The 50,604-nt window shown below is 32.4% G+C and overlaps 6 protein-coding genes, 1 long non-coding RNA gene and 1 pseudogene across 8 annotated transcripts; 5 read left to right on the plus strand and 3 right to left on the minus strand.

Annotated features, from left to right (window-relative positions):
- The first annotated feature begins 1,515 nt into the window (after positions 1-1,515).
- LOC104730293 (AAA-ATPase At4g30250) lies at positions 1,516-3,504 on the plus strand. Its single transcript, XM_010449444.3, has one exon. The coding sequence runs from the start codon at positions 1,832-1,834 to the stop codon at positions 3,386-3,388; it is 1,557 nt and encodes a 518-aa protein (XP_010447746.1). The 5' UTR covers positions 1,516-1,831; the 3' UTR covers positions 3,389-3,504.
- Positions 3,505-6,521: 3,017 nt separating this feature from the next.
- Positions 6,522-8,636, plus strand: LOC104730294 (uncharacterized). Its single transcript, XM_010449445.2, has 6 exons — positions 6,522-6,884; positions 7,116-7,236; positions 7,324-7,896; positions 7,976-8,075; positions 8,178-8,249; positions 8,344-8,636. Exons 1-5 carry the CDS (start codon positions 6,802-6,804, stop codon positions 8,201-8,203), a joined length of 903 nt encoding a protein of 300 aa, XP_010447747.2. The 5' UTR covers positions 6,522-6,801; the 3' UTR covers positions 8,204-8,249; positions 8,344-8,636.
- An 813-nt stretch (positions 8,637-9,449) lies between these two features.
- Positions 9,450-10,471, minus strand: LOC104730295 (uncharacterized). Its single transcript, XM_010449446.3, has one exon. It carries the CDS (start codon positions 10,415-10,417, stop codon positions 9,620-9,622), a length of 798 nt encoding a protein of 265 aa, XP_010447748.1. The 5' UTR covers positions 10,418-10,471; the 3' UTR covers positions 9,450-9,619.
- Positions 10,472-12,975: 2,504 nt separating this feature from the next.
- Positions 12,976-14,679, plus strand: LOC104730296 (putative small nuclear ribonucleoprotein F). The gene is made up of 5 exons (XM_010449448.3): positions 12,976-13,147; positions 13,697-13,784; positions 13,900-13,937; positions 14,191-14,255; positions 14,457-14,679. The coding sequence occupies exons 1-5, from the start codon at positions 13,142-13,144 to the stop codon at positions 14,524-14,526; spliced, it is 267 nt and encodes an 88-aa protein (XP_010447750.1). The 5' UTR covers positions 12,976-13,141; the 3' UTR covers positions 14,527-14,679.
- A 2,190-nt stretch (positions 14,680-16,869) lies between these two features.
- Positions 16,870-17,740, plus strand: LOC147930184 (uncharacterized). The gene is made up of 2 exons (XR_015574068.1): positions 16,870-17,205; positions 17,300-17,740. It is a non-coding gene; the product is annotated as an uncharacterized LOC147930184 (long non-coding RNA).
- Positions 17,741-23,362: 5,622 nt separating this feature from the next.
- Positions 23,363-26,006, minus strand: LOC104733204 (endo-1,4-beta-xylanase 5-like). Its single transcript, XM_087478108.1, has 6 exons — positions 25,709-26,006; positions 25,556-25,602; positions 25,254-25,473; positions 25,008-25,171; positions 24,030-24,917; positions 23,363-23,919 (listed from the first exon to the last, which is right to left on the minus strand). Exons 1-6 carry the CDS (start codon positions 25,755-25,757, stop codon positions 23,554-23,556), a joined length of 1,734 nt encoding a protein of 577 aa, XP_087334234.1. The 5' UTR covers positions 25,758-26,006; the 3' UTR covers positions 23,363-23,553.
- Positions 26,007-31,649: 5,643 nt separating this feature from the next.
- On the plus strand, positions 31,650-33,629 carry LOC104730297 (putative small nuclear ribonucleoprotein F pseudogene; annotated as a pseudogene). Its single transcript, XR_758415.3, has 3 exons — positions 31,650-31,679; positions 33,078-33,205; positions 33,419-33,629. The product of XR_758415.3 is annotated as a putative small nuclear ribonucleoprotein F pseudogene (transcript).
- A 4,971-nt stretch (positions 33,630-38,600) lies between these two features.
- Positions 38,601-42,630, minus strand: LOC104730298 (NADPH--cytochrome P450 reductase 2). The gene is made up of 17 exons (XM_010449449.3): positions 42,224-42,630; positions 42,072-42,131; positions 41,901-41,980; positions 41,748-41,805; positions 41,571-41,654; positions 41,432-41,468; positions 41,253-41,322; positions 40,958-41,149; positions 40,778-40,870; positions 40,460-40,682; positions 40,284-40,367; positions 40,040-40,191; positions 39,834-39,930; positions 39,463-39,690; positions 39,259-39,381; positions 39,054-39,167; positions 38,601-38,969 (listed from the first exon to the last, which is right to left on the minus strand). The coding sequence occupies exons 1-17, from the start codon at positions 42,578-42,580 to the stop codon at positions 38,889-38,891; spliced, it is 2,133 nt and encodes a 710-aa protein (XP_010447751.1). The 5' UTR covers positions 42,581-42,630; the 3' UTR covers positions 38,601-38,888.
- Between the last annotated feature and the right edge of the window lie 7,974 nt (positions 42,631-50,604).

Below are 50,604 nucleotides of genomic sequence, written 5' to 3' on the forward strand. Positions count from 1 at the left end.
ACATATCTCACCAATTTAAAACATCTGAAAAACGTCAATATTTTCTATTGATTTTGTCGGCAAAATGAAACATCGATTTAACAACTACTACTATTTGTTCTTGATCCATTCTCATAATACGACTCCATAATACATAATCAAGGCTGGAGACTAAATTAAGTCTATCAGGCTCATCTTAGAAGAGCAAGTTTCAGCAACCATAAGTCTTACAAAACCACTATCTATCATTTTTTTAAAAAAGTAAGAAACGGTATTTTAAAATAATTTATGAATTATACCCACCAATCTCGGAGCTCAAAATGTTTACTGTATTGATTACGTTAAAAGTGTGTTTTAACTAATTTTGGATATTGATGAGGTTTATTAATGTTGGAATTAGCTTAGCTATATCGAGATGTGAAAGAAAGTTGAGAGAGTTTTTGAGCATAATGGTGAGAGATGTTGATATGCAAATGTAGACAAACAATGGTGTCCCACGTAAATTCGAGTGTCCTAAAGAATAAAATCACAAAGTCCCAACAAAACAACACAAACCCAACTGTAAGTCACATTCACAAACCCTAAACTAGACCCTCATGTTCCCTTTTGCTTTTACTAGTTTACTTATCAATTTCTTTTCAAAGACAACATTACAAATTTACAATGATCATTATCCTTTGCGTTAATCTTAAATATGATGAAAAAACAATTCCTTATCCTTTTGCGTTTTACCATTCAGATATATATTTTTTGACCTTTGTAAATTTCGAAAGATCTATGACATAAATTAAAATAATTTAGTTTAATGCAATTATAGAAACCACATGTAGACGACACAAAGTACTATTTAGAATCCCCCTTCGAACTGAACACTAGAACCAATCAATAAAACAAAAACATCTTACTAGATTGAACCAATCCAGCTAGATGATCTGTTCTTGGCTGTCTCGTAAAAACTTACCCTCTTTTGGTATTTAATTTTTTAAATTTTTAACTATTTTTTTGTCGCTTGTGGTGTTTTTCTCATTGTACTTGTTTGTCCGATTCATTTAGCGTAAGAGTAAAAACCTATCCATTTCTATGGTACCGTCCTTTATATTCTCTTTTCATCATTCTTCACCATTCAAGTTTTCAACCTTTTTTGCTCAACAAAAAAAAAGTGAATTTCCATTTTTTTTTAATAATCTTTATCATATTGTTGGACAAAAGAAAAAAGTTGAATAGTATCCGTTCAAGTTTTCAACCTTTTTTGCTCAACAAAAAAAAAGTGAATTTCCATTTTTTTTTAATAATCTTTATCATATTGTTGGACAAAAGAAAAAAGTTGAATAGTATCCGATGTGAGATTTACATGTCACATAACCATTACCCCCTCTCGGCAGTCCCATTCACTCGATAACTTGTAATTGATTTTGTAAGCCTATAAAACCATAGACCTACGAAATAATTGAGTAATAGTACTACTAGTTGCTTACATTATTTGCACCATACACAACAAAATAAAATGGTAATATCCGCAAATATCAAAACAATTTTTTTTTTCGATAAAAAAAGTAACACTCCTCCAATTGCTTATAAATTGAGGTGAGCACTTATTTCATATTTCAATAAATTCCACCCAACGTCACTCTCTTCTCTTCTCTCAAAAGCCTCAACTAAAATATTTGTTTCCCTCCCAAATCTCAAGAACAATAACTTCAAAAATTCACACTCTTATCTCTATAATTAAGCTAAACCCACTTCTCAGTTTCTCTAATTCCTCCCTAAAGATCAAAACTTTACTCTGTTCCTTTCAAAAAAACCAATCTTTTTTTTTTCTTTGCTCTGTAAAAAAAAAACAGAGTAAGAAGAGATGAAGATGAGTGATTATTGGACAACAATGGCTTCTCTAGTTGGTATGTTAGCCTTTTGTCAAACGATCCTACAGCTCGTGTTCCCGCCGGAGCTCCGACTAGCTTTCCTCCACGTCTTGACACGCCTCCGCCATGTGTTCTCTTCTCACACCTACTTCGATATAACGGAGATTGACGGCGTCAACACCAACGAGCTCTACAACGCTGTTCAGCTCTACCTCAGCTCTTCCGTCACAGTCAACGGCGCCGTTTCCAGCAGAAACAACAATACACGTCTCAGCTTAACACGTGTCCCTAACTCGAGCTCCGTCACTTTCGGCCTCTCCAACAACGACAGAATCACCGATGTCTTTAACGGCGTCACTGTCTTATGGGAACACGTCGTTGTCCAACGTCAAGTACAGAGCTTTTCTTGGAGACCAATGCCGGAAGAGAAACGAGGGTTTACGTTACAGATCAACAAGAGAGACAAAGACCTTGTCTTAGATTCTTACCTCGATTACATTGTCGGGAAATCAGAGGAGATACGCCGGAGAAACGAGGAGAGGCTTCTTTACACTAACTCGAGAGGCGTCTCGCTCGATGTGAGAAGCCATCCGTGGGACTCTGTGAGATTCAAGCATCCGAGTACGTTTGATACTCTTGCTATGGATCCTGAGAAGAAGAAACGGATCATGGAGGATCTAAGAGAGTTTGCGAGCGGACAAGGGTTTTATCAGAAGACAGGAAGGGCTTGGAAACGAGGTTACTTGTTGTATGGACCACCTGGAACTGGCAAGTCTAGTCTGATCGCTGCAATGGCGAATTATCTTGGATACGATATCTACGATCTTGAGCTCACTGAGGTTCAGAACAACTCTGAATTGAGGAAGCTGTTGATGAAGACTAGCTCTAAGTCGATCATTGTCATCGAGGATATTGATTGTTCGATCAATTTGACGAAACGGGGGAAGAACAAGAAGAAGAATGGGAGCTATGAGTATGATCCGGGTTTAATAAACGGGTCGGGTTTGGAAGAACCGGGAAGCTCGGTGACTCTCTCGGGGTTGTTGAACTTCACTGATGGGCTTTGGTCTTGTTGTGGGAGTGAGAAGATCTTTGTGTTTACGACTAATCATATTGAGAAGTTAGACTCTGCTCTGTTGAGAAGTGGGAGGATGGATATGCATATTCACATGGGTTTTTGTAAGTTTCCGGCTTTGAAGATTCTGTTGAAGAATTATCTGAGGCTTGAGGAGGATGAAATGGACGGTGTCGTTTTGGAGGAGATGGAGGAGTGTGTGGAGGAGGCAGAGATTACACCGGCTGATGTTAGTGAGGTGTTGATTAGGAATAGGAGTGATGCAGTGAAGGCGGTGAGAGAGCTTGTTTGTGTGTTGAAGGAGAGAGTTGTGAAGAGAAAGAAGAGTGTTGGATTGAAGAAGAAGAAAGAGGAAGGTGACGAGGAAGAAGAAGATGAAGCAGATGAAGAACAAGAGAAGAGAGCTTTGGATAGTCCTAATAGAAACAGAGAGGTGTTTGGATTTCAAGATGAAGAAGAAGAGAAGGAGAAATGAATGTAGTAGTATGATCATTATCTAATGGTTCATGTGTGTTTCATAATTATTCGTTTTGTTTAGTCAAAAAATTATAATATATGATATTAGTTATTTATATGATATGAGGTTATCCATTTTGGTGATACTCTTTAAGTCTAGGCACGGTTATGATGAGATTGCTAGAAGGTTATGTTGATAAATTAACATGAGGCGAAACCTTCACATACAAAATTGGTTTCTAGTGGTTAATTTTGTTGTGTTCACTGATGCTGCAAGGTTTGGATCTCTTTACATGGCAAGTTATTTGTGAGCTTCTGTAGGATTGATACATCAATGGCCTACCATTTTTGTTGTTGTAGTACTTGTTTTTATCATACTTGACTCTAAATGCAGCTAAAAACCAAAATGGCTTTTGGTGGAAGAGGAGATAATAGAGAATTGACGTGTGAATGTTGTAACTTTGCTAGTGTCACACCCATTTATACATCCATGTCACAAACCTCACCAGTAAGTTTTAAATTTTCTGTTTAGGAAACCAATTTAATTGACAAGTGACATTAAAAGAATTATCACATCAAACTTATAAAAAGTAACCTGATAAATCAATCCATCAGTTGTAATTCCTTGTTATATATATGCATTACAATCTTGACCGGTGAAAGATTTTTGACTTTTGACAATGTAGTAATGAAGTGAAATCCTATCAAAGTAGTTGGTATCTGAAAAAGGTGTGGTATATATTATGACCCAATCTCTGGAATCCCACATTCCCAAATATTTAGAGTCCATAATAATTAGAATTAAAAAATCAAGTTTGGGAATCTTAATCACCTCAAATGAACCACCAGTTAATGTCAAGAACCGGTCTTGGCAACTAATATTATAGGGAAAAAACCCGAAAAATACGTCATCTAATTTTTTTTGCCATTTAATTCCTTTAGTTATTAAATTTCCAAAAAATACGTGGTTTAATTTCTGTTGTCTTTAAAAACCTTCATTTTATTAATAACGGCAGATCTATACTTACGACATAACGACTGTTAACTCTAATGACGGAAATGTTAACCATGATTAAAATATAACTCCACGTGGTTAAGTAGAGGGAAGTTAAGACTAATAGATTAAAAATTTAATATTTCCTCTGTCCCTAATAGATTGATGTTTTAAGATATATTTTTGTCCCACAAAGATTAATGTTTTACAATTTTTAGTTAATTAATATTAAACTTTTGTAAAATTCAAGAAGTAATCATTAAGAAAATTTGAAAAGTCATTGGTTTGTAAATATATACTAATACTTTTTAATAAAAATATTATATTTAAAATTAATTATCATTATTTTTTAATTTGTGTGAAATCCCTCAAACATCAATCTTTGAAGGACAAAAGGAAGTATACAGTATGGTCAAATTAAACGTGTGTGGAGAATTATAGTACAGCCGAAACGATGCCGTTTACAAGAAATTTTCAGTTGGTTACGTTGAGAGCTTAACGATAGTTGCGAGCTAGTAAGTAGTACATGTCGAGGGCTGATGTGTACTGACAAACCATGACAAACCACTATTGAAGTAACCAACCTTGACGCAGATTTATGACTTGGTGTCTTTTTTGTATGAGTCTAGTTTAAGACATGACTGAGAGAGATGAGAGTTTAATCTTTATTTACTTTGTTTTCAACTTTTAGACATGTTTAAGATAATACTTGTTTTATATGGCATTGTTTAGGATTTGAATGTCTGTTTTTTTTATGATTACTGCAAGTACTGAGAGAATGAACACATAATTTTTTTCAACTTGCAAAGCAATTTCAGTTTTAGGTTTCTCTACTGGAAAATAGATTTTGGTTTAAATTCTTATTAGGTTGCTTTAATTAATTTAACATTACTTATATGATTAATTTATTTTTGAGCAATCCATTGGCCATGGTCTAATAAACCCATGGAACGATCACACAATAAAATCCCAAAACAAAACAAAACAAAAGAAAAAGAAAATCAAAGCATAGTATACAATTCAATCTTCCAAATTGGCCAATTATTACGAGGTTTCTTTTTGTATTTCTCTTCCCACCACGTGACCTTGATACACAAAACAACCCCAGTATCTTTTGGAATCCCATATCTTTATTATGATTTTGTAGAAACAGAGAGATTTAAAACAAAAAAAAAACCCAAACGTAGTAGAGACAAATGATCATATGCATTAAGAGAAATCCACATTATAACAAAAGACAAAAAAGAAGGCAAATAGAGCGAATAGCCAGAAACTTAAGAGGAAGATTAATTAACTCATCACACACAAATGATGATTACACACATATTCCTTAGAAGATTGTCCAAAACAACACAGAAACAAACAAGAACAGGGCAAGCATATGAAGAAGGGAAGATTAATATTGATAAATACGCACGCTTTTGTTGTTTAGTCCACGGCCGTGCAATGCAAAGTTGCAGCATGCGTAGGCTTCAGCTCCGGCGACCTTAGCACAGACCTTGCTTATTTTTCCAACTCTCTTCTTAGGGACACCCCTCTTACCATCAAAACCCTCTGGAACAAGTACTTCGTATGTCTGGTTGTGATTCTTAACGTCTTTCACTACTCCAAATTCCAGCCGACCTCAAACCTTCTTGATCTGTTGTTCCATTCCGAAACCCCACACCTTACAAAAAAAAATTTTACAGAGGTGATCTCGAATCTTCTTGATCGAGAATCGCCCGACTAACTCCTAGCGAAATGTAAGAGGACTGAAACCACCAAAATTAAGATTGTGATTTTTTTTTTTTTTCTGACAGGTGAGAATTAATAGTGATGATTCTAAGTTTGATTTTTTGGAAATTTGTTAATGTCAATTAATTAGTTTAACCATGCGTTACATATGCCACTCTAAACAACTATTTCATTACTTAAATCAAATTAAATTACAGTTGAGTTATTTAATTAGTTAAATTAAATATATAGACAAAAAAAAAACGAGTCATGACTCATTAGCATTTGACTTGTTTAAAAGTAGTAATTAAATAATAATGAGTTGGCGAACAGAGTTGATGTTGCGGCCCAACAACAACAACACGCGACATTCTTGATGTTTTTCTTTGTTCTTCGCAGTAATCTCCTGCGGCTAAGACCATCTTAACATATATTCTTTTCCATTAGCGGTATGCCACGTATGAAAATAAGGTGGATTAGTGGAGGCCTCTTTATTGTTTGTGAAGAAGCAAAAAAAAAAGAATTAATAAAAAAAAAAAACGTAAAGCTTGGGAAAATAAAAATTCCTTCTTTCCTGCAGAAGCAAAAGAGGAGGAAGAAGGGAAGAGAAGGGGGAGCAGAGAATCTATTAATTTGGATTTTAATCGGAGAGAATATATTCCGACGAAGATTTTGCAGATTGGTTTGGTCTTAATTGAGAGAGAGGGGGTTTTGGTGTGGGAGAGATGATGGTAGCTAATAGTTTCGATCTATGGCAAAAAGATGTCTTTTTCTCCGCAGCTGAAGAGGTTCAAGAATCTGCTGATATGTAATGTTTCAATCTCAACTTGTTTCTTCTTAATTTTTTCGTGTAGTCTGTAAAATCGGAATTTTAATTGAGAAGAAATAGGGGTTTTTGAGTTTGATGCTTCTCTCCTCTGTTTCTTGTAATTCGTTTTTTCTTCTTCTTGTGATTGGTTGGCTCTTCTAGCATGATCTAAGTGATGACTTTGGTGAAGAATTGAGATATCTAATTTGCAAAGTTTTATCCTTTTTCCAGAATGGAGTCTGCGTATAGGTTGTGGATTAAAGAGAAGAGACAAGGTCCTCCTCGAGTATCTGTAGATTCAGACGAGCTCTGCAAAGAACTCCAAGCAGCTTTGAGCACTGCTAAATGTCAGGTATATTTAAATTAATGTTCTTTCATGGTACATCATGAGTATGTTGTTTGTGAAAGTTCTTTCAAGTTTTGTGATTTTGGTTCTCAGTTGGAAGAGTTTGAGAGGGCAGTGAGGTTAAGCCATGGAAACTGTCGAGATGACACTACGTTAACTAGGCATAAACAGTTTGTTACCGCTATTGAAAACCAGATTTATCGAGTAGAATCTTCTCTGCAAGAAGCGTTAAGCGAGAATGGGAAACAACAACCTTTGCGTTGGGTTGATCTTAACAAAGAAGAGCGTGATGATCTTGCTATGTTTCTATCTGGATCTTCTCAGACGTCAGATAGTTTAAACAGTGATAGCATCAACTTGAGAGATTCATCAACGAGTTCTATGGCTGAGATGAATGGTAGAAGAGACTGTGTGATAGACATTGACGAGAGAGGAAGTCCTGAAAGTGGTGATGATATAATCCGTGTGCAAGCAGATAAAAAAGCTGGTACAAGAAGAACTTGGAGTTCACCAAATGTACCTAATATCAGTGCGTTGAGGATTAACGTTACTGGTAACGCAAAAGAAGAAGAGAGGAAGAGGTTTTTGTCACAGATTGAAGCCACTCCTAAAGAAAAAGGAACCAAACCTCTGTTTTGGCTGCAGAGATGTCGTGATTATAACCAGGTAAGCTTCCGTGATTAGATCATCTCTATACGACTGTATCATATCATAAAGTCTTAGCTGTTTGTTTCTTATTGTGCAGCTCATTGACAGAGTCAGTCTTTATCAAAGACGGTTTCGTGTTCCGTTTAGCCGCCCGATTCAGCTCATTCTTTCCTTAATGCTAATCTTGTTTCTTCTGAGTGAGTCCCTCTTCTCTTGATTCTCATGAGTTATGCCACACTATTGTTTCCATCACAGTCTCTTTTAACAGAATCAGTTTCCTTTCTTTTCCTCCCTTGCAGTACCGTTTCGAGTTTATTCATCTTGAGAACCTAAACCATGGTTTCGGAAATACTCTCAAGAAAAATTGACAGGTGAATGATATTTCAGAATCTAAAAATTATAACTCCAAGTTTTTCAAAAACAATCTTTATATTAAACGTTACATCCTTCTCGTGGATCTTGCAGGTTTTGTATCACAGATTCTTGCGTATTTGGTTACACACGTTAGATGATGCTACATGATTGATTCAACATCCCTCAAGAAGGAAGAGAGGGTTAAATAAAGCTTTGTCACAAAGATTCAAAGAAGGACAAGTCTGCTTTATTACTCTCTTTTATCCACAGGGAGCATATAGGGGAAATGTAAATTTGTAAGATACAATCTATAAAACTTGAAGCTACGGTTTAGACGTGTACCTGTAGAAAACCAAAAATGCGTGTTGTGTTCAATGATATCTCCAGTGTTTGTTTGTCTCTCAGATATTATTTTGGAACAAAAACATTCTTTTGTCCCCTTTCACTTACTTCACAAGTCTTTTTGTTCGAAATCATTGTTGTTGTCTTCTTACCTTATATTTTTAAAAAAATGCTCATTGTAGTTGACGTGTCAATTTCTTTCATCACTACGTTCAAATCTTAAATGTCACAGCTCAAACGTATCATCAATTTAAAGTCAATTCTAGTGAAAACAATCCGGACAACAACAATACTGTCAATACACATTATTATTAAGAACTCTGAAATCAAGAAAAAAAAATCTTCACGTATCGTAAGTATAAACTCAATAAAAATCTTAATAAAGTTGTACACTATATAGACACATGAATATGGTGAAATTGATTTGTAAAGAAAGCAAAAAAAAGTATAATGATTATAAATCTAGAAATCTTTGGACAAAAAGAAAGGTGCATGTCACAGTCTCTTGAGATGGAATTTGATCTCATACCAATTATCAACCATGAAATTCAAAACACAAATAAATGCTACAAAAAAGAAGAAGCTATAATAACTTCCTGTCTAAATCATATAAAATCGACAAGTCCCATAGGAAAAAGTAAAGTCATAAATATTTTTCATATCCTTCTCGTGCCTCTTTCGATCATCATTCATTCATTCCTCACCTAACCAATTAATTTTCAAAAATAACAAACGTACTCGTATGTAACAAATATGCTTTGGAATATTCAAACAAATGAGCTGAACATAAAAAAACAACAACAACAAAAAAGAAATCATAAAGAAAAAGAAAAAGTTGTGACGACGGATATGTTTATGGTCCAAAGACTCCAAACTCCAAACTCCAAACTCCAAACTATTATCGATTCACCAAATAAATTACAATAATCGACATTCTTTCACAAAAATACATTAGAATATCGATGAAACTTAATACTAAATAACGATCCTGTCCTTTCTAAATCAACAGCAAAGCAATTTTTAGTAGGGATAATATAGTAATAATTTAAGGATGTGGCACCCAAAACGGCGCCGTAGCAGCCACGTTTGTAGGCTCCTTGCAACTTAAAGCGTTGAGTAACCTCCAAGAAGGTGACGGTGACGGTGATCGAGATCTACGAGATTTCCGGTTAGTAGGTGACGGAAATATAACCGGTGGAATGTTCCGGCGACTCTGACGGTTCTTGATATCCTTGAGTTCAATCTCCGGTGGGAACTTAACCATTCCAAACATGATCACGTACCATCTCCTTGGTCTTACACTTTTTCCACTTCCAGAGGACGCCGTCTCCGGTTTCGCTGTGTTTTTGGTCGGAGAAGTACTTTTCGGTGGAGAATGTACGGTGTTTGGGCCACGTGAGAGCTTGCGATAATCTAACGAACGGCTTATCCTCATAGGTCCGGCATTGTCAAGACGTGCCACGGTATTACTACCGGGACGGTTAAGCTTATGGCCTTGTATAGCGGATAAGGACTCGGACCGTGTGCGAATTCGAGGGCTAATGTGTTCAGGAGGCGAAAAGAGGGCATTTTTGTAGTTTAGAGGGATGAGTTTGCCGCCGAAGATTATGTTTTCTGCCGGAGAAACGTCGTAGGAGGTTGAGGTAAGAAACTCAAAAAGCTCGGTCGATGGTTCACGGTGGTCTTCGGTGGTGATTGGTGTGGCGGTGGGATTGATGTTTTCAGCGCTGAGGGGAAGATCTCGGAGAGATAATGCTTCTTCCTTTTCTTCTTCTTGATGATATTGAAATGGTTTTGTGAGTTTAGTAGGGTTTTGGAGATTAGTGTTTTTTGAAGTATCCATGTCTTTCAGGGAGAGAGAGAGAGAAAGACAATGAAGATATTGAAAGTAAGTATTAAGTTTTTGTCATCATACATATATATACATGGCCTTCTAGAAGGGTCAAATACTTTTACAACTGAAAGTGGAAACTATATTGTTTAACTTAACGGGTTAGACTTCTTTTGGTGTTTTCCCTATACAATGCATATATTTGTAGATTTTTGACCCGCTCCAAGTTTTGTGTTTGCCAAATTTCTCATCGTCTTTCAAAATATTATATCAGTTCTATATATGAAATATTACATATATGATGGTGGTAATTATTACAATCTTATTGTTTTAACAACAACATATAGCATGTATACATTTCTTAAGCAACATGAATATTTTGGTGTTTTAACAATCTTATTGTTTTAACAACAACATATATGCATTGTATAGGGAAAACATATAGCATGTATATATAGGTAATATCATTCTCATAACGTATAAGAATAGTAACTCTAGCTAGTCTTCATATATCATTGATCATTTATTCATGAATATTTTCCGACTTTATGCTATATTTTCATCACAGAAATTAAATTGAGTTATATAAAAGCCGGGTCAAGAATGATAGATATAGAATTCTTCAAACACAATTAATAATGTTTGAAAAAAGGAAGTTTAAAATTTCTCCATGATGTAAAATTTTGGTTGAAATGACAATATGCCTTGCACACCAAAAAAAATACATACCACGATCACGAAAATTTGCATAAAACTATACACTCAACCATTAAATTAAAAAGACTTGGACAAAAGCTAACCGATGTTTTGTATAAAATATAGACTCGAATTAGTATACAACTTCGAATATCACATTCGATGTTTTGACCAAAATAACTTATATAATACATTAAGTACATTCCATTCCATTAATTTATAATACTAAAAAGTCATGTGTTATTCATGTATTACATACAAACAATCATATTATACATATATGATCGACCTGCCAACACGTCTGTTTCAGTAAAAATAATTAGGGAACACAAACTATAAAAATATTGAAACAATTCTCATTTGATATATTTGTAAAGTAGGAATTCAATTAATTTTATATTAAAAGGAAAAAGGAAGAAAACAATAAGAAAGCTTCCACAAATAAACTAAACCGTATGAAGCATACTATTTGTGAAGCTAGTCGAGACAATTAAGAGAAAGACTAATACATTCAGACAAACTAAAAATACAAAACAAGTGCTGAGGTAAGAATTGTTGCGTGTAACTGAGGTCAGCGGAAAATGACTTTTTCGGGCTTACACTAAATATTCGTTTCCGTTATTACAAGTAGGGGTTAACACGATGATTTTACACTATAGTTTTGGATACTTTCACAAATTAATCTAGTTTTGGTATACGAAATCGATGAAGTGGAAGAGTAGTGATGATGAATGGAATTGAATTGTTTTTAAGAACAAAAGTGATGATGAATGGAATTGAATTGTTTAAGAACAACACTAAAGGAAAGCAATAAGAGCCACAGGCTCCACTTTGTATCTCATATTTTTTTCAACTTACATCAACTTACTCTGCAAGGCATAAGTCATAATTAAGTTAGTCTATTCACATTGCTTGATCACAAAGTTTGATTTGTTTACCTTTTTTATAACATTTCTTGCGGGTGCAATGTTACTATTTTACCTTTAAACGCAAAAAGTTGGATGAATGACTTCGGAGTTCACACTTAAAAAGGTCATTTTTATTTTGTTCAAACATATAAAAACCATGATGTGGATAACTTTTTTTCTATTAGCATGCTGAATGTATAAGCGTTTCCATTATCACAGTAAAAAAGATACTATTCTTTATATATTGATTTAAGTAAATGGCCTAAAAATTTGACAAATACATTGCACTAGGTGATCCAATACAATAAAAAGGAATTTGATGGGTGGTTCACCCAATCCTTTTGTCAAATATCATATACATGTGATTAACGCACGTTTTAAGTTAAATCTAATAATTATACAATTCTAATGGAATGTTATATACATAATTTAAACTATGGAATTGGAATATTGGATGGTCAGAAAGAAGAAAGCCAGCTATTATTTTTATAAGGTAAGCTGACGAAATTTGATCATAATAAAAGATCAGTGGACCTTTTTTTTTCTTTTCTGTTCACGTCCAATCGCATAAAGGAAAGGTAAGCGTGACTTAAAACACTGTTAAATGCAAATTCAGAACTCATAAATCATTTTCGACAATCCAGATTATACTTTCAAATATTTTTAGGTTTAATTATAGTCATATACTACGAAAAACATGATTACATGAGCAAGTGAGTCCAAAATATTTAGGACTGAGACAATTGAGTATTTTGTGTTGGGATCGCTGGAAGGGAAAACGGCACTTTAATCACACTTATCGGAAAATTAGGAATGGTTGACTGTATAATATATGGACAATATGTCATTAATCATATAAATTTTCGGCACTAACTCATAATCTTAAATTCTTAATCAACTCTCTTTTGAATATGGGTTACTAATGGGCCGTAATAAATTAAAATTGGGCCTTGTCAAAAACTTTTTGAGGCGCCGATCTTTTTTTTTTGTTTAGTTGTGTAGCAACGAATCTGGAAACCATAAACCCTAATCAATCAATAGATCGAAGAAGGAAACCACACAAGTAGCGATTTTTTTTCAGCTTCGCAAATCTTTCGTTTCATCTCGTCTCGTCGCTTCGTACCGCTAAATCATGGCTGTAAGTTCCCATCTCTTTCTTCTTCCCCCCGTCGCTAATTTCGAGCTTCGATTGATTGTTTCTTTCTTCGTTGAGCTCAAAATTTAGGAATTCCACTTGTTTAGTAGTTTTAGGGCTTTCGTAATCTGAAAAATTCGGTGTTTTGAGCTCTTACAGCTCCGTTTTCGTCGATTCATCCTCCTCGTTCGTATAGATTTATCTAATTAGAAGTAAATACTAATCGATGGGTTTGGTTTTAGTGGACACGATTGCGAATTTGTGAATCCTGGTTTTGTAATTGACTCTCTATACTTTGTGCCGTTGTGTTATAGTATGTAGTTAAAGAGTATAATCACTTGAGTTGCTTTGAGTTCATTCGAATGGTATTTTTGAAGATCCTGGTTTTGTAAATTGACTCCAATACTATACTTGTTACCATTGTTTTACATGTTATTAAGAGTATATAGTCACTGCATAGTTTCATTCCATTCTGATACTTTGAGATGCTTCGAGTTCATTGGGATAGTGTTTTGATGATGATGATCCATGTTTGTTTTTGTGTTTTTGCAGACCATTCCAGTTAACCCGAAACCATTCTTGAACAACTTGACTGGCAAGACTGTTATCGTTAAGCTTAAATGGGGAATGGAATACAAAGGTATCATCTATATATTTTTCCTCTAGTGTGCTGAATTTTTTTACAGTTTTTGGTTAATCAGAGCTTTTATATCTTGTTTATATAGTCTTCCCTGAATCTGTTGTTACTTTGACAGGTTTCCTCGCCTCTGTTGACTCCTACATGAACTTGCAGGTGCGGTCTTTGCTCCTATCTTCAATTCTTTTAAGTTTTATAATTTGATCTCTGTACTTTTTAAACAGAGGTTGATGTTATATTTGTCAAAAACCACCTGCTTAATGTGTCTTCTATTGTAAAAGTTTTAGAGGAAGGCTGCAATCTATTAATGATATATATATATATATAACCCACATACGTATAATAGATACATAGATCATCATTTCATTTCATTGTAGCCATTGAGATTTTCCAAACTTTGTTTTTGCAGCTGGGAAACACTGAGGAATACATCGACGGGCAATTGACAGGAAACCTTGGAGAGATCTTGATCCGGTAAATATATATTAATACCTCATTATCTTTTACTTAATTGTCTCCTTCAAAAATTCAGTTTTATGTTTCCAGCGAAAATGTGAAGAATTGGACTTAGCCATTACTACTAGACCCACGCCTCTTTATCAGTTTTGTAAATTGCTTGCATTAAAATTTTTACGGCTCTGTTTGAATTAATATTTTCCTAATTTTTACACACAGATGCAACAATGTCTTGTATGTCCGAGGTGTGCCAGAAGATGAAGAACTTGAAGATGCTGATCAAGACTAGTTTATGCTTTTGAGGACTTAGAAATCGATCGTCTCTGTATTTTTTAATCTTGTATTCTATGAGCTACTATTCAACCCATGTTCGTGAGATTTGAGTGTGATGTTTTTATGAGACATTGAAAGTAAAACGAACTTCCTGCCGTGTTCCTTTTCATTGAGATGGGATGCATAATGTAGTTTTATGAGATCTTGAAAGCAAAACGAACCAACCACATTCACAATCACATTAATGTATGCGACAAAAGGAGCTGTCAATTGCAATGTAGTCGACTTTTTTGATCTATTGAAAAAATAAACAAAAAAACTTTGAAGATCAGCAATTAGGTAAAAATTTAACAAATAGATTCATGATAATATTTTTCTCTTAATTATAGGTTCATGGGCGCAAAGCATCGATACAACTTGAGAAGATGAGTTTTATGGGATTAGAGTTCAAGGGTGTTCAAGAGATCAACGTGAAATTCGAAAATCGCCATCCTTGGTTTTGGCCACATGACGGTCCTTATCTCTTAAATCACCATGAGCTATATATATAGGTCTATAGATCAAGGTGAAAAACGGTTATCTGGAAAAATATTTGTGACACTGACAGTGCCAAATTCTTCTAGGCGTTGGATATGGTTTTAAAAAGCGAACGGTCCAAAAACTTTATTATTTTTTTTTTTTTTCTATTTTTGTTATTGTATTTCTCCTTACAAGTTTCCCACGTCACCTTGATACACTAATTACAGTAGAACTTCTATAAATTAATATTCTTTAAATTAATACTTATTATAAATTAATAAATTCTTCCGGTCTTGAATTGGATCGGTATAAAAAATGACACATTTTGATAAATTAATAAGATAATAATTTTTTTGGAAATTTTATGTAAAAATACAGTCCCATCAGTAACATAAATTAATAATCAAATAGTATTTATATAAGAAAATCTAGTGAAATATGACTTTATTGTTGATTGTATATTCTTGAATTTGCATTTTTATTGGAGCTCATCTCTAATCTTTTACATTGTCGTTTTTTCAAATCGCATCCAAAAATTATGGAAAGTCCTAAATGCGATAATTGCTTCTTTACATGTAATTGGTTCTAAAATTACCGCAATATCTTCTTTCACTTCATCATTACCATGAATGATACTAGTAGCAATTTCTTCTAAACTCTAAACTTCTAACATGTATCATTTTTACCTAAACTCTAAACTTAGCAATTACAATAGTCTAGATTATAAATTAAAAAATACTTTGAAAATATGAATGATAACAAAAGTATCTTATTGTAATATAAAATTTTCAAAATTATGAAAATTAAAAATCCCTTCATAAATTAATAAATTGATAAATTAATAATTATTAATTTATCGATAAATTAAAACCTCTATAAATTAATAAAATTTCATGGTTCCGACCTTATTAATTTATAGAGGTTTTACTGTTGATTTTATTAAAACCATTTGCCTGTATTGATTTTATACTCTCTCTTAACTCACGTGACACAAGAAATATTATTATTGGTCGAAAAGACGTTTTTGATTTTTTTTTTTTTTGCTCATATTTAGCACCAAATCCAATCTTTCAGGTACATGAAACGTAACGCATGCATTGACGAATCTATATTGTAATCTCTTCTTTTCGTTGATACTTGATTAACAAAACATTTTTTTGCTACAATTTTTCAAGAGATTTCAAAAATTACTAGACAATAACACTTGAAATATTGTAATAATATTTTTCTTGGTTAAAATGCAAATATTCATGCATATTTTAAGTCGTTAATTGGTGTCTTTTGGCTGAATGGGATATCGATCAACTCTATTAGACTCGTTAAATGTATGCATGTATTATTATTATTATTATTATTATTATTATTATTATTATTATTATTATTATTATTATTATTATTATTATTATTATTATTATTATTATTATTATTATTATTATTATTATTATTATTATTATTATTATTATTATTATTATTATTATTATTATTATTATTATTATTATTATTATTATTATTATTATTATTATTATTATTATTATTATTTTGTAACTAATATCTACTAGGATTTAAAAAAAATCTGCATGCAAAACCTAAATTAATAGAATAAATTTGCATATCCCCTGAACAATCAAGAACGGGTCCGGTCCAATGATATATATCACATTTACAAAGCAAATTAACATTCAACCGATTTTTTTTTAATATGTAAACAAAAGAGAGAAAAATGAAAATGTGATGTAAAGAAAATCAAAGGGCTAAAAAAGTTTTGCCCCTTGATCAAAACCGGCTAAGATCTTATTGTTTTTTTTATAAATGGCGGTTATTATCTCCTCTTTACTCTCTCACTTCCCAATTTCTATTTTTCACATTTCTCTCTCTCTTCTCTCTCCTATCATGGCAATGAGATTCGTCCGGCCTTACCTTGGGGAGCAGTTGCTGTTGCCGGAAAGGAGATCAGAAATTGGGTGCGTAAGCAGAAGGGGTTATGTCGTCCTCGTCGTGGGTCCAAGACCAAGATGCTCAAGCCTATAGCCGGGGTTAATTAGTTGCTACTCTAGGCCGGGAGAAAAAAAATGCTCACACGCTTGCCATCTCGTTGAAGAGACACGTCCTCATAGTGGACTTAGAGGAGGTTTCAAAGATCCCATCAAAGCTGAAGAGAATGTTAAAGAATACTGAGGTGAGAGGATGATTTTTTATTTTTCATTTTTAAGTGTGTGTGTCTTTTTGTGTGATGATCTTCTAATACCTCAAATTTAACTTATGTTTTGGAGGTTTATGAGGGAGGTAAACGTGGTGCCAAAGCGCTGAAAAAACAGCTGAGTTTCCTTGACATCGGAGCTCCAATCATTGGGGTAGGTGGAGATCTCGACATCATGATAGAGCGTCAAGTGGCAAAGGACAAAGATAGATTAATCACTATGGACGCTGCTTCTGTAGCAGCTGATGAAAGTCACGCCGTCTTCAACCTCACCAAAAAAACTTTATTATTTATTTTTTTGTTTCTATTTTTGTTATTGTATTTCTCCTTAGGTCATCTCCATCGCTAGAAGCGATATGCGTTACTTAAAAAAAAAATAGTATTTTAAATAGAAATTTTCTTTTTATATTTTTTATTGAAACGATTGGTATATGTTTGACACGTGTGTAATAACAGTATAGCAACGTTCCTTAAAGTCCTTCTGCTAGTAACGGTTCTTTCTCTTTCTTCAGTTTTTAAATTTTTTACTAATTTATTTTTGCTGAGTACCCTTAAAAATTTCTCCAGTGGAGATGCCCTTACAAGTTTCTCACGTCACTTTGATACACTAAAGGTCCGAATGGTAACGACGGATTTGATTGTGCGGGACAAATGGTTTTACAGTGCGGTACGATTCAACTGCGGTACATGCGGGACAAATGTATTTGCGGGACAAGTGTGGTTTCTGCAAATTAAGCGGTACAAAATAATGTTTGATTGGTGAAATACTATTTGCGGATTTCATCTTATTTTATAAATAACATAATTATATATTTTTATTTTTCTATTAATAAACAAAAAAATTTGATTTCTATAATTTGTTAATTAAAATGGAGATTATTTGTAAATTATATATATTATATATTCTAAAAAGAGACTAAAAAAAATTGTTGGGAAAAATATTCAACAAACTTATTATTTTTTAATCAAAATTTTTGTTAGAGAAAAAAATATCAAATTTCTTTTAACAACATAAACACAAAAACAGGAAATAAATATACCAAAAAAATTTGTTGGTGTGAATATTTTTTGTAAAGAAAATCTTCTTTCTATATTATTTTCCTTTTTGCAAATATTTTCTTTCCTATATTAAGGCTTTGTAAAATTAAAACCACAGAAAATAATGTTATTTCGTAAACAACAGAAAATAAAATATTTGCAAAAAGCCTTAATAAAGGAAAGAAAATATTTTCACGTGTTTCTTAATTAAAACCCTAGTTGTGCTTCTTCTTCTCTGTTTATTGCTTGTAGCCGTCTCTGGTTTTTCTTCTCTTTAATAAAATAATTCATCTGTTTTTTTTGTTTCTAAACTCAAAATTCATCTATCTCATCTTGTGTAATCCGCCAAATCGGATTCTCAGCGCCGATCCAATCGATCCAAGTATGTAGCTTGTTTGAAGAATCAACCCAGACAGATGCATAGGTTTGCAATCGCCGGAGCTTTCCCGTCGGTTCTTGCGCAGAGATGAGATCGATCTCAAGAACGTGCGTCTCCTTCACCATCTTCTCTCTTTCTTTTCTGTTGTTAACGAAGCTCCACCGCCGGAGTGTTAAAGCCATCGATGCTCTGGATGAAAAAAATATTTAATTATTATTATAATAAAAATCTAAAAAATAAAAAATATATACATTCGCGGTTTTTAAGAAACCGCTGGTTATTTGGTGCATATCTTTGGGAGAGCGGTACAAGACATTATTCAAAGGTTAAAACCGCATCCGTGGTTTTTTTTTTTTTTTTTGAAAAAACGCAAATAATAAAAAAACTTTGTGATTGGTGTCGGGAAAGCGGGTTTCATAAAAAACGCTTTGAAATCCGCTTTTAGTGGTTTCCAATCAGAGCCTAATTATATTGATTTTATTAAAACCATTTGCCTGTATTGATTTTATACTCTCTCTTAACTCACGTGACAGAAGAAATATTATTATTGGTCGAAAGGACGTTTTTGGTTCTATTGCTTATATTTAGCACTAAAATATTATTATTGGTCGAAAGGATGTTTTTGGTTCTATTGCTTATATTTAGCACTAAATCCAAACTTTCAGGTACATGAAACGTAACACATGCATTGACGAATCTATATCGTAATCTCTTCTTTTCGTTGATACTTGATTAACAAAACATTTTTTTGCTACAATTTTTCAAGAGATTTCGAAAATTACTAGACAATAACTCTTGAAATATTGTAACCATATTTTTTTTGGTTAAAATGCAAATATTCATGCATATTTTAAGTCGTTATTTGGTGTATTTTGGCTGAAAGGGATCAACTCTATTAGACTCGTTAAATTTATGCATCCTACTATATTAACTGAGAAGTACAAATATGAAACTAACCTTAAAAAGTGTAAAAATTTACATTCAAATGCCATTAGAAATATTTAATAAAGATTAATTACTTAATTTAATAAAGATAATAAATATTTTGACCAAATATAAACATTTTATCAGAATTTTCTAATAAAATCTTTTCAATAATTATTAATTTCAAAAAATATATTTTATTTTTCTAATTAATTATGGACGAAATTTTTTATTTATTTTTTAAAATATATAACTAATCAGAATTTTTAAAAACCAAGATTTCCTATCCAAGTAGATATTATGATTATTTTTAATAACTAGATTTGGAATTTTTTTTAAAGATTTTAAATTATGGTTCTCCTATCATGTTACTTTTATTTTATTTACAAATTATTTTGAATTATCATATAATATTATGATTAATAAATATGTAAAAACCTTTCTGCATATATTAATATATTGAATTTTTAAATCAAATATGTATTACTCAGTCTATGAAGAAAAAATGTGTATTTTAATTTTTCACATTGGCGGATTGATAAAACTAAATTTATGTGGCTGATAAATTCATAAATTTGATTTACTCATAATTACAATATTATAATTACTACTTCAAAATATTTCACAAAATAATGATGCAAATAATACAAACAAGCAATATAAAACTGTATTATACATCAAATAAATTAAAACCTAGAATATTCTAAAATAATTAGTATTCAAAAAGATATATATAGATTTACCAAACAATTAGGAAAAAAAAAAGATTTACCAAACAATTACAATACTAAAATAAATACTATCTCAAACAAAATAATGTTTTAAAAGAAATATAATAATAAATTTATTATTATTATATTATTATTATATTATTATTTTTAGAAAAGATATGTGCTGTATATCTCCTAGTGTATTATTATTACTAGTGCCTAAAGTTGCTTCCCCGTGAAACAATTTTGGAGTTATGACGGATGCACTTGTGGTGTATGTGTCTGGTTGTGTCGTCATTAATATAGAGAAATTAACTGCTCTCCACCAGCCAAAAAACAAAAAATAGAGAAATATCATTAATTCACAATGTATACGGCATTAAAAAAAAACCTTCCATCTATCATCTATTGTCCCTCGAATTTTCTTATGCATCTACAATTCGTTATCTCTTATTATATAAAGCTTGGTTCTCAAAGTTAGTAACTCACCAGATCGTGATACATGTTAGTTTTAACGATCAGAGATCAAAGTTAAAAACTTACCAAATCGTGACATTTGTTAGTTTTAACGATTAAATATCTAAGTTAGTAACTCATCAGATCGTGACACATGTCAATTTTAACGATAAGAAATCACATATCAAAGTTAGTAACTCATCAGATCGTGACACATGTCAATTTTAACGATCAAAAATCACAGTTTTCAAGCTTGATAAAACGATGCATAAGATAATTGTAATCTTATTATATTAAAAAAAAAAATTGTTAATCTTAAAAGGAAAAGGATTGTAAATACACCCCTCTATATAAGCAAATAGATGACAACATCTTTTCCATCAAAGAAAATAATTTTGACTAGCTTTGTTTTTTTTGGTAAAATTTTCTTTTTTGTTTTTTATTAACATTTTTTTTGATACATCATTGTTCTTGAACAAGTCTCGAAGGCAATTTGTTTGTTGTGTAATCGAATCAACTATATAAAAAGATTTCTAGATATTACCATGTGTTTTCGTCGTCGTTTTTTCTAAATTTTGTTTCGTTTCTCAATTTTATTATGCATACTACGCAATCTTTGACTTTGAAGTGTTAACAAAGTTTCTTATGCATAATAACTAAGGTTTTTGAGATTAACAAATTTCTCACGGTGTTATTATTATTTCTATTAATTTGCAGGATACGTACCATAAAAAAAATGAATACACAAATGCAAGATAACAACATATATTATATAACACTAGATCAACAAAACAGAAAGCGTTCTTATCGTCGAACGATAGTACGTCTTACAAGAAAGTGAGAAGAAAATTAAAATAAAAAAAAAACAATGAGCTCATTGTTCTCATAAAATAGAAAAGGAATTAAGAAAATATACAGAAATTATTAATTCTAAAAAATGTAAATACTCACTTCTATATAAACATAGATGGTCTCATATTATTCATCTAACAAAATAATTTATTTCAACTTTGTTCTATTGGTCAAACTTTTTTAATGGGAAGACAAATTTTCCATATTTTTTAAACCAAAATATACTTTTACTTTCTACTTTTTCAGTTTGGAATAGTTAAGATTAATATGTTGACCTCAAAAAAGTGAAAAATTAATATATGCATCTTCTTTTTCTAATACTGTATTTTAAAATTTATTGTAGTAGTTTTAGATTGTTTTATTTAATTTATATTTTCATCTTTGAATTATTTGAAATTCATATATTACCGTGCTTATAATTTTCTATTATTTCATTAATTATGTCAAATAATTTTTTTTCTAATTTCTCAACCTTGATTGGTTGGTCATAGATTTTTTTTTTGTGCAAACATAATTGTTACCATTCGTTCAATCTCAAAAGGAGATAAAAAGGAGAAGGCATCAACCTAATGGGTGGATAAAATAGACTAATCACACACAAGCCTACAACAAAAATAAATAGATTTGAAAAACATAAATCGTTATTGATAGATCCATAGAAGCTTGAAGATAGAGGCTACATCATGGTGTGTCAAAGAAACTTTCATGAATACATTAGGAAATTTAACATTAGTTACTATCAAAAGACTTTGTAACGTTGGTTAAGGATCTTTAGTTTCATTGGTTGCTGGAGCAAGCCACTTTGAGATAGCTAAAAGACGTGAACATGTTTGCTCTACACAAGAGGAGGGCAGAGCCGAGATTCTCTCTACGGTAGGAGAGGTTGGACGCAAGGTTATCTCCGAGACTCTCTCTGTGGTTAGTCATACACTATTATGATGTAATTTATTTTTTATTCAAAATATTTTTTAAGCCAACAATTTTAATGATTAAAGAAACTATGCAAAAGTGAAAGTAAAAAGACATAGAATAGTTGGCTTAATTTGTTCGTATAGACATTTTCTAGGTGGTGGTAAATAGTAAATTTGTAACATACAATATATATAGGTGTAAAAAATACACTTTTAATGGTAAAATACATAAAAGATTTGTATATGGATATAAATCAGTGTATTATATCAAAAACATTTATAAATAATGTATAATAAATTTTAATATATTTTTATTAAATTTTATTTTATTTACAAAACTTTAAACCCGCACATCAAGCGGTGCTTATCTAGTATGCATATATAATATGGGTAAAATACCAATGCATAAATTATGTAGAACGAAACGCAGAATAGCTAACCTCTTGTTTGGCTGATTAACTCGATATTGGGTGTTGTTGAGAGACAAAAGACTATGTTTTTACAATCTATACATAAAGAAATGCATATATAAAGACCTGTTCCTGTTTTATTATTTGACACTAAAAAAGGAGATGGATTCATTAAATTTCCGATACATTCTTCAAAAGAGTTTGACCACTCAATTAGTCTTTTTTTTCTTTCTTTTTCTTTGTCATCCCTCATTTAGTCATTACTACATTACTTTGATTACTAAATATATCCAATGTAAGTCATTTGATTAGTTTTCCACTTCCAAAATAGAAAAGACGCATCTGGTCAACTTCCTGCGATTTTGACAATTAATGTTGGGTCAAAACATAAGAATGTGTGAGAAAAAAAGATTTGGCTTAAGCAAAGAAATTTAAAGAATATACGAAACAACAACGTTTAGAGAAAGTTTAGTATTATTGATAATAAAATTCCACTATAGTAATATCATGATGGAAACCAACTCAATGATGTTTAAATGGAAGTTTCGTCTCACACAGCTGCTACAATACAAAACAGACTATCTTCAACAATTTTTCGCTGAGAATCAAACTATACCCAAATACAAAGTTGTTGTAAACTTAGCGTCTCAAACAGGTAAGACAAAAATAGATGGTTTGGTCACTGAAGAGGAGGAGTCATCAGGAGTCAACGTAAAGTTGTAAGAAGCTTTTGATTTGGTGAAAGGCTGAGATATATTGAGGACATAGTCACCCTGAAAAAGTGAAGCCTCAAAAAATCCATTAGCATCAGTGACTCCTGTGGTTTGGCTGCGAAACCCTCCCCATTCACGTATCAGTCTGTCCACGACGTCTCCGGTGGGTAGGTTTCTGAAGTTTCCATCGGTGAGGCACATTTTGTAGCAACCTCTAGGAGAATATCCTGTCCACATCACTATTCCTTTCACCTTTGGATGCGCATGGCCTTCCCTTAGAACTTGCTCGAAATACTTGGCCTGCAAGAAAAACAAACACCAAATAGGGGAGAAGTGCTCAAACTCCATTTTAACGGGGATGAAATAACAAATGAGAATTCAGTAATGATAAGAGAATATAATTAAGTTACCCGGACATAGTCAGGCGCATCAACGTCGACTTCAGTTAGCCAAATAGGCAAACCAGTGGCACCAAGTGTATCAAGAGCTGATCTCATATACGGAATGTTAGGAGTGGTAAAATGAGACTCAAGACCGATCCCTAAAGGAATGTTTCCAGCAACCCGGATAGATTGAAGCTCCCTAAGCTTTTGCAAATACCTAGCTGGACTAGAACTTTGATCCTGAGGTTGCTCTAATGTATTGTATTCATTCATGAACATTGTTGTCCTTGGATCGAAGGCATGAGCCATCGAAAATGCGTTATAAGAGGATTTATAACCCAACTTACTCTCAAAGAAAGAGAAATGGAGATTCTCATTCACAACATCCCAACCCGCAAGCTGCCCTTTGTATCGCGATACCACCGAGAAAACCCTACGTTTCACGGCGTTGTAGAGATCGTTACCGGACAGAGAATACACCCATCCAGGTTGATACTTAGGGTCGTCCCATAAAATATTGTGCCCACGTATAGCGATTCCGTGCTGCTTGAAGAATCTCAACATCGCGTCTGCACTCGTATAATCCTCTATGCCTCTTATTCTTTCTGTGCTGTACCATTTCATCTCGTTCCCAAAAGTTGTCACGGTGAATCTTTTAGTGAACCAGTTTTGGTATGCTTGATTCCAAAGTATGTTATTTTCTACGGCGCAACCAAATGGGAACCAGAGTCGCCTTTGTTCTATGGTAATGGTTGCATTTGGTACCGTCTCGCCCTTGTCATTCACGACTTTGATCTTCACGGCACCTTTTCTTTCCTTGTCAATGCTCTGCTCGTGGTGAGAGTTCCACTCTTCTTGTGTGAAAGGTTGCAAAGAGACGCTATCAACCCAAATCTCAACCGTTGTGTTCGCGCTCTACACATGACGACCATGGAAATATATATAGGTTGAGAAAAAGAAGCCTTGCAAACGACCATGAATATGCTTTTGTATATACATACACACCTCGAAGTAGAGATCGGCAGGACCAGTTTCATCAACGGTGAGACCACCTTTGAGCATGGACCAACATTTTGCTTCAGCAACAACCGAACCGGCATACTTAACGTCACCATTCTTCTTAAAAACGGCATTTACAGGAGCGTTTCCTACGCTTACTTGTAACCAGGCTACAAGTACAACATAATAATACATGAAATGATATTTCTATAGAGTGTGCGCCAAGAAACACAAATTCAAAATTACTTATACCCGAGAAAGTGTAGAGAATTCCTTTTTCCAAATAAACCTTCTGTGAAACGCTGTCGATAGATTGATTCCTCTGTGTGGCAACAACAAACTTATTACCTCGGAATTCTCTGAAATCAACTTTGGCGTTTCCGAATTGTGACCAGCTCTGCGAACCATTTTGCAGGTCAGGATTCACGATGATCCCTCCATTGTATTGTGGTTTATTAGGGATCTCTAGACACTGCACCAAGACAAAAAAAAAAAGAAAGAAATCAAAACAAAGTTTCCAATGAACATGACTGAATGAACAGAGCATTGCTTGCCTCTATTGATGCCGAGTAATCATAAGGGATAAACTTTTCTTCACACCCTGCAAAGTGGTAACGACGTTTAATACAAAAATATATTTTCTCATTTATAATAACTACTAAGAGTAGAAATATTGTAAAATCATAGGCTAAGATGAGAAGAACAACTTGATAGAGAAAGAACGCAGAAGGCAAGCAGCAGCAGTAGAAGCTTCATTGCAAGCCTTAAATTAAGAATCACTTTGTTTTCCTGATGATTAATCTAATATTTCAAGTGATTCAGTTTTCATGAGATTTCAAATAAATTTGATGATTTTAGAAAAGTTGATATGATTTGTTGTAAAATTTCTTTAAAATCCCACTTAAAACTATGAGATTTAGATTTCAGTATTTTTAACTAAAGAAATCCTCCCAAATCCTCTAGAATCCCAAAAAATTATTAAAATCCAAATCTACAAACTGTTTTGAATAACAGTGGATTTTAAAATAGATTTTTAAATCATTAATTCAATAACAGTGGATTTCAGGAGACTTTTTAAAATTCATGATTGAATAACATTAGATTTCAGAAGAATTTTTAAAATGAATGATTGAATAACATAGAATTTATGAATTTGACACAAATCACTTAAAAAGTCAAGTTGAATACACCCCCCTTAAAATCTAAATCCACAAACTATTTTGAATAACAATGAATTTTAAGGTAGATTTTTTAATTATTAGTTCAACAACAGTGGATTTCAAGAGACTTTTTAAGAAAATTTTTAAAATTCATCATTGAATAACATAGGATTTGTAAATTTTACACAAATCACTTAAAATGTCAAGTTGAATACACCTACTTTTTGTTCAAAGTTCAAACAGAAAACCAATGTATATGTGAACCATAACTATTATATTTTTTTTTTGAATCAACATAATTATGATTTTTTTTTTGTTGTAAAATTATATATATAGGAGAAGGCTTCCATTGATATTCTTATGGATCTACATGATCTACGCCTAATATTGGGTCAAAAATATGTTTGTTTTAAGAAATTTCCGTGAAATAATATATATGTTCTTCCTACATCTTTTAAGTTTTTAATTTGCCTAAAGTAAATTGATGTATATATATACTATGTAAGTACTCCACTATATATACTAGGACTCAGATCCCCCGCGATATCGCGGAGAAGTATTTTAGAAAAAAAATAATTTAAATTTAAAATTTAAAATTATACATTATGAAATTATTTGAATGTAATAGAATAGTTTGATTACATAAACTGTTACTAAAAACACAATCATCAAAATGAAAACTTAACAAAAATATTATGTAGAATAGACGCAACTTTGCAAAACATATTGTTTAAAGTATTATAAATATAAGATATTTTTGTGAAGAATTATGGTAAAGACTAAAGAGTTACAATTAAAGAAAATCATTATGACAAAGTGATCCTTACTGAGAATATTGAACTAATGGTTATAATGAGTAATATAATTTTCTATTAAATAACTATAAGCATTTCTAAAATTTTAGTTAGATGATAGAATAACATTGAATATTAGATTTTAATATTCAAATTATTTAGATTTAATATAAAATGAAAAATTTGTTTCAACGAACAATGATTTGTTAGTTATTGATGAAGAGACAAATATATAGAGAGTTCAAAAGATATGACTATTTAAATAGACACACCTATTAGAACGAAAAGTTGTGTTGAAAAAATATGAATAAAATATAGTGAAAAGACACAACTCTACAATGAACAAATACAACTGTTCGAGTTTTTTAAAAATAACAAACAAAACCAATTTGTTACAAAAAGTACTACGAAAATCGCAACTATTGTTCTCATTTATTCAGATTGTTATTATTATTTTTAAATATTAAAATATTTTTTTAACGGAAAGTTAAGAAAAATAGACACAACTGTAAATTCAATATTAAGTTGTATAAAATTTCTCTATTGCTATAATCATTTCTAAAATTTTAGTTAGATTATAGAATATATTCAATTATCTAGACTCAACATAAAATGGAAAATTTGTTTTTACGAACTTGTTAGTTAGTGATGAAGAGACAAATATAAGAGAGTTCAAAAAGCATGACTATTTAAATAGACACATCTATTATCACAAAAAGTTGTAATGAAAAAATATAAATAAAATATAGTGTAAAGATACAACTCTACAATGAACAGATACAACCGTTTGAATTTTAAAAAAAAAACAATTAAAAACATTTTTTCGAAAAGGTACTACAAAAAAAATCGCAACTGTTGTGTCTGCACTTGATTATACCTACAAACTCATATAAACTGCTTTTAAATAGAAGACAACTTTATTACCATATTCAAAAGTCAAATCCAAAAGCTCATTATATAATCCATCTAACTCTTGGAAAAAGACTCTACATATAAAATTAACTAAAAGTTGTAAATTAAGTTCATTTCAAATATATTTTGTTAAATCAAGAATTGGAGGAATCTCTTTACTTTTAGAAGAATGCTAGAGAATAATTTAGAGAGTTGTAAAAACCATGGAGATTGAAATTTTATATTATTTTGTGTCATGACAAAAAAAAATGAAAACAGTTCAAACAGACAAATATATAGATTTCAAAAGATACGAATATTCAAATAGACACAACTCTACAATGAACAATTGCAATTTTACAAAAAACCCGTTACAATGAAAAATCGCAACTTTGTGTAAAACACACAATTTATTTTTTTTACAGATTTTTTTGGAAAATTATCTAAAAAGTACGATTGAAAAACACACAACTTTTGGTGGCATTTATTCGGATTGCTATTATATATAGGTATTTTTATTAATTTTTTATATATAGAATGAACTAAAAATTGTAAATTAGATTCATCATTCCAAAAAAAATTTGTTAAATCAAGAATTGGAGGAATTTCTTACTTTTAAAAAATTGAATGATAGAGAATAATTTAGAGAGCTGTAAAAACTGTTGAGATTGAAATTTTATATTATTTTGTGTCATGGTAAAAAAAATAAAAACAGTTCAAAATGACAAATATATAGATATCAAAATATACGAATATTCGAATATGCACAATTCTACAATGAACAGTTGCAACTTTACAAAAAAACTGTTACAATGAACAATTGCAACTTTTTGTTAAACACATAATTTAAATTTTCTATAAATTTTTTGGAAGATTATCCAAAAGATACGATTGAAAAAACACAACCTTTGGTGGCATTTATTCGAAATAGATTCATCATTCTAAAAATCTTTTCTTAAGTTAAGAATTAGATGAATTTCTTGATTTTTAAAAGAATGATTGCTAGAAAATAATTTAGAAAAATGTATAAACCGTTGAGATTGAAATTTTAGTTGATTTTGTGTCGTGACAAAAAAAATAAAAATAGTTCAAACAGACAAATATATATAGATTCCAAAAGGTGCGATGTTCCAATCAACACAACTTTATAGTGAATAGTTGTAACTTTTCATAAAGAATTGTTTTAATAATCTATCACGACTTTTCAGAAAATATCCAAAAGGTATGAGTGAAAAAACACAACTGTTAGTCGCATTTATTCAGTTTGTTATTATTATATAGATTATTCTCTACTAAATTTTGTAACTAATTTTACTAGGATTTCAAAAAATTCTGCATGCAAAACCTTAATTAATAGAATAAAATTTTTAATAGAATATAGCTAAAGTGATGGTGTAACTAGAAAATAAACACGGTAATTTAGAAAAAAAAAACAGATATTAAACGCTAGCTCTTGACATGTATAAAACATAAAACATTAGTCGATTTCAAGCCGCATGCATCAATGTTTTCTTCATTTATATATTTAATGTTACTCCGTATACTTACACTTAGGTACCACAAAAGTAATATACCGGTCGTTTGGGATGCACCAGCAGTTCAGTCTTCATGGAGCTGGTTGGGGAGAAGAATTCTGAAATTGCGTCCCTTTGCAAGACCTAGAGAAGTCATCAAATATCAAAGCGGCATTACGGTATGACTAGTATGATATAGCTAAAGTGATGATGTCTGCAATAGCGTTTAGACTCCTAATTGTTAACAAACCGTCTGCTTCTAGATCCCATTCTTCTATCGGCGCTTATAAAACATTGAGAGATGAGTTCTTATAATATCTGGTTGGAGCATATTTCAACATACCGATACAAGTGTCTTAGTACTCTTTCATGTAGGGACTATTGTTAGGACATTTGCATTCATATCCTCCCATGCTTTATTAGAATATTGTTATTCTTGCATTTGCAGTCATCACATTGACAAGCTGATCATTTTACTTAACATTCATCAATGCATAGTTATATATGAGAGGCTATATAAACTTTGAAAGAACAAAACAATTCAGCCGTCCACAATGCATACATCCAAACAATACTGACATGGATAATTAGGCATGTTTGAAATCACACACACACACCCCATCCTCTTGTCTCTGTTAGTTATGGATTCATTGACTAACACAATCAGGTTTGCTTTCGGATCCATTAGCACTAATAAGTCGCCCCCCCTGACTTAGAAATACGCAAGCTAAGTCTGTATTTTTGAACCATTGTCTTCTATTAGAAATTTAACCAGTTTGTGAGATTTCAGTATAATGATATTCTTGAATCTTTTGATACCTCGATATATAGTACGTAAAACAACGCAAATCTTCATGGTGATATGCACTTCTTTGCCGTCTTCGTCTTCTTCTTGCATGTCGTTTTCAACCATCTCTATTGGGTCTCAATCCACGGCACGTAACAAAGTACGGGACATTACTGTATAGTAAAATGTAAATTCAGTGTTTAGTTTTCTTATAATGTAATTCTCGATTCATAGTATTGATTAAAACATCAAAAGGAAATGAAAAATGTACGTACTGGTCGATACAAATGGCAAAAAAATTAATATTGTCAAAAACGTTTGAGAGGGTAGGTGCACATCTGTCTACCTGATGAAATTATGCGTGAAGAAATTCTCAAAAAGATACGAAACTCGCTGGATCGGTGGTCTGCCACTGTGCCACAATAGCAACCAAGCACTGGAATTTACTCTTTAAATCCATGACTAATCGTTACTCTGGATTGGTGCTTACGGAAGGTTTTCTAAAGCTAGTTAGAATCAAGTTTATTTTTTACAAAAAAGATAGGACAGTAGGTTCCAGACCAACTTGGAAAAGAGTAATCTGGGATTAGATCAAAATAAAAATATTAAAGTATCAAAAGCTTATGAGATTTTTCTTTAGTTTTATTAAGAGTCGAGCGAGAATATAGGTTGCCTAGGGTTATCAATGAAATCGTATGTTTAGTAGTCGGGTGGGGTTTGACTACCAACTAACTGTTGACTGTTGTCTTTGTAGCTTACTCACGCAGACAAGAGATCACATACTCCTCACTCTTGCATTGTGAATTCACAACGGGGGTTTGGAACCATGTGCTAGTGTGCGGCTCGGCTTACCAATTCATCTTTATGACTTGGGGAACACGCATCCGCATGTTGAGTAGCTCACAAAACAATTCCAGACTACTCAACCGTTTGGTTGACAACAATATTCTATCTATGGAAAAAGAGAAACAACAAGCTACACAATAGCTTCTTGTTTTTCTTTTCGATAGATCAAAGTCAGAGTACACTGCAATTAACATATCGCATACATTACTGTGACTGGTGAATGTGGTCAGGTGACATATCCCAACTTAAAGCGACATGCATCTCAATCTCAAAAGACAAAAAAAACGGTAGGAAGTTCGTTTTATCATAAAACTAAAACGGTCGTTACTTTCAAATAAACATCACACTCAAATCTCACGAACTGGGTTGAATAGCTCATAGAATACAAAATTAAAAATACAGATGAGCGATTTCTAGGTCCTCAAAAGCATAGGCTAGTCTTGATCAGCATCTTCTAGTTCTTGCATCTGTGTGCACAAATTCGGTAAATCAATTCAGTTATGTTAAAGCAATTACACAACTGATTGTTGTTTAGTGATTCCATAACTAACACAGATGGAATGGATGTCGTTTTAAACTATCTATATTGGGCCTCAATTCACGGCCCAAAGTTAGCCGTTATATGTCAAGTGGTCGCAACAGTCAGATGACCAACTATGGAGATGATAATTGCAATGTTATCTAATGTATGTACCTAACGTTTGATCAATTGACAAAAAAAAAAGTAATAATAACATAAAGAAATTGCAAATGTAGTGTGTAAAAATTTAAAATCGATCATCATTTCTGATTCTATTGAGAAGAATAATTCCCACAGTCAAGTTTAATATTCCAGTCTAATTATTTGACAAAGCCAAGATAAAAAACATAGCTTGAATTCAACCTTTTCAAAAAGTTTCCATAATAAATACTTTACGGTATTTTTGAAAAATACGGTTCAAAGTTGATTTATTAACCCTAAAAGTCAATATCCTTTAATACATCTTGTTCCGCTGTGACGACGACGTTGACAAATTTCAGTTTGGAAATTTCAGTTTGTGATTTGTGTGACAAGTTTTTTTTTTTCTTTATTTTTTATATATTTTTGTTTCCAGAAATATTGATTTCAAGATAAAAAGGTTACGCGGAAAAAACTTTTCCGGTGTGGTGGGCTTTGACGGAATAATTTGGTACAGGGACAGACACATATCGGTAACTCGATTAAAATTTTCAATTAACAGACTCTCAGATTCATTAATTCTTACGATAGCGTTAATTAATTTAGTTTTGACAAATAATTTGGGAAAAAATAATACAAATAACCTTTGTTGTGACATGATAATTTCTCTGAGGTATACATTTTGAGCTTCAATTGTATGTGGTACGCAACCATTCGGGAGTCAACCTAGTTCTAGCTCACATATGGAACGGATGCTACGTACGACGAACGTCGAAACTGATAGAGACCACTTTATAGATGTTTGGTAGTTGACAACAATCAAGAGCTTGGAACTGATTGAAATTCTAGTGATTGTAAAATTCTAGTTATATACACAAAAGTTGTAACGTTCAAAACTGAATAAGAATATACAGTTGGCCGGAAAATCAAAATTAAACTATAGATTAAAAAATTGGGTAATTAAGGTCAGCGTATGAGCTGGTTATAAAGATTCATAGGAACGTGATACTCGAGCCATCAAAAATAAGAGTTTCCAAAAGATATTACATTTTGTTAAAAGGGTTAGTCATACAAACATGTTTTAGAGAATACTATGTGAAAAGAACTTATTACAGAATCAAAACTTTTATGTAAGGAAGAAGAGGATCACTTCATTTATGGGAAGTAAAATAATTAAGGATATTTAAATGTGAAATGTAATTACTTCAAGGGATTTTTACATGTTTTGGTTTTTGGGTCACTGGTCTTGCTTGACTCTTGAGTGGTTTGGTGGATATGACGTTTATAAGTACAAGTCAAGTGATGATATGTGTGCAGCCTATATAGTGTGCATCAGTGCAGCCTATGTTCTATCTATTTAAATAGTTTAAGAGGAAGGCTGCAATCTATTAATGATATATATTACCCACATAAGTACTGTATATAGATACATTGCTCATCATTTCATTTCATTGCAGCCATTGAGATTTTCCAAACTGTGTTTTTGCAGCTGGGAAACACGGAGGAATACATCGACGGGCAATTGACAGGAAACCTTGGAGAGATCTTGATCAGGTAAATATATATTATTGTCTCCTTCAAAAATTCAGTATATGTTTCCAGCGAAAATGTGGAGAATTGGACTTAGCCATTAACTAGAGTAGTAGACGGATCCACACCTCTTTATTTGTGTTAGTTATGGAATCACTAAATCAGTTTTGTAAATTTGCTTGCTTAAAAATTTTTACGGCTCCGTTTGAATTAATATTACCTAATTTTTACACACAGATGCAACAATGTCTTGTATGTCCGAGGTGTGCCAGAAGATGAAGAACTTGAAGATGCTGATCAAGACTAGTTTATGCTTTTAAGGACTTAGAAATTGATCGTCTCTGTATTTTTTAATCTTGTATTCTATGAGCTATTATTCAACCCATGTTCGTGAGATTTGAGTGTGATGTTTTTATGAGACCTTGAAAGTAAAACGAACTTCCTGCCATGTTTTCTTTTCATTGAGATGGGATGCATCATGTAGTTTTATTAGTCGGGGGACCAACCACATTCACAGTAATGTATGCGACAAATGGAGTTGTCAATTGCAATGTACTCGACTTTTTTGATCTATTGAAAAAATAAACAAAAAAACTTAAAGGAGTAAATTTTCAGAATCAAAGTAGAATTATATTGTAGTCACTTTGATTCTGTTTCGTATAATATAATTCTACTTCTTCGTATAGTACAACACTAACACGATTTAATATAGAAACATGCTGACAAACAGTACCACCATGAGAACGTTTGATAATGGACCATGCCATGCATGTAATAAATTAGATATATGTTAGTATTAGCAAAACGTGAAACCAACCATCTTGTAGTACAACACTATTTTATTTTGAAAAACGTGTGTAGTATATACGTATCTAGCCTTCGAAGGTAATGCTTATTAGCTGCATTGTGTTACCATTCCCATACGTGGTTAACAACTTCAATCCAGAGTAACGATTAGTCATGGAATTAAAGAGTGAAGCTGGTTAAAAACGAAAGTAGATCGTGCCAGTTGTTAAGCAAGCTAATAACGGCTGTGTTTAATTCCCTGCGCCCAATGAAGTTATGGAAAATGTAGTGTAATTAGTTAACCCGGCATATAAATAAGCTAAATCAAGGACTCGTCATGTATATTATGCAGAGAGTTGTGGAGCAGCGTGTTATAGGTACATTCTTGGGATGTTGAATGTCATTTAATTTATCTTTGTTAATTTCCTCTACTGATGATTATAAGTGATGCATGGGAGTATTGTTTTGGCATGCAAACTTTCGTTGGTGCTGGCAATTCTTTTAATTTTGATTGTGTGTGCACATTTTTGAATTATGTTTTTTATATATTGACATGGATTAATTAAATAAACAGTGATAAAAGAAAGAAAATAGGTGTAGTAATAACAAGCTAGGCTACTAGACTAGTAGGGGTATGTAAAATTAAGAAAAAGAAAGGTCAGATTTTAAACCCCTTTCATCAAGAAAGATCAAAGGGTCATGAAGGAAAGATGAACATTATAAATAGCTCCTTTACCTACATCACAACTTAGAGAGGACCGTTGCCGCGCAACTTAAATCATGTCCTTCCATCAAACTTAAAGAGATCTCTTACGCAAGGATATGATTTCTAACTACATTATATTATTTTTTTTCTCTATTTTGATTTCTAACACAAATTTTGTTTTTTCTTTTACCTTTATGATAGGTTTATGCTAAGGAAACAACGTGGATTCTAAGCCAACAACTAATTACTAGAGATTAGATGATCAACGTACTTATATTGCACACTATTTGGAAATTGTTGTTGTGTCTTGTTTTTTAAATTTCAATTTTTTCTTTTGTGTATCATGATGAACATATAGAGCGGAATGTGGGATGTAATTGTATTTGAAAACTGAGATCTCAAATCATTAATAAACTTGCTTTAGTATGGATTTTAAAATTTTTTCTCAACCTTCCTTTATCTATATTGATTTATTTTCTGAATTTCTCCTAACTTAAACTTGTATATACATTATTTGTGAACTTGTGTTGATTTCTTGTTTGTTTGAAATTTTGAATATATAATACTTAAAAACCATTAATATAAGTATATAACTAAGCTGAATGGATGTCTTTTTAAACTCTAAACTACATAATGTCCACCTGGTAAGAATTACTATCCGTTGTCACTGAGATGGAATGAATGTCGTTTTAAACTGAAGGAAACTCGGCCATCACCTCTAGTAAACTTCTTTGACTCTCTACTACCCACTTTGAATATTCATCTTGTTGTTGAAAGGACACAATGTATATTTCGTCAGATAACTTTAACAACAATTGGAAAATGAAGTAAAGAATAGTTAAAAAGTTCAGCCACGACCTTTCCAGCAGGTGAAGCAAGATGTTTGAATCGCTCTGCTTCGGTGGGATCAGATGCATGGGCAGACAAAGCAAGTAAAGCAGACTGCAAGAAAACAAGAATCCATTGAATTTGAATCTCTGTGAAGACAGAAGTAATCGATCACAAATAGTCTGATGATAAATAAATCCAATCAATCTTCTTAGACCATTTTCAATGGTTTTTCTTATTTTTTCTTCTATAATAGAGATGAGTTTTGCTCCAATGGTTTACCCTATTTTTTCCTCTATAAAAAAATATTCTAAATAGATACTATCTTTATTTTACAATTAACACCTTTTATTTATAAAATTGCAAACTAACCCATTTCACTTTAAATTTTGTAACACTTTCATAAAATTATCTTTTGCAAATGGTAGTCTCAATATTTTAGAATAAATATTTATACTTAAATTTATATTATTAGTTCTTAAAAATATTTATTTTATTTATTTTGGTCATAAATAAAAGAAGTTAAAGATTATGAAGACTACTTTGTAAATAAAATAGTTTAACTTTATTTATAGAGGAAAAAAGTTGAGTTCCTCTATATATAGAGAAAAAAATAACAATCTCTATTATAGAGATGAAAATAAAGATGGATTGGAGCAAAAATTACTCTGTAATAGAGTTTAGAGGCAAAAATTGAAGACCATTAGAAATGTTCTTAGGAGAACTTAATAGACATGCATATTGTGTAAGCGTTGTTCTCAAGTTACAGTGTGGGAATGGAGGAGGAACAGTCACATGACCAACTATGGAGATGATAATTGCAATGTTATCTGGTTTATGATTGTCGATCTATCTATATGTACTTTTGATGCTTCTATTTGTTATCAAGCTTGGCCTTGGAAATCTCTAAACCTTTGTAACTTTGCTATTTTGTTTGTTTGAATGAAAGTAACCTCTGTTTTGTTAAAAAAAAAAAAAAAAATCTAATGTATGTACCTAACGTCTGATCAATTGAAATTTTTAAAAAAAAACATAACATAAAGAAATTGCAAATGTAGTGGGTAAAATTTTTTAATCGATTTATCATTTCTAATTCTACTGAGAAGAATAATTCCACAGTCAAGTTTAATTTTCCAGTCTAATTATTTGACAAAGCCAAGATAAGAAACATAGCTTGAATTCAACCTTTTCAAAAAGTTTCCATTATACTAACTTTACGGTATTTTTGAAAAATACGGTTCAAAGTTGATTTATTAACCCTAAAAGTCAATATCCTTTAATATATTTTGTTCCGCTGTGACGACGACGTTAACAAAACATGTGAAATACTGAAATCAATTATTCAATCATGTGATATCATTTACACATTCATCACCTACCAATGTCCACATGATCTTTTATTCATGTGACATCATCTTTATCGAGTGTTATAATAATAAACTCTACAGTTCTCGATTTCCTTTTGTCAACGGGTAGTAATTCTTACTATTCCTATATTTTACACATAAATGATGATATAGTTCTTTTTTTCTCCCTCTGTAAATAGCAAATACATATCCTTTTTATATATAAAATATATGTGGAAATTTCTAGTTTTCTTTTCTTAGAGTTACATCAACTTTATAAAGTTGTTTAATTAATATTTTTCCTCATAATAATGAAAGGGATATGTTATACCCTTCCACTTGCACTTGATTGACATTCTCTCCAGACGTGTTTTTTATTGGTGTAAAGTCAGTAGTTCTCTTTCTCTCCATAATATAATACTTATTAGTAATCTAGCTGCAATACACTGTAAAGTGTAAACAGCTTGTTAGTTATTCTGCATGTTGGCAAATAAAATTACTGCTTCAACAAAACAGAAACAAAAAGCAAATAAAAATTAATACATTATACTAGGTAGCTTTTACAATTTGAAAGGTAGATCATCTTTTTAAAAAATAAATTTAATGCTTAAAAAGTTTATCCTTGGAATTATGTTTTGGAGAAGTAAAGTGACCAACTACAAACTATCCAAGATTAGACTATCATTAATTTTGCTAAAAAAATTCAACGAAAAAAAAGTAATACTATAATAATGTAACATGGCAAGTAAAGCCGACGATCGGTTCCGATCAGCTAGACGTGGGCATATTGTCATTTATGCAATCACTTCTAGTTAGGGAAGACTACTAATTAATCTTTAATACAAAATAATTATAAGACAAAATTATGAGGACGAGAGAAACACACAACACATAAGTAGTTGAAAGAGGAAAGAAACATGTTGTTTTTGTTGTTGGAAAACTCTTCTGCCCACCTACTTATTTTGGCACGCGTCAATGTAGCTCACGTGTGCCGATGTGCGGTGTGCTCTACTAATACACAACCATATGTGCTCTCACCTACCCACCAAACCCTTCGGTCCATTCCCCTCATTTCACAATTCTCTTCAAATTACATTCTCAACCACCAAAAAGCACTTCCGAATGAATGAACTAGAAGAATTCCACCAGTCGCTTTCTATATCTCCCTGTCATTATTAAATTATTTGACTCTTACACCGAAAACACATCGACTTGTCACCTTTTTGCTCCGTATATCGTTGGCTAGTTTGGCGTTAAATATAACCAGAAAAAACAGTGTTGGCCACTTTAATAGATGACTTTTTCTTCTTGTGCAAGTAATACTCAATAACTTAAGTTGTGAGTTTATTTTATAATGGCTTGTTTTGACAAAAAAAACTAACTTTAGTCTCTTAAGCAAGATCTTAACGTGTTTAAGTTGTTTTAGAATAGCATGTTATTTTTGTTTCGTACGACACAAATTAAACACTGTTGTTTTATAATAGTAATAGATAACACAAAAATATTATGTTCATATGACATGTACATGTAAGGATTAACACACAACATTCTAACAAAATTACGAGCTAACAAACATTTTAGCACTTTCGTCCATGCGGTAAATTTTTACCTGAATAATTCTTATCCATTATCATTTTGTTAATTTACCTGGTTACGTAAATGATAAATAGAAATATTATTTTCCCCAAAATGGGGACTTGGGTCCAAAGTCTTGCTGCTGCATATATAATGCATACCAAAGGTGCTTGACTAATTCATACCAAATGTGCTGACTTTTGTATATAACACAATCGTTCATAAATACATACCCACCACAACATCTTATGCATTTTTTCTTTTGGTTGGGGGCTATATAGCAGTGAGTTATAAAAAAAAATATATAGGATTTATCAAAATATGTGAAAAATAAATTAAAAATGGAAAAAAGGGAAGTTCATTTCTCCTTGCGATCACAAACTTAATGATCATCATATTGTGGCACTTCTGTGCCGTATATATATGAATATAAGTACACAGTGAGTGTGTGGCTTCAATTGTCTCGTTACCATACATCTCTCAGATATCTTCCACTCATTTGCAGGTTCTTCACAAAGCCCTCTGCTTTAGTTGAATCCATTGATCCCTGATAACAAGACAAAATAAACCCATTAGAGTCGGTTTGTGATTCGGACAATGATAATACTAGACTGATCTCAACCAAGCATACCTGTTCTTGAGCTATTGTGTGGAGAGACCTGTGAACGTCTCTTGCCATGCCTTTTGCGTCACCGCAAACATATACATATGCTCCTTGAGAGATCATGTTCCAGATATCAGAAGCCTGCATTACAAATACTGTCAGCTTAAGAATCTGAATCTGCATATGTATATACAAAGTTCTGCGTTTTGGTTTGGGGTTATGAAGCTCATACCTTGTCCATCATTTTGTGCTGTACATATTCTTTGGTGGGTCCTTCACGAGAGAAGGCAACAATTAGCTCCGCAAGAGCACCGCTCTCAACAAATCTCTGGAGCTCTTCCTCGTAGATGAAATCCTACACAAATATCAGAGGACTTGAGAAACTGAACAAGCCATTGATGTATGATTGAGTTTTAAGAAATGGGCAAGTTCTTACCATTCTACGGTTTCTGCATCCAAAGAACAAAACTGATGGTCCAAGTTCAACACCAGATTCTACCAACGCGAGTCTTTCCTGAAGGAAACCTCTGAATGGAGCCAATCCAGTCCCTGGACCGATCATGATGATAGGTACCTTAGAATCAGACGGAAGCTTGAAGTTGGATTGCCTGACAAATATTGGAGCCGACGAGCAGTTTTCACTCTTCTCATAAGGCACCGCATTCTGTGTTTACGACACACACAAGAAAACATTCAGACTTAATCACAGAGCTCACATGCATCAATAGGAAATGACACAAAGAGCACAACGGCTATAATGTAGTATGTATGCAGGAAGCTGTCAGATTTACGGGCATTTTTTTTTACCTTCATCCAAGTCGAACATACTCCCTTATGAATCCTGCCGGTTGGCATCTTCTCATGAACCAGTGCACATGTGACATGAATTCTAGTTTCAGCAATCCTATACCAGTAAACAAGACAATGTTTCAATACACTAAAATTACAAGACAAGTCTCAGCCGACAACTGGAAGACAAAAGACCAAAAAAATGATAAGTATTAAGTACTCACTTGGGAGATGATGATATCGAATAGAACCTAGGCTGCAACCTTGGAGCAACTCCAGCGAAGAAGACACCAAGTGGTGGCTTGGCTGAAGGAAACTCCGCCATCACCTCTAGTAAACTTCTTTGACTCTCTACTACCCACTTTGAATATTCATCCTGTTGTTGAAAGGACACAATGTACACTTTGTCAGATAGCTTTTACAAAATTTGGAAAATGAAGTGCAGGAAAATAAAAGTTCAGCCACGACCTTTCCAGCAGGTGAAGCAAGATGTGTCAATCGTTCTGCTTCCGTGGGATCAGATGCATGAGCAGACAAAGCAAGTAAAGCAGACTGCAAGAAAACAAGCATCCACTGAATTTGAATCTCTATGAAGACAAAAGAATCGATCATAACCAGTCTGATGATAAATGAACCCAACCAACCTTCTTAGGAGAACTCAATAGACATGCATATTGTGTAAGCGCTGTTCTCAAGTTACAAGGTGGGAATGGAGGAGGAAGTGAGCTGCTGATTGGTGTGCCATCTTCTTTTTCAGCGTGAAGTGAGAAATAAGTATCAGGTGACATATCCAGCAACTTCAGGGCTTCATCTACAGTTTCACTTAAATTATCACAAAGTACACCAACATGATCTCCAGTTTCATACCTGACAAGATATAAAACATACATTCATGTTATTCCTCACGAATATTACCATCTGATTCTATACTATAGACATTCTTAAATAATAGTAAAACTCACGTAAGTCCACTTCCGGCAATGTCAAATTCCAAATGAGTGCAAGAACGGTCAGACTCAGGAGTATGTAACTCCTTTTTAACGGCGACATTTGCTCTTTAAAAACCAAATAAGCAAAAGATTAGATCAAGTAACAAGACAAGATTATAAGTTAAAAAAATAAGAAGTAGCTTGCTTGCGTACCTGTAAGGATGTTGAGCATCAAACACGGTGTGACCATTTCCGTTGGCCATGATCTTATCATTGAATTTTGCATCTTCAGAGTCGTGGATAGAAACTCTGTATTCTAACACAGCTGCAGTGTATGGTGTGGCAACAGCTGTATCACCTTCTTCCCTCAGCAATGTATCAAGCTCGGGCCACAATGCTTCTCTCCTGCAAGAGGTAGCAAAATTGAGCCCAGAAGAAAAAGAAATACAAACGGCCAAAGCAGCAATGCACATAAGAAGCCAATAATAGAAGAGAAAAATGTAAATACCAAGCAGTGAAGTCATCTTCGATACACTGGTCATCATCTCCAAGACCAACCTCTACAATACGTTGTGCACCTGAACAAACCACTCATGAAGTTAGAAACCAGTACAGACTGATATAGAACACATGAAGACCAAATCAGAGAGACTCAAGACAATTGATGAAATAAAGAAACAAACTAACCTTGTTCGACAAGTAGGTCATCTACAACTTTAGCAACCTGCAACACAAATTTACAAAACAGTTTGAATATCAACTCTGTCCAAAGTTTGGAAGGAAACCGGAAATTGTGACAGGAGAAAACCCAAAAAAGTTTATAAACCTTATTAAAATGTTCATATTGTCTGTTTCCTAATCCAAACACTCCATACTTCAAGTTTGTAAGCCATTCTCCTCTGTCATTCCCCTGTAAACACATGTTTACAACTTCAGAAACAAGAAAACAAGAAACACACTTTACAGCAACCAATTGAGCCATACAAAAAAAAAAGAAACTCACCTCAGTGAACCATTTGTAGAATCTCGCTGCATTATCTGTAGGTTCACCATCTCCATATCTACATCCAGATTGTAAAACCAGATCAGTCACAAGAATAAAACAAAGTTAACAACAATTCCCAAAGAAATGAATCAGGTAAGGTAAAGAACTAACGTGGCTAAGAAGAAGAAAACCAAATCCTCTTTCTTTAATTTCTCCTCATACTCATCATCATCAGCAGCAGCGTAATCATCCTGTTAACAAAATCATAATCAGATCGAAAAAAAACAAGATTTTACTAAAAACATCAAACTTTTTTTTTTAAAATGTTGCTTTTGAATATACCAAATCAACGATTTTGAATCTGATCTTTTCATATCTTGCTTTAGCTTCTTCTCCTAAAGCCTGAAAAAAAAAAATCAAACTGATTCAATTCAAACTTCACCATCTCTCCAAAAAAAACTAAAACGAATTCTCACAAAAAAAAATGTTCTCACCTTTGCAAAACCTTCAGCAGTACCAGTCTGTGTACCGAAAAAGATTGTAACCTTCTTCCTCCCATCATCAACATCCTCCTCACGACGCTTAATCACCAAAGACTTAGGAGGTTCGACGCGTTTTGAATCCCCAGATGAACCGGATCTCCTCAAAACGAGCATAACGATGCAACCAATAAGAACAGCTATGGAGGTGGTCACAATCATTGCGAATTGACGGTTCTCAATAAGCATAGATGATAATTCATCTGCTACAGACTCGTAAGCTGAGGCATTAGCCGGGTCCGAGACAACCACTGGCTCTCCTTTGATGATTGCAGCCATTAGATCGATCATAGAGGATGAAGAAGAGGACATGGCGTTATAGGTGATGTTGTGTCTAGAACAAGGAAGAGGGGAAAATGAAAAATGAAGGAAGAAGATCTCTCTCTGTATGTGTGAATCGTCGGGGGGGGGGGGGGGGGGGGGGGGGATTTGGTTAGGTGTGGTGTAGGTGAGAGAGAGACTCCTTTGAGAGAAAAATAAAAATGATGAAGAAGACGAAGACATAACCAAAGTTATATATATAATGCCTTTTTTAAATTTTTTTTTTTTACTTTAATTAATTAATTCTGTGATTTGATTTGGGATGGTGAAATTAATTACCAGCGCTCACCAAACCAGACCGGTCAAACCAACACGTTTGGTTTTTTTTAAACTACATTATAGGATTAAATTAAATCCTTCTTGTTTTAGTATATAATATAATCCATGCGTTTTGACACTTTTCTGTCTCTTTATTGTAAAAAACATAAGGGATTGTATCATATATACTATTATATTAATCTATATAAGTTTAAAAATACGTAACGGTTGTTGATAAAATTTAATTACATAATGTATTGAATCTAAAATTATGAATAGACGATTATACTAAAGTAGTAGTGCTATCATCAAAACCATATAAACAGAAAAAGTAATAATTATACTAACATTTAATCACAGTAAAAAGAAGTGGATCTCACTAAAAAAAAAGTAAAAAGAAGTGGATGATTAGATAGATATATCCTATGTTTATTTTGTTGAATTGAAATTATTTTATCAGTCAACAATTTGGCTATGTCTCTTTAAACGAACAATATCAATAATTGAGTACTTTTTTGGTTTTTCGAAAATCAATAACATATTTTAAGTACTATGATTGGCAATAGCTACGTGATTTTAATCTCTGGAGTTTTTCTAAAATGAATAATGTAAAGTTTTAAATTTAGTTTTGTTTCTCATTTAAGAAATTAAATGCCCAAAGCTATGGGATTCATATAGCCCGTAGTATTAGATTGAGCAAAAACATCATGACTTATGGACTTGAACCCGTTGAATCTCGCCACGGCCAAGCTTGGTTGCCTGGTTGGTCAAATATGGGAGGAACTTTGACTCTTTTTTGTATTTTATTTTTGTTAGCTAACACTTTTATCATGTTCGACGTATATAAAACTAATAATGTACACTAGATATAAAATAATATATACTATAGATCCATATACTATTCAAGAAAGACAAAGCATTTCATTGAAGGTTTAAAAATGTAGTCTATTACGAAGAAGGTTCATAACGCAGACAAGTGGTAAGATGGTCAACCACTCGCATGCCAAAGTTGTTCAATGATCACCCATAAATTAAAATTGGTCGAGCTATTTAACTTTCGAAAAGGTCATAATAATTTGTAACCGTACTTTTCTTATAATCGAATGAGCTTATATTGAAATCCAACTTTTGGAGTATTATATAAAAAAGCCGTTATGTGAATTACGTAGTTGTCTATGAAAAAGATACTCAAATATACATATTTACTCAGATCCACAAAATAATTTGCCATTAAACTACCACCATTTTTGGTTTCGTTGGATCTTTGAGATATGAACTCAATTTGGTTTTCATTGGCGTTTCCTTCGATCGACCTACATGTGTCAACTTCATGCCAAAACAATTTAATTATTAGATCTCCAAAAGTGAAGATTCCACCACAGGTAGGCACGACAAATGAATTACCACAACACACGTGTCTTTTTCCTTGACACTATTTCAAACATAATCTACATGTTACATGTACAACACCCATTTATAGATATGGAAGAACTATATACCAAGTTGTTATCACATTTACATTGATCGTTTTTATATGTTATGGCATTTATTTTTATATCGTGTACATTAGGAAATTATATAGGATATACCCAATTAGAGATCAATATCCGTTTCAGTTAATACCTCTAGAACGGATATATTTTGAGTAATCAAACGTTTAATTTCTAAAAACGTGTATCAAAATTGGCATACTGTCTGTTTTCTTACATATGCCATCTTCTTAAAGACAGTATATGATTTTGTAGTAACGTCTCATCCAAAACAACATGCTAACAATGCCTTTAAACCAATTTCTCCTCTTACGAAAACACATTCCCAAAAGAAATCAAAAGTGTGAACTGTGAAGTTATTAGACTACACCTTTTTTTTTTTTTTTTTGGACAAAGATAGATTTCCATTCATTCAAATAGAAACAGTACAAAGAAAAGGAAAAGGAATTCCAGAGTTCAAATGATTAAAATTACAAAGATAGACTTTCCCCAAAGTCATAAACAGAAAGATAAATAGCATCAAGCAATAGTCCAAAAGAGCTGTGAGGCAGTCGCTAAAAAGCAAGCTGAGACATGAGAGATCATGGTTGCAAGGCTGATCAGCATCGAAGAATCCAATAGCTGACAAAGTAGTCACGGTCAAATGACTTGGTGACGTTGAAGGGTGAATCAAAGCCAAAGAGCTCTCCGAAGAGAGAGGCAAAAGCATAAGCATTGCCTTAGCAGGGATTCGGTGGGTTGAAACCCGGTTGGTGGTGATAGTTCTGAAATTTAGATGCTTCGGTGAAGAAGCCTGATAGCTTGAGTGGTAACACCCACTCCATGGAAATGGGGTCATAATGCCACTTGGCTTCAGGTTCTTAGGAGGATACTTCAATAAGTTGATAAAGTGCAGTTTACAGATCTCTATAAGCAAACGGGATGATGAAGATAACGACCTGAAGATACATCGGTAATCACAGCGCCATATGGTCTGGATCATAATGCCGAGTTCATTCATGTTTTTAACTTCAAGACTGAAACACTAATTCGATCTAAAAGCAGGTTTTCTATGACACCTATATACCTTAATTTTCTTATTCTAGAAATACAAAACTCGAATTACATTATACCATTCTTCTCATCGCCAGAAAACAAAGAAGTAATACAAGTCTTATCCTTGTTTTTGGTTATCAATCCTTTTATATTTGCCATATATATATACAAAAAAATGGTTGGTTGGTATATAAAATAAGTGATAAAGTGATTTTATAAATACTTAAATAGACTTAGCTGGAGTTATGTTGGGCTCAAATTGCCAAAGGCGAGAAATGGCAATAGAAAGCCCACGTAAGCGAGATTGATGAGCAAGTTATTTATAAGGTTTTTCATTGGTAGATAGGAAACCGTGACTCACGTGGACAAAACTTAACCACTTGGTTCATCCATTTCCCCATCAATGTTGTTATTTGATCAACAAAATTAAGTCTGTATGTATACGCAATAAAATCATATCAAAATCTTATTAATATAAAACATCAGTAATCCTGCAATTGTTTGAAAATGACCGGCCTTTGGTTCTCTATCACTATAATTTTATAAGTGTAATCATTGGAATATATTTTATTTATACTTGCTTAAAATGTTATTGTCAATATATCTTCTAGTATATTCTATACCTCCATATAATTTTTTAATAGTTGTGTATTGAACTTGAGGTGAGGCAAATACTTGGACACGAGAAAGAAAAAAAAGTCTCAAATATTAATAACTTCTCTTTTTAATGAAGAGAAAATATAAAAATGTTCAATACTTACTTCATAATTTTGCTACTATCAGTTTTTTTTTTCTTTTCCTTGTTAACTATCAGATTTGACACCAGGTATTATATAGTACCTTTACATGTATGTCGATTGGTTTAAGACATTAAGTAGCATGCCATTAGTAAAAACAAAACTGAAGCATTTGTTTTGTATAAATGAAAATTTGTATGTGGTTGGCAAAAAAAAAAATTTGTATATGTTAACAAAATATATAAATTACAGTATTTAACAAAAGTATCTTTGATTTTGTTTTAAATCTATCAGCAAACATATTCGATTCAGAAGATTGAAATATTTTTCTTCTTTCTTTTGATTAACATGCATTATACAGGTTGCGTTGCGTGAAATAATCCATTGGGCTAATTGGGCCTTTATTTTCCAAATAAGTAGGCCTTGATTTGTAGGTTTCAATGTGAAGTCCCGTGGAGAGTATAAACTTCAAATTAGACTGCAATGAATGAGATGTTGTAACTTGAACTACATGCATATAAACACACACAAAGCATGTCTTTTAGCAGCAACATTTTCACGAGTTCAAGTTTTGAAAAACTATACTTTACTCGTGTGACCCTATCAGAGATCATAAAACCCAAAGTCAGTTTTACACACCAATAGTAAGAGATAAAAAAAAAAACGAAATCAACTTTTCTCGAGATCTCTTATATGGTCATATTCCATGTTCATGGGTTCCAAATCGATTTTTATGTATCATCTATGCAAAGGGTTCAAAATTTTTTTGTTGGTTATTGTTTAGTTTCAAAAGAATCGGATGTATCTGAAAATGGCATGGTTTGCAAGTCTTGCCTTCGTGCTATGACTTCGTCTGCCTAGAAACACCCTTTACAATCAATAAGGCATAAATAAATAAGCTTAGCTTGTTTTTTTTTTTAATATAATTAAAAGTTTGAAATGGATTAGGAAAGAATGACCTTTACTCTTTCCACACATAGAAAAACTCCTTTGCCACTATCTTTTTTTTTGCAACGTTGTGTGTGTGTGTATGTGTCATACCAAGTGGATTTGTTGTCGAAAAGCAATAAGCTAAAGATGACTAAAGAATTCACAATAGTTTGCTATAGAACTCTTGACTTTTTTTTCTTAAACTATATTTTGTTAATAGTAAGACATTTTTCGGCTGGTGCGATTTAAAAAAATATATGAAAATTTGCCATAAAAGTGCTACAAAGGACATCATTATGTTGATCGGATGGACCATATATGTACCCAATTACAAGCATATATATAAGCACCTTTTTGTCGATGAAGATTCAATTATTATATATGCTGAATAATTTGTTGTAATCATATTTTATACACTCTTAATTTGTTGAACAACAAACTTTCCGCTTTTAAGTTTCTACCGACGTAAAATTAAATTGTGTAGCGTGTTATGCCAAAACTCAGGCCACTTATGAAATCTATGACATGAAACATATATAATAATTAAGTCAAGTAGTGTGCGTATCCACTAGAAAACAATTTCACACCTCCCGACTTTGATTTGACGAAACCACCACTAGCTATATTCACTACTTTTTTCTTCTATACGATTGTATTAGTTTAGATCAAACTACGTAAAATTCATATATGTGATAGTAATGTGGCCCTCATCATCTTTTCAGAAACATTGCAAGAAGATACATATATATATGGTATTAAATAGGGATGTTGTGACAAATTGCAATGGCTTGGTCCTGTTTCGACGACTGTCCGGGATTTCTTAAATAGATCATGATTATTTTTTAGGTTGATGGTTAAATTTCAACTAACTGCAAAATACAAAAATAAAATATAAATTGACATGTTTAACGAGTCTAAAAACTTACTAATACCGACCGGATATTAGCATTCTGTTTCACGACCAAATTTTTATTTCATGATACTAATATTACAGATTCTACAAAGACAAAATATTATGAAACTAAAGTAAATGAGATTTCTTTCTCACTTTTCGTACTTACCCCATGCAATGATGTATGATTATTTCTTTTTGTTGGTAAAGCAATCACAATTCACACAACTGAACAAAACCCTTCAGGGACCACATGAGACGATAACATTAATATTTGTTTTAAGTTTTTAATATTCTTTATGGGTATGTCGCCACTTGCCAGTCCACAGTATTTAATTTCTTCCACCATTCTAATTAAGTCTTAACAGTTTTCTTGTATATATAGGATTCTTTGTCATATCCAGCTCGTAACAATGTACCATGCACGACTTCCGCATAAACTATTCATCCAACCAAATTACAGATGATGTCATGATGATACGTATATTCACAAATATTAACTTTAATCGAAGTTAAATACCTATTTCGATCGTAGATTTCGTATACAGAATGTTTTGGATTTAACCATGCATTGTTTTTAAATTCTTGGGTGCTTTGAGTTTGGCTACACCGGTTAAACATGTCAACCAAAAAGTCAATACGTTTGATTATCAAAAAAACGTATGTATATGTTGGTACTTGGTAACCAACTGTAGCTTAGGTTGTGTATAATCATCGAGTTCGTTGGTAATAACGTTGCGTTGAAGCCAGTCCCTGGTTCAAGTCTGGCTTGGGATGGGGTGGCGATTTTCCGAAGATAGGTTGATCTGTAAAAGGTTGACTCCGACAGAAGAAAAATACATGTTTTAGCCCTGGGACTTCCTTTAGAAAGAAAAGAAAAACATGTATGTTCCCTGTAGTAATAATACTAGCTTTTACTATATGACATAGATGCTTGCTAGGTAGATAGGTTAGGTGGAGATTCAATAACAATAAATTAAAGTGATACGAAAGAAGCATGACCATATACTTTACTTTTCTTGCTCTGACAAAGGAAATTATTTACAATGTCATATGCTAGCTGTTGGCTGTTGCTAATCTTATAATATACATTTCATCTATCGTCATTGCTAATCCAATTCTACCATATACTCTATTCCATTAGTTGTTATTCATGTACAGCATCTTTGATCATCCATGTGATGATGTGACCATAGACTACGTACAAAAACTTTGTCTAAAGAAACATAATCTGGCATTCAAAAAAGTTATGTAATTGATTGGTTAGGGCCTTAGGGGTAATCAAATTAATCCGACCAATATCACATGCACAAACCTTATATTTCCGATTATTTGAATGAAAAAAGTAGAAAATACATGTTTATCGATTTGTGTGTTTCATCAGCTTCGAAGCTATCATTTACTCCATCCGTTTCAAAATATATGATGTTTTAGAGAAGTTTGTTGTTTCATAATATAAGATGTTTTCAAATTTCAATGCAACTTTTAAATTAGTTTAGTATTTTATATTATGCAGTATTGTTTCTGATTGGTTGAACTTATTAAAAGTATAGTCTTCTTAATCTGCGTGCTTTGTTTAAAACATCATATATTTTTAAACGGAGGGAGTATTAAACATATATTTCTGAATCTGAATAAAAATAGAAGTCAGCGCGTGCCTTCACTAGACAAGAAACCTAGAAAAACAGAGTAAATGTATACTACTTAATAACAATACTATTCGTGTAAAACTATTAACGGTTAGTTGTTTCTTACTATAAAGTTCGATGGGTTCTTGTAAACTGATTTACAATAGACAAAAAACTGCTAAATACAGACCCAAAAGAATCCAAATTGTGTTATCTATCTATCCCATCTCTAGACTACTTGTGATCCAAATAATTTCTAAGAAAATAATAGGAATTGCGGTACTGATAAATAAAGACACCGTAGTGTTTAGCACATGTCATTATCTCCCCGTTCAAATCCTAAGTTTTTCCCCGTTTCTGATGATAGCCAATGTTCCCGTAACACACACGTATACAGTTCGATGCGATTTGCCAATGCGTATCTACCATGTGTTATATAGTGTGCGACATGCTTATTCAAAAATAAAACAAACAAAGATAAGATAAGTGTCACATAATAAAGAAACTAACTAGATTAAGACCCGTGCTAGAGCACGGGGTTGAAATTTTTTAATTTATATTGTAATTTCTATATAAATTATAATTTATATTGTAATTTCATTGTGAAACCATAGTCATTTTTTTTAGGTATATGAATATGAGCGAATATGAGCGAGGTATTTTTTGTGAGAGGTGATTTGTATTATTTATATTGGCAGTTTTGAAGATTCTTCCGTGATTACAGTAACTTTCGTAGATTAAGATATTAGGAATCATGATTAATAAGGGAATATTCTGTTTATTGTTTTTGGAAATCAATTCTGTTTGTTGTTTTTGGAAATATATTCCGAAAATGAACAATATACATGGATTACACCTAACATACATCTTGTAGCAAATTAATATCAAATTTTTTATAACCCATTTATAACCTACTATTAAAATTATATAGTTTACAAATTTGAAGTTGTGTACTTCCCTTTTATTAAATAGGGGATGTATAATTTTGTTATGATTGACTCGTAGGAACTGTATAAATTATCTTTGTCTTGTTAGGAGAAATACC

The sequence above is a fragment of the Camelina sativa genome, chromosome 12, assembly GCF_030686135.1.
Source record: "Camelina sativa cultivar CO46 ecotype springtype chromosome 12, ASM3068613v1".
NCBI classification, from domain to species: Eukaryota; Viridiplantae; Streptophyta; class Magnoliopsida; order Brassicales; family Brassicaceae; genus Camelina; species Camelina sativa.

Coding starts and splice junctions, on each gene's coding strand:
- LOC104730293 (XM_010449444.3), top strand. CDS start 1,832: ATGAAGATGAGTGATTATTGGACAACAATGGCTTCTCTAGTTGGTATG.
- LOC104730294 (XM_010449445.2), top strand. CDS start 6,802: ATGATGGTAGCTAATAGTTTCGATCTATGGCAAAAAGATGTCTTTTTC. Junction 7,237..7,323: donor TGAGCACTGCTAAATGTCAG/GTATATTTAAAT, acceptor TTTGGTTCTCAG/TTGGAAGAGTTTGAGAGGGC. Junction 7,897..7,975: donor GATGTCGTGATTATAACCAG/GTAAGCTTCCGT, acceptor CTTATTGTGCAG/CTCATTGACAGAGTCAGTCT.
- LOC104730295 (XM_010449446.3), bottom strand. CDS start 10,417: ATGGATACTTCAAAAAACACTAATCTCCAAAACCCTACTAAACTCACA.
- LOC104730296 (XM_010449448.3), top strand. Junction 13,785..13,899: donor ATGGGGAATGGAATACAAAG/GTATCATCTATA, acceptor TTACTTTGACAG/GTTTCCTCGCCTCTGTTGAC. Junction 14,256..14,456: donor CTTGGAGAGATCTTGATCCG/GTAAATATATAT, acceptor TTTTACACACAG/ATGCAACAATGTCTTGTATG.
- LOC104733204 (XM_087478108.1), bottom strand. CDS start 25,757: ATGAAGCTTCTACTGCTGCTGCTTGCCTTCTGCGTTCTTTCTCTATCA. Junction 24,918..25,007: donor CTGCCGATCTCTACTTCGAG/GTGTGTATGTAT, acceptor CGTCATGTGTAG/AGCGCGAACACAACGGTTGA. Junction 23,920..24,029: donor ATGCGCCTGACTATGTCCGG/GTAACTTAATTA, acceptor TTTTTCTTGCAG/GCCAAGTATTTCGAGCAAGT.
- LOC104730298 (XM_010449449.3), bottom strand. CDS start 42,580: ATGTCCTCTTCTTCATCCTCTATGATCGATCTAATGGCTGCAATCATC. Junction 41,981..42,071: donor GATTCAAAATCGTTGATTTG/GTATATTCAAAA, acceptor TTTTGTTAACAG/GATGATTACGCTGCTGCTGA. Junction 40,683..40,777: donor ATTGCCGGAAGTGGACTTAC/GTGAGTTTTACT, acceptor ATATCTTGTCAG/GTATGAAACTGGAGATCATG.